This window comes from Notolepis coatsorum (assembly GCF_963971535.1).
Source record: "Notolepis coatsorum genome assembly, contig: SUPER_7_unloc_3, whole genome shotgun sequence".
NCBI classification, from domain to species: Eukaryota; Metazoa; Chordata; class Actinopteri; order Aulopiformes; family Paralepididae; genus Notolepis; species Notolepis coatsorum.
In genome coordinates this window covers 934,582-1,006,670 of record NW_028174878.1, presented here as the reverse complement: position 1 = coordinate 1,006,670, position 72,089 = coordinate 934,582, and the positions used below count along the sequence as shown (strand labels likewise).

Sequence of the window (72,089 nt, the reverse complement as noted above, 5' to 3'; positions counted from 1 at the left end):
CCGGATACCAAGCAACAACGTGACCCCTATCCTGTCGAGCCGTCCTGCCAGGGAACAACAGATGCAAGTCTTCCCGCCGGCTACCAGGGTAACAAGGCACCAAGATGGCAGAGGGGGTGTGGAGAGTCACAGCCACGTGACCCCACAATCGCCATCTCGTTCCCCAGTACAGACGCTATTAAGACAATGGAAAATGACCGACCAGGATGACAGAGGGGGTGTAAAGTGTCACAGCCAACTAAGTGACACTGGGTATGACATCCTGATCTTATATATGATTATGGGGAATGTCTGTAGATTCTTCCTGGACAATGGAATAGAAACACGTTATGTGTAAACACATTTTAAGTGCCACAAGTCGACGAGTGACACTTTGTATAAAATTCATATGTTTATTATATATGATTGAAGCTATGTATATGACCTGTATACTCTTTATACACTTATAAAACTATGTTACAGTTAATGTGCAGTCGGAGTGAAGAGCAGGCCTGAGCTGAGAGCAAGTCGGCACAGTTTAACCCTGTCCTGTCTGCATAAAATAAAACCAGTATGTGCATATATATGTATACACTGTATACTATATATATATGTGCTGTATTATACATGTATGTGTATACACATACATGTACCATGTACATGTACTATCCACTATGTACTGTGTACTATGTACTCATGCTGGAGAGTCTCCCTCCCTCCTCTCCGGCGTCTCCATAGAAGGGGCCGGTGTCTGTGAAAGGGGAGTTAACCTGAGGAATGTGGCCCTGAGGAGGAGAGAAAGCTGTAATGTTAACCCTTTCAGACGGGAAGGGTTGCTGGTTGAATCCTAGGGATGGCTTCGTGCCCGGTACCATGTCACGTGATCCCCACAGACAAAGCAGTTGTCTGTTCTGAAGGAATAAGGGACTTTCTGTTACTTAAAAACCACTAGGTAACGAGAAGTAACGTTAGTACCAAGAAGGAGGAGCTCATACGAATTACGTATTGTACTCTGGTTTGCTAAACAAAAGTGAAAGCCTGTGACTTCACTGGGTTTAGACCAATCGGAAATATTGTAAGATGGATATAAAAGGGACGGTTGCCCTTTCAAGAGCCAGACTTTTTTGAGAGATGAGAAGAATGCTGCCAGACACGGGGCACAAGCCGTGCAGAGATGAGATGTTTTGTTCTGTGCATATTTTAACTGAAATGGACACTTTTCCACTTCAGTCTCTTCTTGTAACTAGCTTTTTCTAATTAAAATTACCTCTTTATAAATATCCTTTGTATCTTTTCTTCACTCTCAGACGGCCGGGTAAGCATTGAAATGTGTTCTGCATTTGTAACTTCACCCCATGCATTTTTGATTAATGATGTAAAACAATAGAATAAGTGGCTTTATCCCTGCATTAAGGACTAAAGGTGGATTCTGTATAATGGGATTATCAAGTAAAGCCATATAGTGATAATATGTGTACTTAGGAGACATATGATTATGTATTAATGCAAAATAGAATAAGTGGCTTTATCCCTGCATTAAGGACTAAAGGTGGATTCTGTATAATGGGATTATCAAGTAAAGCCATACAGTGATAATACGGGAATAACGGATAAGGAAAATGGACCTCATCTAATTAAAGAGAGTCCGTCCCAGTGCAAATAAAATAAAAGATTCCGCAACTTCAATCACTCGACCTAAGGTCGATGACTGACGGGGGTCGGAACGGTGCATTCGCTGTCTCTTGTCGGTCAGTGGTAACAACAACATTTTGTAGACTCGGTTGGTTCTGCGTGTCAACCACTTCACAGGACGCTGTTTGAGGTGTGGATAGGCAGACCAATGAGTTATGAAGTTATCGATCTGAACTAAGAGCGAGCGTGGGCATTCAACAGGGGGTGAGAAGTTTTTTCCCTCCTCAGGGCTCCCCTCTCCGCAGAGGGACTTTGGTCTTTCCGCAGGAGCGCAGGCGGTATTTGACCTAGGCCCCACACCGCCTCACACCGCGCAGCCAGAGGTGAGAGCACGGCCTTGCCAGCGGCTGTGGCGAGGCCCTCAACCAGCGGCCATGTTTCCCCTGCCTGAGGTACCCTGGGCACAACGTCAACAGGTGACCGCAAGGCAGACAGCCTTGGCGGCCGAGGGATCGGCTACATTAGATGAGCACGCCCTAAAAAACCGTCGCCGTCTAGCTGTGTGCAGCTCGCTCTCCGGTCACTCCCCCCCCCAACACCAGCGGGATAAGGGCTCTGATTTGTTTCCTTTGGTTGCGGGTTGCGTATCTTCAATGAAGTGCAAGCGGACCCACATTTCGCTTCTCATGGGGACAGGGGCTGACACCCATTTGATGGCTGAAACTGGGTCTGTCCGTGAGAATGTTGTGCTGTCAAGCGGCTCACACGCCACACGTTCTGTGTCTGTGTTTGGTTGAGCCTGGTGTTACGTCTGTCAACTACAAAGGTTGTCAGCAGGGGGGCTCGAGACCTCTTGAGGCAAACAGTGCGGGTTCCCCCGACCTCGCCTTCGCCAGGCCGGGTATCACGTTAGTGCCTCCCACTCCCGGAAGACCGGCAGTGGTCTGGCAGGCGCATGTGATTTGGGTGGTAGTAATATCACTGCAGGGCTACGGTGTGTAGGAACCCACCCTATCGGGCAGTATGGGGGCCTCACTCCTTGCATGTCCAGCTGTAGAACAATTCCTCAGCAGTCCATGCTGGAGGGGTGTTCAGTGGGGGAGCTTTTGTCACCTAGTATGATGTCAGCTTCTCCCGTATCAAACCGGCCCTTTCTGTCGGGGTCCCCCCTTGGGTGCGATTGCCTCGTGGGTAGTGTCAGGGTCTGATGTCCCGACTCCACGGAACGCTCTGCTCGCGCGGTTAGCGGGTCCAGGGTTGGCTACACACAGCGGGCGGGACAATGTTCCACAGTGGGGAGCATGCGACCAGGTTGATGGTCGTGTTCGACAGGGGCCGGCCCGTTATCGCTGTTGTGGTAGTGGCCCTGACAATTAATGGGTCACAAGATTTTTTTGTTTACTGGTTTGATGTGTAGTGGTTGCCTCCTGGGCAACCATTTTGGTGGGGGAGATGTTATGTACCATGAGCTTGATCACTCCTGTGTCACTGTGCATGCATGTGAGGGCTGCTAATGCAGGTTAAAGCCACTTCCTCAATGCACACATGCAGGCTGACTGTTGCTAGAAGAGTTTGTGGAAACAGAGTCTTTTCACGTTCCACCATTCTTTGATCGTTAGTTTGTGCTATTATTCATAGTTAGAGTATTCTTTTGGTTTAAACACAGGCATTGGTGTCTGTTTGCACTTATGTTGCGTCCCTTTGAGCCAGGGTCATAACAACCCAGGTGTAATGATAGTTTGTTATCAGCGAGCCAGGTGCAGATTCTGCCGAGTTCTGAGCTGAGGGTTTTTTCAACCTGTAACTTGTTCTTGTCAGAGACCAGCAGGGCTGAGTGATGTCCGCGAACAAGAACAAGTTGCAGTCACAAGCTGATGACATGTCATTTGCGTGAATTGTCCAGGTGGGGGCAGAATGATTGTAGATTTCATCGTTAGAATGTGATTCGGGGTCAAAGGGTCAGGTCCGGATGGGTCATTCAGAAACTCAGCGGAGAGCGGCCTGCTATTGATTATGGACATGACCTCGTACAGGTACGTCCGGAGAGAGGTGCTGTCAAGCCTTTGTGAGGACTGGTCCAGTATGGTACTCAATATGCTTCTTATCATTCTTATTTGCCTCTCCCATACACCGCCCATGTGGCTTGCCGCTGGAGGATTCATGAGAAACTCACATCCCAGAGCCTTCAGTCTTTCTTCACTCATTCCCTTCATGAGTTCTGTAAATTCTCTTCTTGCGCCAACAAAATTGGTTCCTTGATCGCATCTGAGTTGGCGAACGTTTCCTCTGATCGCAATGAATCATCTGAGTGCATTGATGAATGAATCTGTAGTCATATCGTCAATCACTTCTATGTGAACGGATCTTGAGCATAGACAGGTGAGTATAAGTCCATATCTTTTTAGATCTTTTCTTCCTTCTTTTACGCAGATTGGGCCGAAGCAATCTATCCCGGTGTAGGTGAAAGGTGGAGTTACTTCCATCCGATCTTGAGGTAGGTCGCCCATTCTCTGTTCTTCGTGGGGTCGTCTATACATTCGGCACTTGACACATCTGTAGAGGTGTGACGAGACAGCGCTGCTGCATCCCATAATCCACCATCCATTAGCTCTGAGTGCGTTTGTGGTCATTCCACGCCCTTGGTGTTGGATCTTTTCGTGGTAGTGTTTGATGAGTAGGGATGCGATGTGGCTTTTCTGTGGAAGTATCGCCGGATGTTTTATGTGTGGGTGTAGCTCCGCTTGGCCTAAACGCCCTCCCACCCTGAGGATCCCGTTGTCGTCCAGGAAGGGGCTTAGCCTGTGTAGCTTACTTCCCTTTGTCTTGACAAGTTCCTGCTTTTGCTTGAGTCCTTTTATCTCAGCCAGGAAGACCTCTTATTGAGCAAGCTTAATGATGGCAAGCTCAGCTTCTTTTCTTTCTTCGATACTTGTATTTTCGTTGGTGCGTTCTTTCAGACCTTTATGTTCTTTGGCCATTCGTTTTAACCTTGCCACTGCCTTTACAGCTCTTGTCCAGTCAGAGAACTTCTTCAGGTTGTTTGGTAAAGATCTCTCTTCTTTTGTCTCAGTGTTACACACGAAAGCCTTGCGAAGTTCCGGGTCATCTTCGTTGACCTCTCCCTTCTTGCATTCTCTGAGGAGTGGACCCTTTTTCCAAAGAAACTTTGGTCCGGTGAACCAGTTTGAGGACTTAAGTTGATCTGCAGTCAAACCTCGAGAAGCGTGATCCGCGGGGTTGTCCTCAGAAGCAACATAGAACCACTGTTCAGGTTTTGTACTTAATTCTTTCGATGCGGTTGGCTACGAAGGTTTGAAATCTTCTAGCATCGTTGTTTATGTAGCCAAGAACAACTTGGGAATCCGTCCAGAAGGACTCTTGTAGATCTTGGATTTCGAGCTCATTCCGGAGCATGTCGCTGGTTCGAACGGCAACAACTGCTGCAGCGAGTTCGAGTCTTGGTATTGTTGTAACTTTCGTTGGAGTAACTCTTGCCTTTCCCATTACTAGACAGCAATGGACTTCATCAGACTCATTGATTGTTCGAAGGTAGGAACATCCGCCGTACCCTGTGACGCTTGCATCTGCAAAGTGGTGAAGTTCGTAGCCTTTGACATCCCCGAAATCTGGAGGTACGTAGCATCTTTGTACGTGTGTCTCGGACAAGTTGGGGAGGTCTCTGAGCCATGACTCCCACTGAGGTCTTAGGGCTTCTGGTAGTTCATCGTCCCAGTCGACTTTGTCTCTGCACATCTGCTGGAGAACTTGCTTCCCGAGGAGGACGAAGGGTGCCACGAACCCCAGGGGGTCATATATGGAGGCTACGGTAGATAGCACGCCTCGTCTTGTCAGTGGATGGGGCTTTACTTGGACTCTGAACTGGAAGGTGTCGGATGTAACACACCACTCTACTCCAAGAGCTCTTTCCACATGTAGTTATCCTAAGTCCATGTCTTGTTCCTTAACTACAGCACATTCTTCTTCTGGGATGCTTGCCATGACGTGTTTGCTGTTAGAGACAAACTTGTGCAGTCTCAACCTCCCAGTGCTGCAGAGTTCTCTTGACTCTTGGACAAGTCTTATAGCCTTGTCTTCACGTTCCACGCTTGCCAGACCATCGTCCACGTAGAAATCCCTTTGGATGAAGCGTCTGGTTTCCTTGTTGAACTGGCCTTTTCCATGCGCTGCCAGATGTTTTAGGCCGAAGTTGGCCCCAAACAGGTGGACCTTCATTCTGTAGACTGATGGTGCTGTATCCATTTTGCCATTCTCCCACCATAAGAAGCGTAGATAATCTTGATCCTCTTTTCTTACTTGAAACTGGTGGAATATTTTCTCGATGTTGCACATGACTGCGACAGAGCCCTTTCGGAAGCGGCACAGGACACCAACCAGTGCATTTGTTAGGTCAGGACCAGTGAGCAGATGGTCGTTGAGGGAAGTCTCTCGGAAGCGGGCAGAACAGTCAAATACGACGCGTATTTTTCCTGGTTTCTGCGGATGATACACCCCGTGATGAGGTATGTACCAGGCCGGGCTGTTGTCTATCTCTTCCTCAGGGACTCTTTCTGCGTCACCACGGGAGATGATATTCTCCATAAAGGTACATGTAACGCGACTATTTTAATGTGACAAGTAAACAGCCGCTGAGAGGGCTTGGGCAGGGAGATCTGACCGACACGCGAGTCCAATGAATGAGCATGAGTCCATAGCTGCAGTGCAAGGTTTTTTATTTTCTACCTTTGGTTACATGCTCTTGCAGATGATATATTGAGTAACGTAGTGCGGTCAACAGAAATATAGGCACCCTGCCTCACCCTCTCTCTGTAACAAACAACACTGAGTGGTTCCCAGGCACAGGTGATATTAATTACCCTTCTTCCCACACCTCTAGACAGACACACCCACCACCACCATTGACAAAATGACCTACACCTCCCTGCTCCCACAGTACAGTAGTCTTTGTAATAATTTCCATCTTTGTTCAGTCTTCTTTCGAGACCTTTCAGGCGGTGAAACGCGCTGATTTTGTTGTTAGGTAACTCCGTTTTCCTTCTGTGTGATGTTTTCTTTCAGCTTTGATAAGAACTTCAGGTCATCTTGTGAGATGGGATTATCTTCTTTGAACCTTTCTGAGAAGTCGGACTCTAGGGCCTTTAGTATTTCTGTAGGGGTCACTTCTTTCACTTTGAGCCGATTTACATAGTGTACTTCTGTTTGAAGGTTGATTGAAGACTCAACATCCGGTGTCACTTGTTTTACTTCTATATGATGACTCGTTCCGATGGCATCTCCGAAATCAACACAGGGACTTCCACATGCCACGATGCTCCATCCTAGGTCTGTCCGTTGTACGAAGGGCTGGTTCGATTTGCCGGATACAACTTCCCTTGGTAGAAGCGCTTGGGAGCAGTTGTACCCGATGAGCAGGCCTACTTCGCAGTCCAACAGAGGTGCTATGTCTTTCTGAAGGTGCTCCAGGTGGGACCAGGACATTGCTTTTTCTCTCATTGGAATGTGAGCTCTGTTGACTGGGATGAACTCTCTTGTATAGGCTGGTGGCAGGGATAACGTCTTGCCTGTATTGTAGCCACGGACTTGTAGATTACTCACTTTTAGAGAGTTTACTGTAGAGGTTGCAGTCATCGTGGTGAGTCGTAGCTTGATCTGGTCTTTGTTGGCTTTCAACGTGTCGGCAACTTCCCTTAGAATGAAGGTCGAGTCGCTCTGGGAGTCCAGCATCGCGTACACAAGGACTTCTTCTGCTGGGCAGGTTGTTGACGAGAGCCAGACTGGGATGATTGCAGAGGTGATCGCGCCAACATTACCAACGATAGCTCTGTGAGTCGTAGCCGCTGTAGTGGGTATTTCAGGAGGTGTCGATTTAGTTTCCTCTTTATCTTGGTACTCCCTTTCTCTGACGTGTGTAGGTTTCCTGTATTCCTTGGCTCTATCCGAGTGCAGTGATGTAGGGTGCCACTTGTGGCACACGTCGCATTCACTCTTTTTGCTACAATTCTTTGAGAGATGGCCAGGCTTAAGGCAACCGAAACACAGCCTGTTCTCTTTAACGAAGGAGGTTTTTTCTTGTTCTCCTTCTTTCATGAACCTTCTGCATTTGAGCAAGGTGTGTCCATCCCTCTTGCAGAAGACACATGTCATGACCGTCTTCTCGTTGGAGCTTGTAGCCAGTACCTTTGCTCCGACAGTCCTATTTCTTCTGTCCTTTGGGTGCTCTGCTTCGCCTTGTTTGATTGAATGCATGGAGGTAATTGGGTGACAGGCGATCCTTACTTCGTAATTCAGGAACGCGATGAACTGGCTGAAAGTTGGGAAATGGCCATTCCGATCTTCCATTTCAACAGACTTTCTACTCCACATGGCCATCAACCAGTCTGGAAGCTTGGAGATAATCTTCCTATTCTCATTACAGTCGTTCAGGATTTCCAGGGCTTTTATGTGAATCATAGCCGCCTCACAACTGCGGAGAAAATCAACGAAACTTCTGAGCTCGAGGCTGTCTTTGTGTCCGATCTTGGGCCACTCGTTGAGCTTCTCTCTATAGGACTGTGCGATAGTGAATGGGTTTCCATATCTCTTGTTCAAAAGCTTCCACGCTGCAACATAAGCGTTCTCTGTGTCGAGTAGGAAATAGCCATTGATCGCCTTTCTTGCATCTCCATCTACATATTGCGGAGATAGTTTCAAGTTCAAGTTTCTTTAATAGTTGTCATACAGAAGTACAGAATACTTTTATACAAAATGCTTCTTACTGTTACGCTCCAGAGACTGTGCTAGACAAGATAAGTATGAAATAACATAGTATAGCATGTAAATTAGAAGTAAAAAATGAGGTCACAGTGTTCAGTATAGACATATGTACAATGTTTGATGCAGAATAGACGTAACTGAGTTACCATATAATATACAATATACTATGCAGTGTACTAATATACAATACTATATAGTGCAAAGCAGAAATGGGATGAGGTACAATTTAGGTACAATTTACAGTAAGGTGTACGAGTTGTAGTGCAAATCCTTTATCAATAAATATAAAGTGTGTTTAGGTGATCTAAAGTGTGGAGAGTGGGTGCTGCAGTGTGTTGTTTGTTTAAAGTGAGTGTGTGCGTGTGGATGTGTGTGCTGTGTGCATTTGATGGTTGTTGTATAGTGTTTATTGTTCGTTGAGCAGCCTGATGGCCTGGGGATAGAAGCTTCTTCTGAGTCTTTCTGTGCTCGCCTTGAGACTCCGGTATCGCTTGCCTGACCGCAGCAGTTCAAAGAGGCAGTTGTTCGGGTGGCTGGAGTCCTTGATGATTCTCTTAGCCTTACCCCTGCACCGCTTGTTGTAAATGTTCTGGAGGGTGGGGAGCCCCCCTCCAGTTGTGCGTTCGGTTGAACGTGTCACTCTTTGTAGTCTGCTTCGGTCTTGTGCAGTGCTATTCCCAAACCAGGAGGTGATGTTGCCAGTCAGGATGCTCTCTATTGTACATGAGTATAAGTTCTTAAGGATCTTCTGACTGACTTGGAACTTCCTTAGGCGCTTAGGAAGTAGAGGCGTTGTCGTGCCTTCTTCACAACACTGTCAATGTGTGTGGTCCATGTCAAGTCCTCGGATATGTGGGCGCCGAGGTACTTAAAGCTGTTCACTCTCTCAACCGGTGCCCCGTCGATGCTGAGGGGGCTGTAGTCCTTGACCCCCGACCTCCTGAAGTCCACAATCATCTCCTTTGTTTTGCTGACGTTCAGGGAGAGGCTGTTCTCCTGGCACCATCCCGCCAGGACCTTGACCTCTTCCAGGTAGGCCCTCTCGTCGTTTGCAGAGATCAGGCCCACCACTACTGTGTCGTCAGCAAATTTGATGATTGTGTTGTTACTCCACTGAGCCACACAGTCGTGTGTGTACAGGGAGTAGAGGAGGGGATTCAGAACACAGCCCTGGGGGGCCCCTATGTTGAGGGTGATGGATGAGGTGGTGCAGTTGCCTGCTCTCACCACCTGGGGTCTACCCGTCAGGAAGTCCAAGACCCACTGGCAGAGGTCATAGTTCAAGCCCAGGTCCCTGAGCTTGGCTATGAGTTTGGAGGGGACTATGGTATTGAATGCCGAGCTGTAGTCGATGAATAGCATTCTCACATAGTTCCCCTTCCTCTTGTCCAGGTGTGATGCTGCTGTGTGCAGCACATGGGCTATGGCGTCCTCCGTGGACCTGTTGGGGCGGTATGCAAATTGCAGGGGGTCCAGGTTGATGGGGAGGGAGGAGCAGATGTAGCCCTTTACTAGCTTCTCAAAGCACTTCATGGCTATGGAGGTGAGAGCTACAGGGCGGTAGTCGTTGAGGCAAGCAGGCTTGGATTTTTTAGGTACAGGGATGATAGTGGACTTCTTCTAAGGACAGGTTAAATATGTCAGTGAATACCGGGGCCAGTTGGTCAGCACAGACTTTTAGGACGCGGCCGGGGATGCCGTCCGGTCCTGCTGCCTTCCTGATATTCACTTTTTTAAAGGTCCGCCTCACCTCATGCTCTGTTACCCTGAACACTGAGTCTCCATCAGCAGACCCCCCCCCCCCCCCCATTTCCGTGGCTTGTAGGCTGGTGTTGTTATTACCAGCCTCAAACCTCGCATAGAAGGTATTGAGATAATTTGCTAAGGAGATGTCACTGTTCAGTTTGAGGGAGGTGCCTTTGTAGTCTGTCATCGTTTTGAGGCCCTGCCACATAGCTCTGGAGTCAGCCTGTTCAAACTGGAGTTCAATTTTATCCCTGTAGCGCCGTTTTGCCTCTATTACTGTCCTCCTTACGTTGTATCGCGCCACCTTGTGGTCATTCATGTTGCCTGCCACCAGGCCGTCGTTGTATGCTGTGGTGCGCGATAGTAGATATTTTCATTTTCCTTGATATTCTTCTGATCTATCAGAGTTTGAAACAGTGGAGGTTTCTCTATGACAACACGTGAAACACAAATTCACTCATAATTCATAATTATTATTAATTTACATATACCTATATATAAAAAAAAAAAAAAAAAAAAAAACTATATATATATATATTTTTTTTTAATTATTATTTTTTTTTATTATAAATGTTTTCCTCTGTAAAAAAATGCCAGTGAATTTTTTTTTCTTCAAAAATGGCCAAAATTGACAGCTCTGAGCAGGCCTGCACTGCAGTATTGCCTGCAGTAATTATTCGTGAAGAAAACTTCACAGGTGTGACCCATTGTTAAATAAATAATAAATAACAGCGAATCAAAATAGGCTATTAACTTCATCTAAGAACGGTCTGTGCAGTTAAACTCTTGCCATTGAATGGAGGCTTGATTGATTGACAGCCCTTGACATCCAATACACGGAGGTTGAATATGATTGGCAGCCTTGCAAATCCAATCAGAGATTTCTGCATTGCAAAGTCAAAATGGGTCCAGTTGCATGTGAGGAGGATAGGTTTAGCTCGGGCCAATCTCAAGTTTCTCAAGTTTCTTTATTAGTTGTCATACAGAAGTACAGAATACTTTTATACAAAATGTAACATAAAGAAGCATTTTGTATAAAAGTATTCTATACTTCTGTATGACAACTAATAAATAAACTTGAGAAACTTGAGATTGGCCCGAGCTAAACCTATCCTCCTCACATGCAGCTGGACCCATTTTGACTATGTGAAAGTTGAGACTATGAGAAAGTTGTTGTTTAGTAGTTAGTAAGCTGTACAGCTATAACAAGTCAGGCTAAATTAAACTTTGCGCCAACATTAGGACCGAAGTATAAACCAGCAACTGAGCAACATGAAGAAGTGGATTTATGCATCTGGATCAGAAAAAACGTTGTGGATGAAAAAGTAAGTAGGCTACAGTGCTTGTATGCTAACAGTAGCTAGGCAGCTTAGCCTACATCACAATGATAATCACCAAGCTAACTTACTGTACACACTGTAGGGCTGGGCAATTAATCGAAACAGAATCGCGATATCGATTCATAGACCTATGCAATCTAATTTCTAAGTTATGACTATTTTCTTTTATTAAAAAAAAACGTTTTTTTTTTTTTTTTTTTTTTTTATTATTTTATCTGGGTTGAACATGATTTGTGGAACTCCCTCTGGTGTTGTGGTCGTGGTATTCACTGACCTTTGGGAAGTATTTCGACATGCACATGGGTATCTTAGTGGTGTAGTGTATCTTGTAGACCAGGCCCATTGCAAGTTGCTGTACTCTGTCGTCTACTCTAAGCCATCCTAGGTTGTCAAAGTGGACAGGGGTGAGGTGGGTTTTAGGAGTAAGGTCAAGCAGTAGTCTGACCAGTTTGTTTTGTGATGTTTGTAATCTTGTTTTTAGTGCCTTTGAGGTGCTTTGGTACCATGAGGTGCAAGCATAGTCGTAGTACCCTTGAATGAGTGCTCCTGTTAGAGTCTTCAAGGTATTCTTGTTTACCAGAGAGGAGATCCGGTACAGGAATCTAGTTCGTTGGTTGACTTAGTTTTATTACATTGGATCCCATTTTGTCACAGGAAAGATTTGCCTCTATAGGATGGAACCCAGGTAGGTAATTTCATCTTTCCTTTTAAGATAAGATAAGATATTCCTTTATTGATCCCCTTGGGGAAATTCAGGCATCATAGCAGCATGGGTGAAGGGGGGGGTACAGCAGTGTAAAACAACACAAGCAGTGTAAACAAATAGGTCAATATAATTTACTATCTAACTAACTGAAATATACATTATTCATTATTCACAGTATCACAGTATCCACATAAGGTGCAGTATGCATAAGGTAGTGTTATTGTCCTACTTGGGTTCCTATTAGTTCTAGGTCGATGTCTGGCAGCAGTCCCTGCCCACTGTTGTGGAGCCTGATGGCCACTGGTATGAAGGACTGTCCGAGGCGGTTAGTTGAGTGTCGGGGGGGTATGAGTCTGTGGCTTCCTTGTCACCTTCACCTAATATGTTTTGATCTGGTCAGGTGCGCTGTCACCTAAAATGTTTTGATCTGATCAGGTGCGCTGTCACCTAATATGATTTCATCTGGTCAGGTGCGCTGTCACCTAATATGTTTTCATCTGGTCAGGTCCGCTGTCACCTAATGTTAATATGTTTTCATCTGTGTCCACTGACCACTGACACACAGTGGGGGATGTTTTAAAAATATTATTTAATATATAATATAATATAATAATTTGTGCTTCACCTAAAAATTTGGTCAGCAGCCTCCACTGATGTACTACGGTCTGTGGGAGCTCCCCTGAAATTTCGTTGTATACTGTGCAATGACAATTAAAAGTCTATTCTATTCTAATAGCCTATATTCACCAGCAGGTGGCAGTACTACCAGAGCTCTATAATAACGTAATCTTCAGAAGAAGAATAAATCCAGGAAATGACGCATTCACAAAACCAAAACAGTTAATGTTGACAGTTCGGCAGCACACCCTCTCAACTTATTTACAAACGGCCAAGAGAACGCTATAGAAATGCAACAACAAATGGCAGAAATAATCGCTACCATTTAGTCCATATATTTTGGAATGCCCGTGCAGTGGACCAATGATGATTGCTGATCAGAGATAAGCGGTTTATTTGACCAGCATAGCTAGCTGCAGTCTTTTTAGCATAACTTAGCCAAACTTCATCATCCAGATCTATGGGCTGAACATCACCATATATAGGTGCCTTTGGAGATGCAGAGTGCAGACCTGAGACCTCCTTCTCTGGTGAAATGTAACGATGTATTACTCCCTCAGTGCCTTAGCTAGCTAACTCAGCATGATGTTGTAAGAGGGTAGGCAATAAGTTACAAAAATCTAGCTGTGCAACATCAAGTCATCAAGCCGAAACCACTAGCCAGGTAAATATGTCATCTGACCAAATGATTGCAATCGTCATGGATGACAAAACCTATGAGGTAAACAAAAGGAAGCTCATTGAAAAAAGTGATTACTTTAGTGCATTGTATAGTTCTGGCATGCGAGAGTCCACAGGGGACTCTGTGCAGCTGCAAGCCGGGCTCAGTGTCCCGGGGCTGGAGCTGGTGCTGGAGTTCATCAACACGTCCAAAGTGCAGGTCGTCAACGAGACACTCGAAGACCTGATCGAGGCGGCCTCTTTCCTGCAAGTCACGTCCATCCTCAAGCTCCTCTCCTCGGAGATCAGGCTGGAGAACTGCGTGGAGCTCTACGGTCTCTCCGGAGTCTACGGGACCCATGACCTGCGGAAAGCCTGCCTGAGGTACATGGCCTGCCACTACCACGCGATGCTGAGGCGGCCGGAGTTCAACAGTTTGCCCTCTGCCCTGCGAGACCAGGTCCGGGAGATGCGCATGAAAGGCACGGCCACACTGGTGGCCATCGGAGACTTCGCCTGTCTGGCGCTGGACGTCCCCGAGCAGGAGGAGCCCTGGTCCATGCTGAGGTACGGGGACTTGGAGCAGCGTTGGAAGCCCCTGGCGAACAACCTCCCCCCGGACATGATCAACGTCAGAGGCTATGGCTCTGCGGTCCTAGACAACTATCTGTTTGTGGTCGGTGGATACAGGATGACGGGCCAGGAGATCTCTGTGGCACACTGCTACAACCCCTGTACAAACCAATGGAACCACATCGCTCCTTTGAACCAGAAGAGGTAGGCCTAGATCGACCTTTGACCCGAACACCAGGGATGCACCGATATATATACAGTATATCAGGCCGACGCCAGGCTAAAAGCAGGGTATATCTGGAGAAGTTCCCATCTATACTAAAACCAGACAGAGCTATGTGTGCACCGCGTTGGAAATCAACAATGCGTATTAACAATGCTCTCTTGTGCCAGAAACACAGAATGTCAAGTCACTTACTACTACTAAGTATTTCTGGCACACGGAAGCATTGTTAGATCTCTTAAATAATGGAGACGGTGTTCTTGTTAATTTTTGTGCTGTGAATCCAAGCTTATTGTACTTCTTCAGTAGAATTAATGGATTGTATCCGTAGCCGATACTTAAAATTAAGGACTCCGAATGAGTATATTGACAGTGGAAAAAGTGGTATCTGATTGTGTTGGTGCATCATCCGTACTGTACACATGATCCAGTGCACCCAAATATGTTAAATGTTAAAGGGACACAATAACATGATGGGAAATGCGCTTACCGTCTTCTCCAGAGTCTGACAAGAAGATAGATAGAGATACCAATTTTCACTCTGCATTCAGTAGAAAGTCATCCAGCTGCAAGGATATGGACCAGCTAGCTCCCGGAGTTTCAAGCCAGGCTATCTGGTCTGTAACCGCTTTCATTCATTTGTGCTAAGCTAGCCTAGCTTTCTACTGAACGCACAGAGGGAGAGGGAATTGGTATATATCTTCTCGTCTGACTCTCTGGAGAAGATGATAATGTTGGCGTGTTCCTTTTTAACACTTTGACTGCCTAAAAACGCTTTACAGCGTCATTGCTGGCCATGCTAAAGTTGCCGGGGGACGCTGTACAGCGTCCTTATATCAATATTTCAAAAATCTGGAATCGGATTCATATTCCCCCTCCGCTGGCCTGAGATCCATCAGCAGGACCCACTGAGCTCTCTGGCGGTTCAGGAGCGCCATCTGGTGGCCGATCGGCGCAACCGCTTAACAGGAAGCGCAGTAGAGGTTTTGCTGGTCGGCCCTATTGCTTCCGGCCACTCGGGATAGGTTCCGGCACTCTAGCTCGTCACACTAGATAGCGATCGATTGCCAATAACTCGATAAACAACATGATTTGGACGTATATACCATTATACAAGCTGGAGATGGACCGGGTAATAATATATCCCATAATGATAAAATTTCTACTCGACGATGATCGCCCAACGGCGCGCGGAGACTGGGGTGAGTTTCAGCGTGTAACGTTACCATCTTCGATACTAACTGCTTTTATCAACATTTGACCCACATTAGATGATTGGTATAACGCTGCCCACGGAATTATAAACGCCCCCTCGCCCATCCGGTCAACATCAGATGACGTGTAGTAACTTCTAGAAGTACGTCTAGTTGGAATTTTTTATATCGCGCTGATTGCCATCAAACTGTATTTCATCATCAATATAATGCATTTGGGGCTATATATCACGTTCTGGAGAAAGCTGCAGAAAGAGATGAAAACATACTTATACATTAGACCATACTTTACTATGAATATGTGAATGAAAAAGTTTAACGTTGCTACACAATGAACAATACATATAGGACTTTGAATGGGCCCTAATAATGGCAATGTAGCAATAGAATTTAAAAAGTTATAGCCCTGCAAAGAAGGGGACTTTCTCCATAGACAAATAGCGCTGGCAATCTATGGTATATCATTAATTTAACCCAAGGCAACCAAAGTGTTAAGTACTTTTTCAGTTACTTAAAATAACTGTATCTGCAGCAGCTGATACTTAAAAATTAAGGACTCAGAATTTGTATATTGACAGTGGAACAAAAGTGGAATCTGATCGTGTTGTTGGTGCATCCATACTGTACACATATCCTTCTACAGTCCAATGCACCCGAATCTGTAAAAAATTCAGAGCCGACTGTGAGTTGACATCATCATCTGCTCGCAGGTCCAACTTCAAACTGCTGGCGGTGCGAGGGAAGCTTTACGCCGTGGGAGGCCACTCAGGCCACCAGTGTCTGGGGACGGTGGAGTGCTACAGCCCGGAGCAGGACTGGTGGACCCCTGTGTCCTCCATGCCAGACCCCCTGGCCGAGTTCTCCGCCTGCGAGTGCCGGGGCCTGATCTACGTCATGGGAGGTTACACCTCTAGAGGTTGGTATGATCTACGTCATGGGAGGTTACACCTCTAGAGGTTGGTATGATCTACGTCATGGGAGGTTACACCTCTAGAGGTTGGTATGGTCGACACTGAAGGTCGACATTATTTTCCAGCCGGGTAGAATGTGAACAAATACATTATTATATTTCGATTAATTCGAATGAATGATTTAGGACGATTTTGAAAAATTTTAATCGATTTTCAAAATCTTTATATTTTTTTTCTTTTTCTTTTTTAATAGTCACCTTTTATTTGACAAAAAGTGATGTTTGGTGAAAGTTAGATTTGCACTTTATTAATCCCAATAGAGAAATTCATTCTTGTTTGATGATCAAGAGGCACCTTTTATTTGTTTTAAGTGAAGTTTGGTAAAAAAGCAAGGTATTGCACTATTAATCCCAATAGGGACATTCATCTTTGTTTGATCAAGAGTAACCTTTTATATATATATATATATATAAACTAAAAGGAGAAAACCTTCAAAGGAAAGAAGGGACCGCACACTCCACAGGACTCGTTTTTGCTTATTTATTGTTTGCACAACGCGTTTCGCTGTCGCTTCCTCAGGTGCATGCAAACCATTCTTTGTACTGAGGAAACGTGTGCCGTTTCATGTTTTACGTTTATGTCGTCTGTCACTCGCTTGTTCTGACACATGCCATGGAAAGTTATTGAGTCGCGACAATAAAGAAAAGATTCAGGGACGTGCTGTTGCCATTCATTCTTCTAACTGGAAAAATAGATAACCGATAAGAAAATATATACATATTATAAATAGTTTGATTAGATCTCTGCTTGGAGAATGGGGTTGTGATCCTTAAAGGGGCACTTCACCAAAAAACTGCAGATTTATTTTGCACATAATCTCGCACACAAAATGTCCACAGCAGCTAAACATTGATTAAAAGAACACGCCAACATTCAGCTATCTGGCTGCATGTTAGCCTAGCTTAGCACAATGAATGGAAGCGGACATGTACGGGTAGCCTTCAGGAGAGGTGTTAGTTGGACAAATGCGTAGGCTACCCGTACATGTCCGCTTCCATTCATTGTGCTAAGCTAGGCTAACATGCAGCCAGATAGCTTTCTACTGAACGCACAGAGAGGAAACAAACTGGTATCTATCTTCTTGTCTCTCTCTGGAGAAGACGGTAAGCTAATTTCCCAAAATGTTGGCATGTTCCTTCAAGTTAGATGAAGTATGCTTCGCCTACACAGTCATTTCTGTCTGCCTGTCTGCCGCTCCTTACATCCTGGTACTTGGCCTCTCTCCCTTCCTTGTAATCCCTGAGGTCCATTCTCGTGGAGTCTTCACGCAACGTGAGAGGACGAGTTGTTCACAACCCATGTCACTGTGACGTTACATCCTCCGACTATATCTGTTTCATCTCCCCGCGTGACCCGAGACACGGCTCTAGAATACGCATTGGTCCCTGTGGGTCACCGTGCTCCATTCTTTCCCCCAAAAAAGGTACGATCCATCGGAGACCAACCAGTCTGAAACAGTGCTCTCCACTCCTGGGAGCTGGGAACCAGGATATAGGTGGAGAGTTGCCTCCCCCGGCCCAAGGAAGTTCATATTTTCATTTCAAAACTTTATTTCAACTCGTAAGACACTGGAAGATTAATTAAAACTGTTTTCCTCATATTGAAAAAAGTTATACAAATGTCATGTAAAAGGCGAAAGTGCAGCAACTACAATTTTAATGACTTTTTTTAATACGAGGTAAACGGTTTTGATTAATCTTCCATTTGTATTTAATTGTTTTATTTATAGATGTCTTATGTTATATTATAATATATTAGATAAATATAATAATAATTAAAAAAATATTTGCATTATAAGATTTAGAGAAGATAGATAGATAGAAAGAAGGTCACCTGCCATAACAGACTGAGAAACCCATGTGTGAGTGTGCTTGAATAATTGGTTTGTTTGTGGTATTATATACAGTAGGTACCATGTCTGAAAGCAAACACGCACACACACACATTTGAATGATTTATTTATATCCACATAAATACAAGTATATCAAGGACATAAACACTAATAATGCTGATATTGAGATATTGAGAATGATCAGATATTGAGAGACGGTTACAAAAGTGCCTGATTGGCCACATTGTTGCACACAAACAGGATAATAACACTTACAGTAGCAGGTGAAAAGTAACAGACAAAAAAGCAGCGTCTCCTCCATACTGAGCAACACCTTGCTAACTGAGCAGCTACCAATAACAGCAGATACTGGACAACACACACACACACACACTCTCTCCTAAAACTCAGAGGACCTGACATGGACAACACACATAGACTCAGTCGTAAAAAAGGCGAAGCAGCGCCTCTACCACCTGAGACAGTTTAGGAAGTTCAGAGTATCTGGGAAGATACTCCAGTCCTTCTACTCCGGAGCTGTAGAGAGCATCTTGACTGGAAACATCACTGCCTGGTATGGAAACAGCACGGCACAGGACCAGAAGGCCCTACAGGCAACACTGGGTAACCATATTAGAGTATTTAAAGGGACGATTCTGTATTTTTCTTAGTTCTAAGCCTATATCCTATTAACTAAGTCCCTTCCTGAGACATTCAAACGGTTTTGACACATTAGATTAGAGCTTTCACCTCTGAGAAATGGACAAATCTGCATTTATTAGCAGTGCTAGTGTAGGGGGTAAACAAAATGTTTTAAAAAACTAAAGAAAAACCTATCCTCTCTTTCACATGATTATCAAAGAAGATCTTGTGGGATAAGTACAAGTAGCCTACAGTATATAAGTACAGTACAAGTAGCCTACAGTATATAAGTACAGTACAAGTAGCCTACAGTATATAAGTACAGTACAAGTAGCCTACAGTATATAAGTACAGTACAAGTAGCCTACAGTATATAAGTACAGTACAAGTAGCCTACAGTATAAGTACAGTATAATTAGCCTACAGTATATAAGTACAGTACAAGTAGCCTACAGTATATAAGTACAGTATAAGTAGCCTACAGTATATAAGTACAGTATAATTAGCCTACAGTATATAAGTACAGTGGAATTAGGAATTGAACTGGAAACGCAGTCTCTACTGTGGAGAAATAAATCACCAGAAGGGGGCAGTATACTCTAGTGTATTCTCTAGTATAGAGTACATTTTCCCACTTCACCTTGACAAGTGCTCCCTCCTTTAAACTGCACATTTTGAGAAGAAACAGAAATGTTTAACATGCCTCTGTCCGTCTCCGTCTATATGACAGCCTACGAGGTTCCACTTCAAAGACCCAAAACACCCATTCTTGTCAACAAGCGTTGCAGGGCCAAGGCTAAGAGAATAATCAAAGACTCTAGTCACCCAAACAACTGCCTCTTTGAACTGCTGCGGTCAGACAAGCGCTACTGGAGTTTCATGGCCGGTACAGAGAGACTCAGAAGGAGCTTCTATCCCCAGGCCATCAGGATGCTCAATGACATTAGGCTTGTTCGAGATGGATTTCGGTTTGCCTCGAAAGTAGACGAGAGTAGCCGAGTGAAGCCGGGGGAGGAGTTAAAAAGGCGGACACTTCCGATTTCACGAGAGCCTCTCGCCTAGTCTCGCAAGGCAGATACGCTTTCACATCACCACACACACATTACACACCTGTCCATCTCATTATAATGCAAAATTAGATCAGATTCAAATGTACAGCACACCATATACTGCTATAGTGGAATATACTATTCATATACCATAATGTATACCATCTTGTTGCACGTTCCTGGCCGCACGCACACACAACACACTGCTGAATAATTCTGTTTTGCATCAATATATATATATGTATACTGTGTATATTGAGGCAAAACAGAATTATATATACAGTATTGAGGCAAAACAGACGACGCATGTGTGTGTGTGTGTCTGACAGCTTGAAGTTTATCATGATGATATGATGATAACGCATAACATAATAAAGTTATCAATCAATCAAACGTCTCATAACTCCCTGGCTGTCACGTGGCTGGTGACTGACAACTTTTCTGAGCCAATAGGCGCTTTGCGCGACCGTAGCAAGTCGCTTCCCAGCCGGGAGCAGCCGGCTGAGAGGTACTGTGGCGCCTCGCTCTGAAGGCTGTGCGTGGCTCGCTCCCGCGAGAGTTCATAGTGAGGGGCTTGAGTGGGGCCACTCGCCTTCGCCATGACCAAGGCAACATGAAGCTTGTTGTCATCACTCTTCTGTAGCAGATAGCTGTAGTTGAGAGCTCGCTGTTCAGCTACTCTTCTGCTGTTCGGCATCTTGAAGACTGCGTTCCTCACTGGTAGGCCGCTGCTGTAGTGTCCCTCTGTAAGTTTCACGGACTGCGAGACCAGTTCCAGAAACTGGATGTCGTCCCTCCACTTCTCAAACCGGTCGTCTTGACACTCTGGAAAGTCGTTCTTGAACTGTTGACTCCAAAGTTCATCTAGCGTGGCCACGGATGTGCGGTTGTACGTGGCTTGTATGAGTCCACTGGTAGCTTCATGGCCATCTTCTCCTCTGAGGGGGCCATTGACGAACCAGCCCAATCGCGTTTTCACCGCGTACAGCCCTTCTTCCACGCTGGGTACCACCTGCCATCGTTCCATTGCCTTGGGTACGTCAGTCCCGATGAGAAGGCCTATCTTCGGTATTTGCACTTCACTGAGATGTGGCCACTTATCGACTTCCTCTTGCAGTGGGATGGTCTGTTTACGAGCAGGTATTGACTTCTGAGAGAAGGTGTTGGGTAGCTCTAGGAAGTTGTCACTATCCAAGCTATAGACTTCTAACCCAGACACCCTCTGGCCGCTCATGACCTGCTCGCCTCCCATGGTCCTTAGCAGGATACTTGTCTTCCTGCCGGTGACGTTAAGCGCTGCCATTAACCTCTCTGTGCAGAAAGTGACGTTGCTGCCTGGGCCGAGAAACGCGTAGGCCGCCACCATCTTGTTGCCTTTCTTGGCTTTGATGTGGACCGGAACGATAGCCTAGATGCTTTCGATGTTGCCGGCTCCAGTAGCTCTGCAGGTCCTCGTTTCTGCATTGATGCATCCACTGACCATAGAACTGGCTTCGCCCTCTTCTTCCCCGCCCCTGTGCTTGTACAGAAGCTTGGCTGTGATGGCACGCATATTTGATATGCTGTCAAGCTCCTGCATGTACTCCACGTCAGCCATAGTGTTGAGGCATCCAGTGAGATAGAGGCCAAAGGAGTGGAGCGCCCCTCCGTCATCGAACTTGATAGTAGGCCAGTTCAGTGCCCTGTCTATATACGCCATTGAGCTCTTGTATCCATTTCCAAAATGCTTTTTCCAAGAGCCTTCTTGCCTCGTGATAGCCTCGCTCTGGTTCCATGTGAAGACAACTTCTTATCAGCTCTCTTGGCTGTCCATCCGTGTACTGCTCCATGAAGTACAGCCGGTCTCTGTTACTATCTGTCTTGTCCTCCACTCCGTGTTCAAAGGCCCTGATGAATAGCCTGTACTCCATAGGGTCTCCCTTGAATATAGGAATCTGTTGAGGGGGCAGAGTAGCATGGTTTTGTTGCTTCACTAGGAAATCCACCATGGCTCGTTTGGACTCTTGTTACTGAGACTCTTGTTCTTTCGGTGTAGCACCGCCAGGTACTCTGGAGCTGCTACTGTAAGCAGGTTCTCCTTTTATCGCTACGGCCTGGGGAGTAGGCGTAGCCTGCTCGTGAGCTTGTGATACGAAGGAACTCTTTTTCTCTATGTAAGAGTTCATTCCATCCCTACGGGACACTCTGGATGAGGCCCGCTGGCTCTTGTACTCTGCCAGTACTTTGCACTTAGCCTCCAAGGCAGCTAAAGCAGCCTGGACCTGCAACTCCTCTATCTCTGCTCTTAGGTTAGCCTCCTGTTCTTCCCTCTCTGCTCTTAGCTTAGCTGAGGTAGCTAAGAGCCGAGCCTCCTGTTCCTCCCTCTCTGCTCTTAGCAGAGCCTCCTGTTCCTCGAGTTGTCGTTTTTGTTTTAGAGCGTGTTCCTCGAGTTGTCATTTTTGTTTTAGAGTGGAAGCCTGGGTTAGCAACTCGGCCCTAAGTCAGCCTTCAGACGCTGGCTTGCAGATGATGTTCTGGAAATTGTAGTGGATGGTGCTCTAGACCCTTTCCCTTTTACAACGCCGGATGCATCATCACAAATGCTCTAGCTGCTTGACCATGTTTCAATGACTTTACCTAAATCCAATCAATATTAAACATTCATATAATACAATAACCTAAATATATAGCTTTGGCTCCTACATACACTTTTAAAAACATGGCTCCTGACGCACTTAATTTAGCCGACTATACTGATGAGCCTGTCCTGCCCACTAGTGTTGTGTAAATGTAACGGAGGTACCGCAGTATATCCACAGTCACGATGGTACAAATAGTTCAGTGGCTGTGGATGGTAAGCGGTACTGCAAGTAAACTCACTCCCCAGAGGCATCCACACCCGGAAGCAAGAAGTGAATTCACCTCTTGGTATAGTGGTCTGTGATGCCACCCGTGACGCAGGAGACCGGGGTTCAACTCCCACTCAGGGCGATCCCTTAACAGGGGTCGAATCGAAAAACACAATGCAGAGTAAGATCACACCGGCTACACGTGGTGCCGCTAGACCCGGATGCCCTGGGTGGAGTGAGTTTAGGGGGGTGAGTGTAACGGAGGTACCGCAGTATATCCAGTCACGATGGTACAAGTAGTTCAGTGGCTGTGGATGGTAAGCGGTACTGCAAGTAAACTCACTCCCCAGAGGCATCCACACCCGGAAGCAAGAAGTGAATTCACCTCTTGGTATAGTGGTCTGTGATGCCGCCCGCGACGCGGGAGATCGGGGTTCAACTCCCACTCAGGGCGATCCCTTAACAGGGGTCGAATCGAAAAACACAATGCAGAGTAAGATCACACCGGCTACACGTGGTGCCGCTAGACCCGGATGCCCTGGGTGGAGTGAGTTTAGGGGGGTGAGTGTAACGGAGGTACCGCAGTATATCCAGTCACAATGGTACAAGTAGTTCAGTGGCTGTGGATGGTAAGCGGTACTGCAAGTAAACTCACTCCCCAGAGGCATCCAGACCCGGAAGCAAGAAGTGAATTCACCTCTTGGTATAGTGGTCTGTGATGCCGCCCGCGACGCGGGAGATCGGGGTTCAACTCCCACTCAGGGCGATCCCTTAACAGGGGTCGAATCGACAAACACAACGCAGTTAAGATCACACCGGCTACATAAACACCCGCACAGCGTCTTCTGTGAGAAAACCTCAGCAGTCTTGCAGACAAAGCTTAACCTGAGGCACTAGCAGAATGTAAGTATGTAAAATGACATAGGCTATGTTGTGGAGGATTACTTGGAAGTCACTTTCTCGTTTTGAGTGGTTATAATTCACTTCTAGGTCTGTCCTGGGAACACCTTTCACGGGAATCAGGTGAGTAGTGCGGTGGCTTAGCACCAGATTTGAGAAGGATGTGGACACGCCGGACAAAAGCACCAAATTTTCCCCACGTGTTCCTCATCATCATAGCTTTCATTTTGGGGTAGGGGCCACGTCATCATGATGGATTTCAAGATGGCCGCCATGTAAAATCAAGGTTCTGCCCATTAATAAATATCTTGGTCCATATAGCGTGCTCAATATTTGAGCGAACACAAAGGTATTGGTATCCCTGTAAACTAGAGAAGCTAAGCTTTCCATTGGTATCATTTTCATTAAGCCCAACGGTTGGGAAGGGGGTTTTAATAGGCAATGATTCAAAATTATGTTACATTTTCGCCCAGAAATAACTGCCATGCTCATCTTCCAAAAGGTCCCTTGGCTGTTCACATGAATATATCAGAGTGCACATTGGTTTTATAGGTACCCACACGCCTCTTCTTTCCAGACATACCCACTTTGTCCAACTTGCATGCAATTTGGGGCAATAATCAAGCAGGTTTGTGCATGTGGTACAAATGTGTCGAACATTCTAACAACTGCCAAAAATTTGAATGTTGGGTTAGGGTTTGTTGTTAGAATGTTGAACATACAAGATCAATTTGGGTGTCAAACTATACATTTTCTGGGTCAATAAATGTGTTAATGCTATGAAGAATGTCACCAGATGAATATTTGTACCATTCTAACAACATATTTACATCATTTTTTACTTGTTTAACAGTCAGACATGCATGAATCGAATAGACATTTTATTAGGATCACTCGTTACATGTATTATTATTATTATCATAACTCTTTAGCCCGTATAGGCGTATTTAACTGTTAGGAGATATTTTCGCGGGTCTTGTGCAGTGGTCTCGTGCCCGCGAAAATATCAGAATGTTTCATAAAAAGTCCTGCGGTATACTGGCCAGCTCTCAGTGCGCGTCTCGTGACAGCTGTCGTGGCTTAAGCGCAGCCAGAGGACAGCGTGATAAGGGACATGTTTAAAAAGGCAAAACATAATATAACAGGTAAGTCAAGTGTCATTACTTTAGTTATCAATGGTGGAATCTCTGGACATAAGCAATAGGGATGGGTACCGTTCACATTTGAACCGATACGGTACTGGTACCTGTGAATCTATACCGGTACACTTTTTCGGTACTTTAGTCTCTAAAATTTTTATCTACCTACCTCAGTCGTAAAAAAAAATCCAAACTTCAAATAACTACACTTTCGACCGTTTTCGGCTTGCCATTGCCCCGACTGCTTTGTTGTTGAATCAAGTCAAATCCTAGGTAAGTGTATTGTAGAGGAGCCAAAGCTATATATTTAGGTTATTGTATTATATGAATGTTTATTTTTATAACCTTTACATTGAAACGGCATTAGGAATATTGATTGGATTTAGATTGAACTGTATTATTTGTCATAATAGAACCTTCTAGAAAATTCGTGTCACAGTATGATGTCATAGTCAAACATTCTAGAGCATTCGTGATGTCACAGTATGATGTCATAATCAAACATTCTAGTACATTTGTGTATCTATATATATTCAACAATTCCCTCTGAAGAGCTCATTGTTGAACAGATAGACTAAACAACATAGATTGAAGCCTGCATCTCTCAACCAAGGTGCCTTGCTGACCGTTTCGCTGTGGAAAGAGCCGGCAAGTTGATTTACGGCTTTCAGGTGAGGAGGAATTTTCATGTGTCGAGTCGGCTGTGATTTTGGAGACTGGGAAAATACAGTTTTCTTACCTTGTAGTGACGTGAATATTTAGGAAAATAGCTTTAGGATCACTTCTGTAAAGAAAGACTTCGCTGTGGAAGAGAAATAAACCATTTGGATAGCTTTATTTTTCTTTATCAATGAACATACTACTCACGAGTAAGCAACTTTAACCAGTGGAGTGGAACGTCGGCCCTGATACGTATATTGTGCATGTGAACTCGACATGAAAAGAAAAAAGGTTAAAAAAAAGTGCAAACTATTTCTTTTTTCTTTCTTTTACGTGAATCGATACTCGGTAGTACTGATGTGTTTCAGTAAGTACCTTTAAAAGTACCGAATTCGGTACCCATCCCTAACTGTGACATCACAAATTTTCTAGAAGGTTCTATTATGACAAATAATACAGTTCAATGACTATCTAAATCCAATCAATATTCCTAATGCCGTTTCAATGTAAGGTTATAAAAATAAACATATAAACATTCATATAATACAATAACCTAAATATATAGCTTTGGCTCCTCTACAATACACTTACCTAGGTCCTAGGATTTGACTTGATTCAACAACAAAGCAGTCGGGGCAATGGCAAGCCGAAAACGGTCGAAAGTGTAGTTATTTGAAGTTTGGATTTTTTTTTTTACGACTGAGGTAGGTAGATTAAATTTTAAGGGTACCGGTATAGATTCACAGGTACCAGTACCGTATCGGTTCAAATGTGAACGGTACCCATCCCTAGTCACAGTTCATAGTCAAACATTCTAGAGCATTCGTGATGTCACAGTATGATGTCATAATCAAACATTCTAGAACATTTGTGTATCGTCCCCTCCCTACTCTGTCAGGATCTAGGATATTTGAATACCGTTTATGTCACAAATGTATGAGTACTAAATACCTATATGTCCCTATGCCATGATGTCATGTATGTTGTCTATGTCATAAATGTCTATATGAATTGAAAATGGGGGACCCTGATGGAAAAAGACAAACGTCTTTCTCAGGTCTGCATCCCCTTAACAATTGTGTGTATTGAGCCGCCGTACTGTATTGTACCCATTCTGCAATCTGTTAAATAAAGTTTTCATTCATTCATTCATTCAGATCTGGAGATAAGCCCGGAGAGAGGAGCGGCAAGCGGAGCAGTCCAAACCCCGAGGTGCGGACAGAGCTGTGGACATCATGGAGGCCCGCAGGACCACGGGGCTCATCTCTCTGCTGGTCCTGCTCCAGGTAAACCTGTTTGACATCTCGCAGACCCGCATTAGCAATGCTTGTGAATTATTAGAGAAATGGGTAAAACACCAAGTTTACAAGTGTAATATCAATACAGCTAATAAATGATCCTTTGGATGAAAAAAAGTGACAGTCGGCATGTATTCATGAATCACACATAGTGTAAACCGCAATTATTTTCTGGCAAATAAGAAAGATAATGATTATCTTTCAGTCTGCATAATGTGTATATTTTGTATTATGTGTATGGGGCTCCAGGGGTTGCGATGCCCGAGTCAGAATAACAGTAATATGGGCCTCTATTTATTCACCTGTTGCCTCACTAAAGATCTTCGTACCGTGGGGTTGTGTCTGTATGAGGCTGTGGGCTGAGGACAGTGGGAGCACCGGTCCGCCCACTTGTAGCCTTTTCTTTTTTAAATTTGTTTTATCTACTTTTTCTCCCAATTTTTTCTATTTTTCTCCCGTCCCCAATTTCGTATCGTCCAATTCTCCCCTCCCCTGTCTCGAACGCTGTTAGGCCATGCCTCCCACAAGCCGGCTGCAATGTGGACGAAGCCTTGCATCACGTGTCCCCTCCGGCACTCGAGGAGGCAGCCGTCGCATCTTTTCACCTGCACAGCGCGGCCTCTCAGCGGCGAGGAGTAACGCGTGGGAGGGACACGCTGCCCTCGTCGCTTCCTGATTCTACTGCGCAGGCGCACCAACCGACCTGTAGGAGTCGCTGTCCACAACGTCCGATCCCCACCCACTAGCTTCCCACCCCCTAATACTGCCAATTGTATTAGTAGGAACGACCAGCCAAGCTGGTAGCAACGCAGAGAGCTGGGCTCGAACCCAGCATCTCCTGCGTTGGTGGCGAGCGCCTTGCCCACTGCGCCACCTAGCCGCCCCGACTTGTAGCTTTTTTCTAATCCCATGTGAGATGGGCCTCTTAATGCAGCACATTTATTCATGGTTACAGCCTTACTTTAGCTTTTGTTAAGTTTTCACTCATAGAACAGACCCTTTAATATTCGTGGCAAAGTAATGTAGTGAGTTCTACATATTATGATTACGACTTTTGTATCCTATAGTGTTGTTGGGCTGCTTTGGCTGAAGCAGAGCGCCTCATCAGCTATCAAGTCCCAAAAACTAAAAATGATATCCAATTACAGGTAACACATTGTCTTTACACTTATTTCATGTGTGTGTTTGAGCTTGCCTTACTTAAATGTGTTTTTCATTCAGAGCCACGCCCCTTTAACCATATTAGGGATAGCGTGCCAATAAGGAAGTCAATGGGAGGACGGGGAAATTTGCGAACTGTTAAACTATATCTTAAATTATGGCTATGGGTCTAAAACACCCCTCGCTTATCAATGACTTGCTTTCCGCGATAATCGGCCTTTACTGGAATACACAAAACACGTAATTTTTCGGCTGATTTATGAATAGTTTTAAAATAAACGCTAGATTATCGATAGTATATGTGTACTTATGCACGCTAGAGAAGCGGGCTGAAAAATCGATTATCCATGCCGTGGATACGGCTAACGTTACGCACACACACACACACACGCTGCGATGGCGGAGAAAAAAACATCTGATTAACCCAAGACTGGTAAAATAGAGTCCTTACTTCACATCAGATGTTCTGCAAAAAGATTAATACAATTCCTGATCGCCATTCCAAATATTGATCGCGTTTATTGATCCAACGTTATAGTGGGGGGACTCAATGCAATAGTATCCAGCTGCATGCCCGAGAAGTAAAACCTGGACCGGACTTATTTTTTTGATGCACAGTCCCACCCAATGATGTGCAATACCATCCGGGAGACGATAGGTGGCGGTATTTGCCCTTTTCGAGCTCAGTCCCATTCCCAATGATAACGTCAGGCTGGATGGATGAAAAATTTATGGATATTGCTAATAAAATAAATAACAATTACCACTTTGAGTGCCAGCCACGAGAAATCTCGTTAGTTCATGCCATGCGTTGAGTGCCAAGAACGAGAAATCTCGTTATTTAATCGTTAATTTTTTTTATTATCGATTTCCATTCATTTTTCATCAATCTAGCCTCACGTTACCATTGGGGATCTATCTGAGCTCGAACAGGGAAAGTACCGCCCCCTATCGTCTCTCCGGATGGTATGCACCCATTGGATTGGACCGAATGAAATGGATGGGAAAAAAAGAGTCCGGAATCCACATTTTACTTGTCAGGCATGTAACCGGAGACGATTCCATTCATTGCCGAGCCGCAGAACAGCGTGGAATATGTGTTTCCAGTACCCAGCGTTGGATCAATAAACGCGATCGATATTTGGAATGGCGATCAGGAATTGGAATAATCTTTTTGGAGAACATCTGATCTGAGGTAAGGAATCTATTTTACCAGTCTTGGGGATAATCTGTTAAATAGGCTCAGAGATTGGGTGGGTGTCACAGGGAGTGCACATGAGTGGTTTGAGTCCTATCTCTCAGGTAGATGTTTTTCAGTCGGAGTAGGCCCCCATGTGTCTGAGTCTGTTACCCTTTCCTGTGGGGTCCCCCAGGGCTCGGTACTTGGTCCGATTTTATTTTCACTATATTTGCTCCCATTAGGACACATTATTAACACTTTTAAAGGCATCTCCTACCACCTTTATGCGGATGATATCCAGCTGTATTGCTCTTTTAACCCTGATTGCCCTGATGATTTTAATTCTAATTTTATTGTTTTAAATGAATGTCTGTCGGCCATTAAGGCCTGGTTAGCTAGCAACTTCCTCCAGCTAAATGAGGCCAAAACCGAGGTGCTCATCGTGGCCTCTGATGGCGTTGCATCTAGGGTGGCTGGTTGCCTTGGGCCCCTAGAAACTAATGTGAGCCCCAACCTCCGGAACCTTGGGGTAAACTTTGATCATACTATGCACCTCGACACCCATATCAAGTCGGTGACCCGCACCTGTTTTTTCCATCTCAGGAATATTGCTAAACTCAGGTCGATGGTTTCCCACTCTGACCTAGAGTTGATCATCCATGCCTTTGTTTCTTCTCGTCTAGACTACTGCAATTCGGTTCTCACCTGCCTCAATAAATCATCCATAGACCGCCTCCAGTTCATACAAAATACTGCTGCAAGACTGCTGACCAGATCAAGCAGAAGGTGTCACATTACTCCAGTTCTGGCCTCCTTGCACTGGCTTCCTATACATCTTAGAATTAATTTCAAAGTCCTGGTGCTCACTTTCAGAGCTCTGCACGGCCAGGCACCAGAATATTTAACTGACCTGCTGGAACCATATGTGCCCAGCAGGACCCTGAGGACAGCTGACCAGGACCTGTTGGTCATTCCGCGCACCAGGCTGATCACCAAAGGTGACAGAGCCTTTCAGTCTGTAGCGCCTAGACTCTGGAATGCCCTTCCTCGTGGCCTAAGAGCTGTATCGTCTGTTGACATTTTTAAAAATCAGCTAAAAACATTACTGTTTAAACAGGCCTTTGGGTAATGTTTGAGCTTCTCCTTCAGGTATAGAATATGTCTTTTGTTTTGTTTTGTTTATCTGTGATGCATTGTATTTTGTTCTATCTTATCTCTTGAATGGTTTCTTGCTTTTTATTTTAATTAAATTTTATTTCTGCTGTATGTAAAGCACTTTGTGAGCTGTCTCTGTGAAAAGTGCTATATAAATAAACTTTACTTACTTACTTACTTACAGAGTGTCCCATATGTGTGTATGTGTGTGTGTGTGCTGATCAGGAAATAAGATAATAGATTTTTCAGCCCGCTTCTCTAGCGTGCATAAGTACACATATACTATCGATAATCTAGTGTTTATTCGAAAACTATTCATAAATAGGCCGAAAAATGACAACGTGTTTTGTGTATTCCACTAAAGCGTGATTCCTGCAAAATCGCCTTTTTTTCTGGAAGTTTAAAAAAACGAGCGTTTTTCAAAATGGTATAAAATGGAAATGTACCGATTAAAAAAACAATCCGTTTTGACAATGTTGACTGCAAACAAGTCATTTATAAGCGACGGGCGTATTAGACACAGCCATAATTTAAGATATAGTTTATGCGTTCGCAAATGTGCTCGCCCTCCCATTGACTACAGCGCCGGCACTCAAGCGCTAAATCGTGCGCCCCCTGCTGGCACTCAAAGTGGTAAAACCCGAGTTTTCTCGGGTCTTGGCACTCAACGCATGGCGAGTTTACCCAAATAATCTCGTGGTTGGCACTGAATGGGTTAGAGAGCAGGACAGCACTCCCAATTTGACCTTGCATTGTCATAAGGACGTTTCAGGCAAGACACTTCTTCAGCGTGTATCTGGCAAACATTCTAATCTATAGTTTAGAATTATATTCATTGCACACACATCCACATGTACACACTCACTTTAAACATTGACATTTAACATTCACTTTAGACACTTTGAACACTTTTTAACACTACACCATGTTTTATATATGTATTACTAAAGGATTTGCTATATACACTACATCTCTACCTCATTTTTGCATTTTGGTTGCATGTTGTACTTTAGTTTGTATATTGTATATTAAAATGTACAAACTAATTTACAAAAATGTATACAACATTTTTTGTCTTTATTATTTTTACTTGTTACTGTATGAAGCACAACTTCAGGCGCCTCATACAGAACCAAGCATTTAACTGTAATGTACCTTATATGTGACAAATAAAACAAAACTTGAAAATAGTCACAGTCGACCCCAGCCATCCCTCCTGGTGGGATGTACTGTACCTGTCTGGATGGCTGGGGCCGCCTATAATTAACCCCACCCGTGACTATAGAATGTTCGTCAGATACACGCGGAATAAGGGCAATAAAACCTCACCTCGGAGTGTCGTCCTGATCTTGACATACACTGACCATTCAGCACCCAGTCTTTAGTAATCCAATTGTGAGTAGTTTTCTCGGGTTATATTTTTCTATTTTTATTTGAAACAATGTTTTTATACAGTGTATAATATAGGAGGGCATTATGCCACATAATACCACATAATATCACCAAGATTATTGGTGGGAATGATTAATTATTATTTCAAGAAACCCTGGCAAGACTGTACAATAGACAATGTTGAATGTAAGAATCAAATTCAGTGACACAAAGTAGTATAATTATGCTTATGGTATGTAATTACTCAAACAGAACAGTTCCAAACTGGGCACCCATCAACTTCTAGTCCTGGAATTTCCACATGTTTTCAACGGTGGTTTGAATCGGAGGAAGAGGGCTTGGGTTCTTCCAGATATAAACCTCCCAGAAAACGACAACGGCCCGTATCCAAAAGTCATGGCGCAGGTAACTACTATTCACAATGAAATCTATGACCTTTGCAATAGTAAAACATATATTTTTGAATCAATACTTAAATTGTTTGTAGCACATGACTAAAACATTTTTTGAATAAACTTTCGGACTTTCTTGTCGTTCTTATTTTCTAATTTAGATCAGGTCAAACTTGGACAGACAGTTTGCTATCAACTACAAGATCTCTGGGCCAGGGGCTGACGAACCTCCGGAGGGCCTGTTCACCATCAACCAGGGATCTGGATGGATGTACGTGACCGAGCGACTGGACAGAGAGAAGAAGGCTGAATACAGGGTGAGTTGAGGCAAAATTCAGAGAACCGCGTAATAACAACACACAGTATAATTATTTTATATTGTTCATCCATCACCAATCCATTACTTAAAGTAATACGGCAACATTATGGGAAATGTGATTACCGTCTTTTCCAGAGTCCGACAAGAAGATGGACACCAATTTCCTGCAAGCTAGTTTACTGTAGCTTAGCACAAATGAATGGAAGCGGATACGGACCACTAGCCTAGCTTAAAACTCTGGGAGAGGTGCTTTTGGCCAACAGCTGGGCTAGCTGGTCCGTATCCGCTCATTTGTGCTAATCTAGGCTAGTTTGCAGCCAGATAGCTTGCTTCCTGAACGCACACAGAGAGGAAATCTTCTTGTCTGACTCTGGAGAAGACGCTAAGCACATATCCCATAATGTTGGCGTGTTCCTTTAATGTAGCATGTTTGTTTGTGCTCTGTGGTGTTTCCTAGTTGTTGGCCCATGCCCTGGTCCAGGGAGCACAGGTTGAAGAACCCATGGATGTCATTATCAAAGTCATTGACCAGAACGACAATAGACCTGTATTCAGCCAAGACCCCTCCCACGGCAACGTCAGCGAGGGCACAGCCATCGGTGAGATCGTTATTTAACCCTTTCACTACCACACTACAAAGGGTTAACCCTTTCACTACCACACTACAGATGGTTAACCCTTTCACTACCACACTACAGATGGTTAACCCTTTCACTACCGCACTACAAAGGGTTAACCCTTTCACTACCACACTACAGATGGTTAACCCTTTCACTACCACACTACAGATGGTTAACCCTTTCACTACCGCACTACAGATGGTTAACCCTTTCACTACCACACTACAGATGTTTAACCCTTTCACTATCACACTACAGATGGTTAACCCTTTCACTACCACACTACAGCTGGTTAACCCTTTCACTACCACACTACAAAGGGTTAACCCTTTCACTACCACACTACAGAAGGTTAACCTTTCACTACCACACTACAGATGGTTAACCCTTTCACTACCACACTACAGATGGTTAACGTTAGGTTATGACTATAACCAAGTTCTGTTAGTTAGGGGCGATGCTTGGCATCGCTACTGCACTATCTCGCGTACGTGCACGCGTACTGAATAAACCACAAATGTACCTCTAATACCAGTATTAGTCTGACCACACCCCTCATCAGCTTACCTTCATAAGCAGGTGTGTGGTCACCTGCTCTCCTCCTTCCCAAGCTTTCACCACAAGGTGAGGACAAGGGCTGCAGCGGCCGTCCGATGCCAAGCATCGCCCCTAACTAACAGAACTTGGTTATAGTCATAACCTAACGTTCTGTATCGTTAGTGGCTTAGCTTGGCATCGCTACTGCACAAGGGAGGCCAAGCGGAGCCACTTGGCTGACAAATACACCCCGCTGACAGCCCCCCAAAACCATCAGAACAGGGAGGGCCGAGCCCCCCCGACCCCCCCTAATGGAGGGTAGCCCCCCTATTAGGGACGTCACAGGAGGGCGACGGACCCGACCGTGCGAAGAGGCACTCAAGCAACTCAACGCACAGGGTGAGCAGACCGTGGCTTGACCCCACGACTACACACACGCACAACCCGCATGCCACCCGGGAACGAACAGAGGAACAACCTCGTTACCGCCCCCAGAATCACGGGGTCAAGGGCAAACCCAACCCCGTGGCAAGGCCGTAGCAGCGGAGCACGAAGGAAGACCCAGACCCACCAAAAGGACTGGACTCCCTAGAATGGGGGCCCGGAGAAGTCCATGATGCCAGCATCAAGACCCCACCAGGTGGGCACGTAGTGCCCCGCCCCCCACATCGCCAGCGTATTCGGACAAAGGCCCCTCAGTTACTGCACCTGGTATTCCCAGGCGGAACCAACCAGGCCAGAACCTGCCCAGCTTCCGAGATCGGACGAGATCGGGCGTGTTCAGGTCGGTATGGCCGTAAGCCGAGCGGGCCCCGTCCCCCCAATAGTACACCGCCTGGCACACTGACCCTACAGAATAGGCAGTCAGCATGGCCGTAAGCACACAAAAAAGGTTAACCAACGGAAGCAGGCAGCGCACCGGGGAAAAACCAGGCAACAGGCTGTTAACCCTAGCCTGGAGACTGCGGACGAGACAGGCGCCAGAGGGGACAGCTGAACACAGCCGCCCCGGCGGAAGGAGCGTAAGCTGGCGGTGTTGCATGACCAAGCCTCCATTTAACAACCCCCACCCAGAGGGGTCGAGGCAGAGAAGGCTGACACGATTGGCAGACGTCATGAACGTGCAGGGGCACCCTCAAACGGTGAACCCGGGAGTTGACACTGCTCCAACACACCAGGGAATCAACCACCTCGGTGTTACCCAATGCGGTGGTTGTTCCTATAACCCCTCAAGAAAAAACTCCAAAACACACCTGCGGGTATACACCGGCTATACCGGAGTACAAGTGTTTCAGTTCCCAAAAAGGGTTAACCCAGGCCTACGGGTCGCAAACATCACTTCGGACCGGGCCTGGCGGTACGGGAAGCACAGGGTCACCAGAGGAGGTCAAAAAACCACCCCCACAGGCCCCTCTTCGCCATGCGTGAGAGAGGAGCGAAAAATAATGGAGAACCAGCCCCTAAGCACACCGTACCTGGTATCCCCCGGCGGTCTCCCAACCAAGTACTAACCAGGACCAACCTGTGTAGCGGCCGAGATCCGACGAGATCGAGCGCGTACAGAATGGCATGGCTGTAAGCCATGACGACAGTGCTGAGTAAAAACATACCCAACCAGGGTCTCCATAGCGCTTAACCCTGTGACACCCAGACCGACCTGGCATTTTTCCCCCTGAAAAAAGCCCAAGTCCCTCAGGGTACCAGAACAGCAGATCTGCATCCCCGGCGGACAACGGGTTCAACTGATCTGGACCAGCGTGACCAGAACCAGTCCCGTGCCCTAACCACGCCGACATGCCTACTCCAGGAGAAGGGCAGATATGCGTGTTGATCTTAACATGAAAAGAAGGCGCCACCCAGACGTTCGGACGAACCGCGCCTGGTGGCCCACCCCAAGGGCGTGAGACCCCACTACATATGTTCAGATCCATCCCGTCATCATCCCCCAGACATGAACGAGAATCCGTCGACAACCCACCCAGGTCATGGGATGTGGTCGCCGGAAGAGGAAAAACCCCCATCTCAGTTGCTTTATAAAAAACGCTGTTTCAACCACAAGCAACCAAGGCGTGCCAGTCAATCGCCTGTTTACAGCGAGCTAGCACTATACGTGCGTCGGGACACACCCCCATCAATGAACAGGCTATTTAGACCTGTCATTGAATCCCCAAGGCGCCCAGGGGAACGACAAGAGGGGTGTGACACTCCCTAACTCCAACACTTCTGGAATAGAAAGAAGGAAGCATCAACAGTATGTATCCCAGTCTACACAGCCGGGGTAAAAAATGTTCACATTTTTACATCCCACCACCCTCCCATAGGAAAGAGACGGGGATCCCCAGAGAGACTTCCCACGCGAGCTGTACAGATTGAAAAGAATATATTGCACCTTGAGCCATGTAAAAAACTGGTTTTAGGGCCTCCGGGGAAGAGGCACCGAACCCATACACACTCAATAAACTAATTGAATCGAATATACATACAATAGAAAAGGACCCTTCTAGAGGGTCCACTCACTTTGACAATCTGAGGAGGAAGGCTCTGTACTCTGATGGAGGCTTCCTCACATGGAAGAAGGAGTCCGAACTCACAGAAGGCCTGAGTAGGCGCTTGGTGAGGAGGAGCCCTGACCACCCCCCCTGAAAACAGATCCATCACATGGACCTGAACAGCACACGGAAGTCCTACCAACAGAGACGCGCACGGTGACGTACTCTATGGCGGGGGAATTCCTGCGGTGCACAAGCCCAATATACCAGGCCGTGGGACCAGGAACTCCCTCCCCCCCCCCCCCCCCCCCCCGTAACGTGCCGAACCGCCACGTGACGGGAACCTTGAAGGACAGGGGGTGTACCCCTGACCGACAGAACAATGGGGAGAGGAAAGGTTACCAGTTCACCCCTTTACGACCCCACACCCATGATACGACGTAACGACAAAAGAGAATATGACACAGTCATAGTCAGCTCTATGAAGCGTTTCACAGCTCCACACAGCGCATGAGCTAACCTGCTATCTGATTTTTACTAAGGAAAAACACAGAATAGAGAAGGCTCTAAGAACCCCGGTCCAACATACACATGTGCTTCTGTGGCCAGTACAACCCAGTTGTAGGTCACATGACACACACAACCCATCATCACCTACAAAAAATGGCAAAAACACTCAACAGAGGGACGCCGTTTTTTTCACAATGAGAGAATACATCATTCTTGATTAGTATCGACCACAGGCCTTGCTAAGCACACATGACAGCAACCAAACCAATTTCCCTTTAGGAAATAAGTTTCTCCAGCAGATTTAGCACAACCTCAGCAATCAAGCTAAGAGTTACATCGTATCCCTACCACACAAAAGACACAATTAATGCACAACATGTCTGATAGGAGGTGATAAAGTCCCCAGGGAACCGGGGGGGAAAAACACAATCCTCCTATTTTACCCTCAATACGGCCAGTTAAAACAGGAAAACCTGTTAATGTGTGAACTCACTGTTCATTGTCATCACAGTCTGAGAAAGAACATTCTTTTACTCACTTGTCACCAAGCATAGCTTCATAGGTTAGTTGCCTTAGTAGTGAGTACACGGTACACATAAACACCATGATGTTTCTCACACAACAACCAGATCAATACATCACGATCTGCACGGAGAAGCTAACTGCCAGTGACAAAAACAGCTCACACACAACCCGCAACGTATCCCAAATGCATTGCAACAACACACGTTTTGGGAAAAAACACCGTTATTCACAATACATTTAGCAAAGTAAAACCAGAAGACGTGTTATGAGGTCTGGCCAACCCCGTACCTACCCGGAACGCAGATCAGCGAAGTGCAGTCACAAGACACCGTAGAACACAGCCGTCCTGTGTTGTTCGACCCGGGCAGCGTCGCCGCTCCACCAGTCGCTACAGTCCTCTTTGTTGACGCAATCCCCGTCTAGGCTCAGGCAGGGTCGACGAACATCCCCTGTCAAGGATGACGTCGTGGTCAAGATTGTAAAACATGTTAAAATCAAAGCACGTTCAACAGAATAGCATCAAGCTAACGGCTGCTCCAACCGTTCGGGTGCCATCGCTTCCGCTCGCGAGACGCCGATCTAACGACGCACGCGATCAGAAGCGAGCTCCCGGCGGCGCGCGAGAAGCTAAGCTACCCCGCGCCAGGCCACTGACCGGCTAACCGTAAGCTATGAACATGTAAACAATGACATAACACTCACCCAGACAGGCCGCCGTTCTGAACCCTCCTCACTTTTTAAGAGAAAAGAGAAAACAAGACGTCAACACCGCTTCACAACGGTGACATTACCACGTCCGGCGGAATCAGCACAGTACCAACTGGCCTGTATAGCTGACTTTGAACATGAATCTGCCGCTATCGCACATTACATGCACATATCCCCTCGTGAAGGAATACTCTCATTTGGATATGAAAGATGGGGTCTTAACACGGTGACAGAGAGAATCCACTCGTCCAGAACACACAGGGATCACCAGTGTCAATGGTCGCGGCCCACTAGTTAAAACTATAATGGTCGCCAGACCAAGGCCTTCTGTCGCCTAGGCGGCTAAACAAAGGACCCTAGCCTGGGGCCGGTTTCCATAAACTTCGTCAAGTAGCCCCCATAGCACTAACAGACAAGTGGAGCCCGCCAGCAAACACTACTCACCCAACCTGGAACGCACCGCTCCTCACAACAGCGGCATGTCCGACAGTTCAGCTGTGGCCTGACAGGTTTCACCCCAACAAACACAGCAAGGAACTGCAGTTGAGAAGCATGCAGCGGCGTGCTCCCAATACGAAAACCGGTGGAGGGTTTTTAGAATGATCATCATCTTCTAGACACTCCAGTACGAAGACAATATCGCCGTATTTTCTCGAAAATAGTGAGAGAGAAAATAAAGATATGATGTCAACGTATCCTTGTTTCCCAAGCTGTTCCTAATCCAATTTCTTCCATCATGGTGTCAAGTGTGGGGATCTACCGAGGCACTTCTTCCTTGTGGTGAAAGCGAGAAGGAGGAGAGCAGGTGACCACACACCTGCTTATGAAGGTAAGCTGATGAGGGGTGTGGTCAGACTAATACTGGTATTAGAGGTACATTTGTGGTTTATTCAGTACGCGTGCACGTACGCGAGATAGTGCAGTAGCGATGCCAAGCTAAGCCACTAACGATACAGAACCCCTTCACTACACCACCACTATCGCACTACAAATGAAACCATTTCACTACCACACTACAAAGGGTTAACCCCTTCACTACCACACTACAGTTGGTTAACCCTTTCACTACCACACTACATATGGTTAATCCCTTCACTACCATACTACAAATGGTTAACCCTTTCACTACCACACTACCGAAGGCGGAAACCCCATGACAACATACCAGGGATGGTCCTAAACAAATTCTCAGTCCACCAATAGTTATAGGATTTGTCAACTAATTGATACATTTATTTCATCAACACATCTGTCAAATTTCTATTTCCCTGCGTCATACAGAAGGACCTGTTTAAATCTAGTGCTTACCAGAGATGTGCTTATCATTTATCAGGAAATAACTTGTTCAGCTTGAAAAGAAAAGCATAAAAATCAACTAATCGGCTAGCAACATCTTGACTGAGACCAAACCTAGCGATTACCTATGAGGGAGACAGCCTTAAGTTACACCATACATCATTTCAATATGTAATACACAACACATCCATATTACAAAAAGTGCTACAGATTTGAGACTTGAGTAACAGATGGTTATTGGATATTGTTAGATCCTGATCAAACTGGCCAGTATCACGTCTTCATCTGTTTTGGCTCTCCATCCAATTCCTCTGCGTTGTGTCATTTTAATGGTCCTGACGTCTCTCCGACACTGGCTGATAAGATCCTTATCTCCCCTGTTAGTGCAATCCATAAACCATACTAATTCTCCACCTCCGTAAGAATTCGACACTTCGACAACGTGAAATACCTTACAAGGAAAAGCGTGGTTTTATTTGATAAACAGAAACCTCAGCTCAGATGTTAACAGATTGTATTGTCCTTGAAGAGTCTATTCTAATGATCTTTCGGTGTGTTCAGATTATTGTCCTTTTGCTGTTATGTCCAATAGTGGTCAGGCCTGGTCGTTAGCCTGAACCCTCCTCGTGTTAGCCGAAGCTAATGATGATGTGGCATTCTTCCCCCCCCCCCCCCCTCTCTGTGATGGGAGGAGAGAGCGTCTTCTGTGTGATCTCAGTCCTACTCGCTCTTGGTCAGATTCTAGTCTGCCCTACACCCGGAAACACCGTTCGACTTATAGATCTTCGCCGTAGCAACGACGGCCCGCCTTCTGGTTGTCATGCGACGTGTTGTCATGACAACTGCGTTAATAACCTTTACACACATTTCACGTTTCATTAAGATGAACCTCTCTCCCTCCTGCTCTGGGAGACACTCGCTCTTATCTCAGATGTTCTTACAAGGAATGTCAACAAACATTCGGCTGGCTGCTAAACATTCTGCTGGCTACTGCCTCTGAAACGCTTCTTCTATCACCGTCTTCCATGCACATTTCGATCTCACCGTTTTAGCTGTGATCATCTCCCCCCAATCTATACATCACATACATTGAAAAAGCACCCCAAATCCTTCAATATGGTCCGATTTTGGATACCTAGCCTTATTACCCACTCATTGGTGATATTGCTGAATGGTAGGCTCCTCTCTCGGCACGATCCATGCTGTGATATTGTTGAATGGCACTTAACATGTTTACACATTTAAACATACTCAAAAGGTGCGCTTGCTTATTTCAGGGGTTGTACAGACTGAAGTGTGGCCCCATTACTTTATATTGGTTTTGTGGCTAACTAGCTGAAGTGTGGCCCCATTACTTTATATTGGTTTTGTGGCTAACTAGCTGAAGTGTGGCCCCATTACTTTATATTGGTTTTGTGGCTAACTAGCTGAAGTGTGGCCCCATTACTTTATATTGGTTTTGTGGCTAACTAGCTGAAGTGTGGCCCCATTACTTTATATTGGTTTTGTGGCTAACTAGCTGAAGTGTGGCCCCATTACTTTATATTGGTTTTGTGGCTAACTAGCTGAAGTGTGGCCCCATTACTTTATATTGGTTTTGTGGCTAACTAGCTGAAGTGTGGCCCCATTACTTTATATTGGTTTTGTGGCTAACTAGCTGAAGTGTGGCCCCATTACTTTATATTGGTTTTGTGGCGAACCAGCCAGAGCTGCAGGTATCCAGTGGGAAGAACAGCATGGACTGTGCTGAGGAAGGACTGTGTGTGTGTGTGTGTGTGTGTGTGTGTGTGTGTGTGTGTGTGTGTGTGTGTGTGTGTGTGTGTGTGTGTGTGTGTGTGTGTGTGTGTGTGTGTGTGTGTGTGTGTGTGTGTGTGTGTGTGTGTGTGTGTGTGTGTGTGTGTGTGTGTGTGTGTGTGTGTGTGTGTGTGTGAAAGCACTTGAGACCTACACACGTCCTGAAAAGGCCACAAGAGACGACATAAAACGTACGTGTACATGCCATCATATGTCCTTCATTCATTGGGGGGGAACTATACATGACCCACTATCATGAGGACATAATGTGCTCCAATGATTCCTCATTAGTTCCTCCTGCTTGATCGCTATTATTGTGCCTCTTGACGTGTTTCTGATAAAGGTTTAAACTTGAGTCCTCCCAACTTGATTTCATTTCAAATATAATTTGCCAGTTCAAAATAATCTATTCCCTTTGCTTCAAACCACCCAGATCATCCCTTCATGAGGGTAACGGCTGTGGATCTAGACGACCCAGAGACGTATAACGGCATCGTTAGCTATCGGATACTGACTCAGGTGCCGGCGCTCCCCCGGCCAGCGATGTTTGATATAAACCCAGTGAGCGGAGTGATCAGTGTGGCAGCATCCGGACTGGACAGAGAGGTAAAGTAGTTCCTACAGCAATGTCCTCTTCCACGCCTCTATTGTTCACTTTGTCATCCATCCATACTAGGGGCGGGACAAAAGGTCCATACTGCCATATATCGCCATACATCCTCCACATGTTATCGATACTTTTCTCTCTATATGTTTTTTTTTTTAAAGAAGATGTTTTCTTTTTCTTTTTTCGTGACAATCCTATTTTACTGCAACAAAAATGATTGGAATGAGGTGAACAGACTGAAAACGTTATCTTATTTGATGAAACAGATGATGTATATATATTTTGTTTTTATTGCAGATGGTAACAAAGTTCTCCGTTGGGCACATAATTCATAATTAATAATCAAGTTGCGGTCAGTGTGTATTAAAGAGCCACTATGCAATTTGTTGTACATTGTTTAAATTGGGTAGTTTGTGATGCACACTAAATAATCTGATACGCTTTCATGTCAATTCTGTGAAAAATACATAATTCCTGCTTTGTGCCTTTTCATGGGTATCTTTTCTTCTTCAGTTACATATATTGTGTATATTAGGATTACATTTCTTGCAATATATTGATTATCGCAGATATTGTGTATCTGAGTGATATTATCATTATGGAGGGCTAGATATCAGTATCGTATTGTGAGTTACTCTTATCATCCCATCCCTAATCCATACTGTACATAGATCTGCTCTTCATTCTAACCCCCCCCCCCCTTCTTACATTTACATTTAGACTCATCCAAAGTACACGCTGGTCATCGATGCTGCTGATGTGGAAGGGAGAGGGTTAACAACCTCCTGCACCGCTATCATCACCATCACAGACAGCAACGATCACGCCCCGCAGTTCACCGTGACTGATGTGAGTAGCAGGGGCGGAGCTAGGGGGTGGCTACTGGGGCTCAAGCCCCGAATGTTTTCTGAAAAGCCCCGAATCTATTTAAAAAAAATAAAAAATAAAATAAAGAAAAATAATTTTTTTTTTTTTTTTTTTTTTTTTTTAATAATTCATCATTGTTACATGAAAATATGTTTGCACCAGATTTAGCAGAAGCTAATTTCCATCTGTGGTCTATCCAGCTGCTAACTGTATTTGAGTGAGTTAAGTCTTGGTGTCATGGTAGACTCAGACCTAAGCTTTAAATCACAATCAACAAGTTGACAAAAACTTAATTCTTCCACCTTAGAAACATAGCTAAAGTACGGCCATTTATAAATCAAAAGGACGCTGAAAACCAGATCCATGCCTTTATCTCAAGCCAACTCGACTACTGTAATGCACTCCTTACCGGCCTCCCGAAAAAATACGATGATAACTATTTTATTGCAATGCACTATTGCATTATTTTATTCTATTTTACTAACTATTTTATTGCACTGCACTATTTTACTTTGTATCAGTGAATCATAGACGTCTGGCCATAAGAGCATTCGGAGCATCTCTGCTCTCCCACTATTGAAGTTGGGGGAGCAAAGGTATGCTCTTGTCCACCACTTTTTGATCATATGAAAAATATGATATATCCCCTCCCAATATATAAATCTAACCATAACTACGTTATGGTTAACAGAGTTTTATAGTGAAAAGAGCAGCTTTATTGGTCAAGATTGAAGGCTCTATATTGCAGGAAATTGCACGTACAGGTTAATTAAATTTTAAAAAAATCTGCCGTGGACCCCCTCCAAACCACCCCTTGCCTGCAAAAAATAAATAAATAAAAAAAATTTTAAAAAAATGGAAAAAAAATGAAAAAAAAAAAAGGGGGGGGGGCACCTATCTGGGCTAAGCCCCGCATCTCCTATAATCCTAAATCCGCCCCTGGTGAGTAGATGAGTGTAGAGCGTCTACACACACAGTAGAGATGGGGCTCCAGGTCACCGTGACTGATGTGAGTAGATGAGTGTAGAGCGTCTACACACAGTAGAGATGGGGCTCCAGGTCACCGTGACTGATGTGAGTAGATGAGTGTAGAGCGTCTACACACACAGTAGAGATGGGTCTCCAGGTCACCGTGACTGATGTGAGAACATGAGTGTAGAGCGTCTACACACACAGTAGAGATGGGGCTCCAGTTCACCGTGACTGATGTGAGAACATGAGTGTAGAGCGTCTACACACACAGTAGAGATGGGTCTCCAGGTCACCGTGACTGATGTGAGAACATGAGTGTAGAGCGTCTACACACACAGTAGAGATGGGGCTCCAGGTCACCGTGACTGATGTGAGAACATGAGTGTAGAGCGTCTACACACACAGTAGAGATGGGGCTCCAGGTCACCGTGACTGATGTGAGTACATGAGTGTAGAGCGTCTACACACACAGTAGAGCTGGAGCTCCAGGTCACCGTGACTGATGTGAGTACATGAGTGTAGAGCGTCTACACACACAGTAGAGATGGGGCTCCAGTTCACCGTGACTGATGTATACAGTATATAACTTATATGATGGTATACAGTAGATAACTTATAAAATGAAAACGAACGAAAAAAAAGAACACAAAAAAAGAACGAACTAAAACAAAAATGCAAAAAAACGAACAAACTAAAACGAAAACGCAAAAAAAGAACGAACTAAAACGAAAACGCAAAAAAACGAACGCAAAAAAAAGAACGAACTAAAACGAAAACGCAAAAAACGAACAAACTAAAACGAAAACGCAAAAAAAAACGCAAAAAAAAGAACGAACTAAAACGAAAATGCAAAAAAACGAACGCAAAAAAAAGAACTAACTAAAACGAAAACGAAAAAGAACAAAAAAAAAAAAGTATGCAAAAAAATTAACGAACTAAAATGAACGCAAAAAAGGAACGCAAAAAATAACACAAAAACGAACGGAAAAAAAAGTACGCAAAAAAATTTACTAACTAAAACAAAAACGAACGCAAAAAAAATAACACAAAAAAACGAACGAAAAAGAAGTACGCAAAAAAACGAACGAACTAAAACAAAAATGCAAAAAAACGAACGAACTAAAACAAATACAGTAGAGATGGGGCTCCAGGTCACCGTGACTGATGTGAGTACATGAGTGTAGAGCGTCTACACACAGTAGAGATGGGGCTCCAGGTCACCGTGACTGATGTGAGTACATGAGTGTAGAGCGTCTACACACACAGTAGAGATGGGGCTCCAGGTCACCGTGACTGATGTGAGCACATGAGTGTAGAGCGTCTACACACACAGTAGAGATGGGGCTCCAGGTCACCGTGACTGATGTATACAGTATATAACTTATATGATGGTATACAGTAGATAACTTATAAAATGAAAACGAACGAAAAAAAAGAACACAAAAAAAAGAACGAACTAAAACAAAAATGCAAAAAAACTAACGAACTAAAACGAAAACGCAAAAAAAAATGCAAATAAAATGAACGAACTAAAACAAAAACGCAAAAAAACAAACGCAAAAAAAAGAACGAACTAAAACGAAAACGCAAAAAAACGAACAAACGAAAACACACAAAAAAACGCAAAAAAAAGAACGAACTAAAACGAAAAAGAACAAAAAATAAGTATGCAAAAAGATTAACGAACTAACGAAAACAAACGAAAACAAACGCAAAAAAGAACACAAAAAAACGAACGGAAAAAAGTATGCAAAAAAATTTACGAACTAAAACGAAAACGAACGCAAAAAAAAGAACACAAAAAAACGAATGAAAAAAAAGTATGCAAAAAAACGAACGAACTAAAACAAAAATGCAAAAAAACGAACGAACTAAAACGAATACAGTAGAGATGGGGCTCCAGGTCACCGTGACTGATGTGAGTACATGAGTGTAGAGCGTCTACACACAGTAGAGATGGGTCTCCAGGTCACCGTGACTGACGTGAGTAGATGAGTGTAGAGCGTCTACACACACAGTAGAGATGGGGCTCCAGTTCACCGTGACTGATGTGAGTACATGAGTGTAGAGCGTCTACACACACAGTAGAGATGGGGCTCCTCGAGTGAAGTGATCATTAGCCGAAACAAAAAGGGGCATTTCACCATTTTCTTCCATCCATGTTTCACACAGTCACACAACGTCTGTCCTCATGGGCCTAAACAACTCCCTCCATCTCCTCCACCTCTCATCAAACCTTGCCTTCCGTTGTCTCAGTGCGTACCTCAACCTTTCCATCACATAGATCTCATGAATCACTTCCATCCATTCTCCCTCCGTCGGCACCACCTGACTCCTCCACTTCCTTGTGAGCCTGTTTGGTTGCCACCCTTAATAAGTAAAAAAAAATGTACTCCTCATCATTGTCCCTTATGTTGAAATCTATTTTCCCTAAATAAATCACTTTTTTAATGGTATTTCGACTTCAAATTATTTTCATAGAGGGAGAATGGAGGAGCAATCCCAGATGATATGATGGTGGTCGGCGTCTTTATTCCAGTATTCCCTCCGACAGCTCCTTCTTTGAGAGGGTGTGATCAAGAATCTGACGGTGTTTTTCATCTCAAATTCTCTCCAAGTGTTTCCACTGTTGTTTACATATTTCCCCCCATTCATCTATCATTATAGTAAAATGCACTCCCTGTTCCCAGTTCTCCTTGATACATGTTGTGTTTATCAATTTCAGGTTCTGTAGTCCATTTCATACTTTCGCTATGATCCTTCTACACGGCTCCGAATTGTATGCTGCTATGAATACCTTCAATACGCCTTCTTCTATGATTCTTCTATGATCTTTTGTAATGGTTTGATTTAAATAGTGACATGCCTTGGAGATATCTACAGAAGCCATGGTTTCCAAATCCATGTCTCAGTTCCAGCTCCTCAAAACATTCTATTACCCCCTTGGTGGACAGCGAGACCTTCCTGCTTCCATCTCTCAAACCCCCCCCATCTGTTTGGGATGAACGTATCCTGTGTATTCAGGGTAAATGACTGTGATAACAGACACAGAGGGATGTGTTTCTGTCCTGCTCTTCTCCTCAGATGTCTGCGTCAGTGCCTGAGAACGGGGAGCCAGGCGTGGAGGTGGCCAGGCTGAAAGTGACCGACCAGGACGAGCTCGGCTCCCCTAACGCCAACACCAAGTACTCCATCATCAGAGGCAACAAGGGAGGACACTTCGCCATCAGCACAGGCCCCGGCAACATGGAGGGGATCCTGACTACGGCCAAGGTGGGGGTGGGGGGAATGTCAGACTCTCTTATCTGTTCTCGGTATTAACTGTTCAGCTGATCTTCCTGCCGGATGTCTGCTGGGAAGTGAAAGAACTCCATCACAAAAGAGCATTTTTTTTACGGGCTATAACGTACTGTATATTATGCCAGTTAGGGTACAGCCCCTCACCTGCACCTTGTGTCTACTGTTTACTCTTACTCATAGTATATATTCAGATTAAAATGTATTGCCATTATCATGTCATTATTATTATTTTTGTATCTATTGTCAATAATTATTTTATTGTAACACATATTATAACCTTTGTTTACACTGTTTATTTCTCTCACAATTTTATACTCAGATATTGCATTGCCTATATTTATGTCTTTCTTACCCTGCCCATACCCCTCCCCCATGCTGCTGTGATGCCCACATTTCCCCAATGGGATCAATAAAGGAACATGTCTTCCTTGTAGAAGCCACATGGCTTTGGGAAGAGAGGGTGACCTGAATCTGAATGATCGCACTGTAAAACTCCTAAAGGGAATGGACTCTCAACCCCCCTCAAAATACTGACCGCTATGAAAGCCAGAGACAAAAAATGCTCTGAGTTTCGTAAAAGTCAGTCAAAGCTTACCAAAAGCACGAGCAGTGAACTCCAAGACCACGTGACTGAACTCAAACTAGAAAGAAACAGACTAAGAAATGACGTAAACTCCATGATCAAAACGGCAAAAAAAAAATGTCATCAATGACAAAACTGAGGAAAACAAAAATAAACCATGTGAACTTTGGAAATTACTCAACAATCAACTAGGATGCAGTAAAAAACTTAAAACCAGGTTCTCAAACATAAACATAAAGACGGACAACACGCTCATCACAGACAAACTGGATGTAGCCAATTACTTAAACACTTTCTTCACAAACAGCCACAACACTGGTAAACAAACTACCCTCCCACTCAGAGCAGTATGGGGTAGAACACATAGTAGCATACTACAAGAACCTAGGCGTCCACAAAGACGATTTCAAACTGGAAATGGTAACTACAATAAACTGAGCGCCCTCCAACCGAACAAGGCCACTGGCCATGACAACATCCCCTCCAAATTCCTCAGAGACTCAGCAGCCGCCATCACCCCAGTCATCACACACATAATAAACCTCTCCATAAAATAGGGACACGTCCCCAAGGACTTCAAAATAGCGAGAGTAACACCCCTGCACAAAAAGGGCAGCAAATTAGACCCAGGCAACTACCGCCCTGTTTCTATCCTTACATCCATCTCGAAAGTCATGGAAAAAATAGTATACGAACAGGTCGAAAAGTACCTAGCGGAAAAAAATCGAATCTACGAATTCCAATCTGGCTTCAGAACATCCCACTCCACTGACACATGCCTTCTCTATTTGAACGACCACATCAAGCAAGAGGTGGACGCGGGCAAATACTGCGGCATGGTCATGCTAGACCTACAAAAGGCCTTCGACACTGTCAATCACACCATTCTGATTGACAAGCTAAAAGCAATTGGTTTTGATAGTTTATCAGTGAGCTGGATGCAATCCTACCTGGAGGGGAGAGAACAGATGATGGAGGTAAACGGTACCCTATCCCCCCTCCTCACAGTGAACTGTGGTGTTCCACAAGGAAGCATACTAGGACCACTACTGTTCCTAATTCATGCAAATGACATGTCGTCAGCTTGTGACTGCAACTTGTTCCTGTTTGCGGACGACTCAGCCCTGCTGGTCTCTGACAAGAACAAGTTACAGGTTGAAAAAGCCCTCAGCTCAGAATTAGGCAAAATCTGCATATGGCTCGCCGACAACAAACTATCATTACACATGGGCAAAACAGAGTCCATTCTCTTCGGTTCAAATAACAAACTCAGCAAGACCGACGGCTTCTCAGTTACAGTGGGTGACAATATTGTCACAAGGAAAGATGAAATTACCTACCTGGGTTCCATCCTAGAGGCTAATCTTTCCTGTGACAAAATGGCATCCAATGTAATAAAAAAAGTCAACCAACGAACTCGATTCTTGTACCGGATCTCCTCTCTGGTAAACAAGTATACCCTGAAGACTCTGGCAGGAGCACTCATTCAAGGGTACTATGACTATGCTTGCACCTCATGGTACCAAAGCACCTCAAAGGCACTAAAAACCAAATTACAAACATCTCAAAACAAACTAGTCAGACTACTGCTTGACCTGACTCCTAGAACCCACCTCACCCCTGCACACTTTGCCAACCTAGGATGGCTTAGAGTAGACGACAGAGTACAGCAACTTGCAATGGGCCTGGTCTACAAGATACACTACATGACCAAGGTACCCATGTACATGTCAAAATACTTCCCAAAGGTCAGTGATCACAACACCAGAGGGAGCTCCACAAATCATGTAAAACCCAGATTCGGCTCAAACAAGGGACTAAACACGTTTCGCAATTATGCCACATCAATGTGGAACGCCCTACCCAAAGCTGTAAAGGAATGTGAATCACTACCCACCTTCAAAAACACTCTCAAAGAACACCTACGGGAGACTGCAATTCGAAACTGGCCCCTACAAATGTCCTAACCCAGTTGTACAATAAAGACCAAGCATGGCTTTGTCAGTATTCCAATGTACAGTGCCCCCCCCCCCTACCCAACCCCCCCCCCCACCTCCAATGTACAGCCCCACCCAACCCCACCCCACCTACCCAACCTCCGCCAATGTACAGTTTCTATGTCAAATGTATGTCAGTATTCCAATGTACAGTGTCGTCGTCCCCCCTACCCAACCCCCCCCCCCCCCCCACCTTCAATGTACAGCCCCACCCCACCTACCCAACCTCCTCCAATGCACAGTTTCTATGTCAAATGTATATACACTCTTTTTCTGGATTTTTTAGTATCACAAACAGTACTGTATTTGCAAATCTGGTATGTCAAATGTATAGATGTAGCAGTACTGTCTATCTGTATGTCGTGTGTGTCATATGATGAATTGAAAATGGGGGACCCTGATGTAAACAAGACGAAAGTCTTTCTCAGGTCTGCATCCTCTTAACAATTGTATGTATTGAGCTGTACTGTACTGTACCCTTTCTGCAATCTGTTAATAAACTTTTCAATCAATCAATCCCTCCCACCCTCTTTTCTCTCCGCCCCTCTGAAGGAGCTGGACTTTGAGAGCATCCCCGTCTTCACTCTGCTGGTGGTGGTGGAGAACGAGGTGGGGTTCTCCAGGCCTGTGACCACCTCCACGGCCACGGTCACAGTGAGGGTGGAGGACAAGAACGAGCCTCCGGTTTTCAGCCCCGCGGAGCTCCATGTGAGCAGGTCAGAGGATCTGACTGTAGGGGGCACTGTGGCCCAGTGCAAAGCCCAGGACCCAGACACGGCCAGGAGACAGGCGGTTAGGTAAAAGGATCATCATCATCATGACCTTTATTTTATACTCTGAAATACAATCGAGAGACGAGCCCCCATTTTCAATGCAGCCGAGATTACAAAAAACAATAAGAAGTCATACATTATATAATCCAACACCACAAAAACCCACAATTAGATAATAATAATCACATCACAATAAAACATCACAATAATCACAATAAAATAATAAGGCACAATAAAACAAGACAAAGTAGACAAATAAAGAGTTCAATTAAATGTAAATCAATTAAAAGAGTTACAATCAGAAACAGGAATGTTCAGAATATGTGATCTGAACTGCCCATACTATAAAGTACACACACACACACACACACACACACACACACACACACACACACACACACACACACACACACACACACACACACACACACACACACACACCTCTTGCAATTGAATACAATACTATCCTGTTAAGTAACGGTCTCTCTCTCTCCCTCTCTCTCAGATTTGAACTGAGTAATGACACTGCACACTGGCTGAACATCAATATTGATACTGGACTGATCAAAGTCAAAAGCCGGATGGATCGAGAGTCAACTGTTGTCAAAGATGGCAAATACACTGTCCTAATTTTGGCTTATGATAATGGTAAATATTGTATTGGATTCTTGTAATAAGATGGTTATTATCCAACTAGAATGACTGTAGTAAGCTGCACATGTTTAGCAAGCCTTCTCCCCACACACCTCAAATCAAATCAATCAGTCCCCATGGGCCGGACACGTCTTCTTTAAACAAGTCAAGAAGAAACATCACAATGAATCAAGAACAAAACAAAAACACCATGAAATCCAAAATAAAATGTAAAATTAATTAATTAATGCAACACTCCCAGACATACCCCACGCGAAGGTAAGGAAAAACTCACTAAAAACCTAGCAATAGGAAAAAACCACCACAGGCAATGTGGAGGGGAGAAACCTTAGAAGGGCTGTTCAAGGGGGGATCTCCCTTCTTAGATGTCGGTGATAGTAGTGTTGCTATAAAACAGGCGAAACAGTTGGTAAGCATGTATGTGTAATGAAACACAAATAAGTACATGCAATAGCAACTGGGGTACATAAGCACATTTTGAAAGATTGAAAATAGAGCTGATGATGACGGATCCATATGGGGGCGGCGTAGAGAGGATCGCATCCTCCCGGCCATCACCACGGGACGTCCACCACTCCGGTCATCACCACGAGACATCCACTCACAGGGAGACGGGACAGGCGTTAAGACAGTTTGCGTGTTAGTGATGGGCGGACATAGCACTAGAAAAACAACACCTCTCCCCTCTGTCCAGACCCAGTCCCAGCCACGAGCACAGGGACCCTGCTGCTCAACCTGCTGGACGTCAACGACAACGCTCCTCTGATCAGGCAGAGACACGTCGTGCTTTGCAACGAGGACTCGCCTCCCGCTCTGTTGGACATCGTGGACCCAGACGGGCCTGGGTACGCCGGGCCGTTCACTGTGGAGCTTCAGGCGGAGCATCGGACCAACTGGACCATCAGCACCGACTCCGCAAGTAAGAACCCCTACTGGACAACACCACCGAACACCAGCTAGTTGACGTGTGATGAGCGACACTATAATTGACCGTTAACAAGGAACTACTGTATACAAGCAATGATAATATTACAAGGACACAAAGGACATGGATTAAGCCTAGTCCTAGACTAAACTTTCGCTATCAATTGAGAATCATTAGTCCTTAGTCCTTACTCACTGTCTGTGAAACTGGCCCAACTTGTCATGAATGCAAAGTGCATGGATTGAACTGGTCTTGTTAAAGTCCCATGTATGTCAGCCACCACTAGAGACAGAGTGGCTAATTGTGAGTGAGTGAGTGAATTAATGAGTGAGTTAGTTAGTGACATTACCGGAGGTGCTTAGAATCGAATAAACACATCAACAGATAACCTTGACACGTGGCGAAAATGCTCAGTTCTCTACCAGTTACTTCATACATGACATCATGCATGATGAACAAGACCATACAAAAATCATCCTGTATGCTGACGTGAAGCTGACGTGAAAGGGTTCTTTTAATTGCATCATGGAGTGAATAACACAGGAGGTCGAGAGGCAGACTAGTGACCTCGGTACCAACAGGATGGTGGCAGGACGGCCTAGAGGTCCAGAGGCAGACTAGTGACCTCAGTACCAACAGGAGGGTGGCAGGACGGCCTAGAGGTCCAGAGGCAGACTAGTGACCTCAGTACCAACAGGAGGGTGGCAGGACGGCCTAGAGGTCCAGAGGCAGACTAGTGACCTCAGTACCAACAGGATGGTGGCAGGACGGCCTAGAGGTCCAGAGGCAGACTAGTGACCTCAGTACCAACAGGATGGTGGGGTTGGTCTTACATCTTCAGTGCCCGTCAGCAAGGGGCTCCAGGGGCGCTGCACCCCACAATTGCCTTGTGTAAACTGACAATGAAGTCAATCTTACCCCTCTTAACCCTCTCTACCGTGTCTGCAGGTGACGTGGCAGCCTTGGTGCCGAAGAGGCCGCTGTCCCCAGGCGACTACTCCGTGCTGATGCGTGTCTACGACGCCGGGATGCTCCACCAGGACAGCACGCTGGACGTGGAGGTGCGCCAGTGCCGCGGTGTCGTCCCGCTCCGGGCGGCCTCGCCGGCACGCGCCTCCTTCCTCGCACTTGGAGCTCTGGGAGTCATCTTTGGATCGCTGTGTATGTGGCGGCGCGTCCCCCTCTCTATTTGCTTTAACACTGGCTTGCTTTTGACTCTTGCTGTTTTCAAACACCCAGTTTCTCTTTTGATCATAAGTGCTGCTGCTGCTGCTCTTCATCCTGGGGAGGGGGAGGAGGAGGAGGGGGAGGAGGAGGAGCCCCGTGGAGAAGGAGCTCCCTCTGCTGGAGGAGGAGGGCAGAGACAACCTGGTCCACTACAACGAGGAAGGAGGAGGAGAGGAGGACCAGGTGAGAGAGAGAGTGCGCACAGGAGAGGAGGAGGAGGAGGGGGAGGAGGAGGAGGAGGAGGAGGAGGAGGAGAGGAGGAGGAGGAGGAGGACCAGGTGAGAGAAAGAGTGCGCACAGGAGAGGAGGAGGAAGGGGAGGAGGAGGAGGAGGAGGAGGAGGAGGAGGAGAGGAGGAGGAGGAGGAGGACCAGGTGAGAGAAAGAGTGAGCACAGGAGATGGAGGAGGAGGAGGAGGAGGAGGAGGAGGAGGAGGAGGAGGAGGAGAGGAGGACGTGGTGAGAGAACAAGTGAGCACAGGAGAGGAAGAGGAGGAGGAGGAGAGGACGCGGTGAGAGAAAGAGTGGGCACAGGAGAGGAGGAGGAGGAAAGAGAGGAGCAGGTAAAAGAAGGAGTGGGTGCATGGGAAGAGGAGAAGGGCTGACGTACTGGGGAGAGAGACCTGGTGGTTCCACAGTGTAGGAGAACAGTGAAGGGGGAAGATGACCTGAGCTTGTTACCCGAGTGTCTTTTACACACTTTACGCACTTCTGCACACTCACTTTCACTTAATTGTTGTTTTTGGATTGGCTTTAATGGTGGTACTTTTACCTTTTGTTTTATTTATACTGACTTATTTAATTTCCTGTTTTCCTTTCTTCACCATTCTACTTGTTGGTATTTTGTGAAGCACTTTGTACTGTGTTTTGAAAAGTATTCTATAAAGGTTGTTATTATTATTATTGTTGATATTATTACTACTATTACTATTGTTATTATTATTATTATTATTATTATTATTATTATTATTATTATTATTATTATTATTATTATTATTATTATTATTATTATTATTATTATTATTATTATTATTATTATTATTATTATTATTATTATTATTATTATTATTATTAATATTACAAATGATTATGATCTACTCAGAGATGTTGGACTAGTGAGCAGGTGTTTTGAATGTTCCCCTCTGTTGTAGAACTATGACCTCAGCCAGCTCTCCTTCCCCGTCTACCGCTCACCACCACGGGAGTCTGAGGAGATTGGCAACCGTATTGAAGATGTGAGTGTTCCTGTATTGTTCTATAGTATGCATGTAGTATGAAGTATACAATTGTAGTATCAGTGGTGGAAGAAGTACACAGTTCCTTTACTTAAGTAAAAGTAAAAATACCCAGATAAACGAGTACTCTGGTAAAAGTCCTCCATTCAATGTCTACTTAAGTAAAAGTGGAGTATTTGAATGTACTTAAGTATCTAAAGTAAAAGTATGCATTCTACATGATGTCTGTGTATCCCAGTGCTTGGGCTTGGGAATCCTCAAACCATTGACCTCTAAAGGGGCGACAGAGGCCCCCGCTCCTCGCTCCCCGCTCGCTCCTCGCATGGTCGCCTCTGCCATCGGTGTGTGAGTGAATGGGTGAATGTGAGGAACAAAAATTGTAAAGCGCTTTGGATAAAAGCGCTATGTAAATGCACCATTTACCATTTAAAGGTGATGTTGAAGTGGTATGTGGTCCAGTTATGCTGCTCTGATTATGTCCTCTTGAAGTTGAAAGGTTTCTTCAAAGTAACTAGTAACTGATGGGTTCAGATAAATGTGGTGGAATAAAAAGTACAATATTTCCTTTGAAATGTAGTATACATTTCAGTTTATAAAATGAAAATACGCAAAGTACAAGTAGCTCAAAATTGTACTTAAGTACAGTACTTGTGTAAAAATACTTAGTTACTTTCCACCACTGTGTAGTATACAATTTCATTCCAAAACGAGATTTCCAGCATTTGGACATTTTGACACATGGATTTTGTGACTCCTCATGGGACACTGTAGTGAAGCTCTTGGTGGTTAGGAAATGTAGTCAACAACACGGGGTGTCTAGTCAGGACACGGGAGGCAGGAACGTTCTTTGATGAGTTTTATTATCAATGGTCAGACAGATGCACAGGCAATTTCTACTTCTATTTCCCATTAACACGGTGGGAGTATGTGAGAGTGTGTGTGTGGTTCTAAATGGGGAGGAAACAAAGACATCAGCGTTACTAATACTTATTAATCAGTCTGTTATATACTATACAATATACTGTTGCTACAAGTAACATAAACCTCACGAGTGGAACTACCAATGGGGATAAGCAGTGCTTTACCTGTACTAGTTACAGGGATAAACTGTGCTAAACAGATACTAAATACTATAATCAACAACATAGATTATACCCAATAGGCTAGATTATCACTATAAACATACTGGTAAATTGCTTCCTAAACAGCTGGTAGAATTATAACATTAGTATAAGCCTTAACCATATAAATCACCAACAATAACTAAGCGTCCTCATTATGCACATATTTAACACTTACTTGTGATCAGGGACCACACATGAACTGAAGGAATCACTAAAGCCCACTAGTATATATAGATGCTGGCTATCGACAGACATGTCTAGACATGTCTGAGAGGCATCCAGCTGCAGAACAGCAGAGCAGCCCCCCACAGCCTTTATGTCTGAGAGGCGTCCAGCTGCAGAACAGCAGAACAGCAGAACAGCGCCCCACAGTTCTTATGTCTGCCCAGTCCTTGGGCCTTTTGTACAGACACTATTGAAGTTATTATTGGCTATTGAAATCTACCAACACACTTTCTCTCTCTCTATCTTTCTATCCCACACACATGCACACAAATGCATACACATAACCTTCAACTTGTACACACACATGCACACACATAGCCTTCTCATAGTCTGCATATCAAATCTATAACTCATAGTCTGCATATCATATCTATAACTCATAGTCTGTACGTCATGGTGCCACTTTGTTTGGCCTACTTTCCTGTATAAATCCATAGCTTGCCATCTTTAGAGATCTAGGCTGTAGGACCATTGCTGTAACCTTTAGGTCTGTCGTGTCAATCTGTCAGTAGACTCTATCCTTAATCAAAGACTGCTGTCCGCCTCCACAAATAATCTGGTCAAATGATTCCACATCAGTTATCAAATTATGAAAATAAGGTAGCAGTTTTCTTTAAAAACAGAGCCAAAAGACGGCTGCTGGGAAACAAGATGGCTGCCTGAACTAAGAGCTCTACACTGTCTCAGTGATTAAATTTGCAATTCTTACCTCCACTCAAGGACAATTTCAATAATTTTGTTTCAACTTAAATTAAGTAAAGGCTTTTGATAAAACGTGGTGATTTGCAAGATGTCAACAACAAGGAAAGGCCAGCGAAACAAACCAGGTGTCGACGACCAAACAATTGAAACAGACAATGACCCCACTCTGGTCGAAATTATGTCAGAGTTAAAATCTCAACGCATTGCAATATTGGGCCAATTAGACGGTATCGATACTCATCTGGAAAAGGTGACAAACCAAGTATCGGCGATTAAAGAAGGACTGACTAAAACAAACAAAGCAGTCGACAAACACAAGCAGCGCCTGGATGAGGCGGAAGAGAGGATTTCTGCACTAGAGGACAACGCCTGCAAACAACCCAGCGAGAGTTACACAGAGCCGAAAAGACATTGAGAACAATGGAGATGAAAACGGATGAGTTGGAAAACAGAGGGAGGAGGAAAAATCTGGTTTTGCTGGGGCTTCCAGAGAAATCGGAGGGTGACCAAACTCTACCTGAGTACATTCAGCACAAACTACCCAACTGGCTCAAGCTTTCATTGGAAAAAACACTCGACCTGGAACAAGTGTTTCGCCCAGCGCGACCACAATCACAACCACACGCTGGGAAATATCCCAGACCAGTCCTAATCCGCTTTTTACGAATCGGGGACAAAGAGCTGATCCTACAAGCAGCAAAGAAATCTACAATCACAGAGGGGGAAGCCAAACTCACCATTCGCCAGGACCTGCCCACAGAGGTACGTCGAAGACGCAGAGAATTCGACCGGATGACCAAGATATTCATCGAAAAGGGCATGTTTCGAGGATTTGCATACCCTCACCGGCTTCGAATCCTCCATAAAAACAAAATTGTCCTGTTTGACGATCCAAAAGAGGCAGAATCATTCGCCGACGAGCTGGACTGAGGTTTGCCTCGTAAACCGTTACCCATGGTGGAGGTAAGAAGATGACATTTACGTTTTTTTTTGTTTGTTTGCACCCCCTCATTATGACTGTTATAATACGGACAAATCACTTGACTTTGAAACCCCAGAGGAAGGGGTATTGATTTGCCAATACAGTCGCGATCGGCTGTTCTTTCTTTTCTCCTCAACGTGTATTTACTGTCTGGTAGCGGTACTTCCTGCAACAACGTGTGACGTCATACGGACGATACCATGACTAAAGGAAGGGAGGGGGGTACAAGGAATGGCACGAATTTAACATGCATCTGTTTTGCACTGATATTTTTCTCTCAAACATTAGAAGGTCACAATGACTGAATGGTAAAAAGTATGTGGAGAGGAGAACTCTCGGCAGTATAGTAAAAAAAAAAAAAAAAAAAAAAAAAAAAGGTCTGCCTAATAAGAAACACCCCTCACCATTCAGTAATAGCAGGTGACCAACTCATATTTAACAACATGGGGGGAAGTGAAGAGGGGAGGGGGTGTAAAGAGAAATACAAATAAATAAAAGGAAGTTATTACACTGAAGACAAGAGCTCCAGGGGCCAATATAAGAAAGATTTCATTCTTTTTCAGTTATTTTGTTTTTTCCATTATTGTTTCTCTATGGCCTACTAGGAGTAAGGGGGTAAATGTCGTGGTTCAGAAAACCATGGCTGGGGTGGGTTGATGTATTTCATGTATGTTTTTTATTCTATGTATGTTTTGTGTTCTATGTTTTTGTTTTTTGGTCATGTTTATTAATAAAAGCAATGGCAATATTTTCGAGGCAAATGTATACAGTCATAGATACTCCTCAAAGATTGCACCAACTACCATGTCAGATATAATTATAAATTCGTGGAACATTAAAGGCTTGGGAAATCCTATTAAAAGGAAAAAAATGTTATCCCTTCTAAAAGAAAACAAAGTAGATGTGGCTTTTTTACAAGAAACATATTTGTCAGACACTGAACACGCAAAGTTAAAAAGAGAATGGGTAGGTCAGGTCTATTTCTCATCATATAAAAGTCATAGCAGGGGAACGGCTATTTTGATTAACAAAACAATACCATTTACAGTAGAAAAAACAATTACAGACCCAAACGGACGGTTTGTCTTGGTGTCAAGCTGCATTTGGGGAACATCCATTACTTTTTTGAACATTTATGCCCCCAATGCCGATGAACCCACATTTATGTCTGACATGGTGTTGCTGTTCAATGAAAACTGTAAAGGTTTTGGAGTGATGGCGGGAGATTTTAATCTGACAATGACAGCATTGGATAAGTCTAGTCAAACTAACCATAGCTCCAAATCCTCAAAAGTTCTTCAAGGGTTATGTGCAGAAAGTGGCCTAATTGATGTCTGGCGTGAATTACATCCAGGCATTAAAGACTACAGCTTCTTCTCAAATGTACATAACTCATATAGTAGAATAGACTATGCCTTTATTTACTCAAAATATATATACATGATAAAGGAATGTGAAATTAGCCCAATCATTTTATCAGATCATGCCAGAATATGCATGACTATTCAGTTTAATAGGAACAACTCGTTCACCAAACAATGGAAATTTGATAATTCATTACTCCAAGATGAAGAATTTAAAGTAAAAACGCGAACATGGATTACAAACTACATAAAGGAAAATAATGACCCCCTCATTGACCCTAACATTATCTGGGAGGCTGCAAAAGCCACTTTAAGAGGACTAATAATTTCATATGGTTCATTTAAAAAGCGAGTAAAAAGAGCACAAGCACAAGAACTTGAGAGAGAAGTAATAAGATGTGAAGCACTTCATAAGACAGCGTCTACAGAGGACAATTGGAGACAACTAATTGTGGCCAGGGCCAAACTAAACCTTAATATTTCAAACGAAATTACAACAAAAATGAATTACGTTAGACAAAAGCATTACGAATTTGGCAATAAACCAAGTAAATTACTGGCCCATCAATTAACCCTTAGAAGTCTAACCTAAATAGCTCCTCCTCCTGAGAATTTCCCCCTTTTTTTTTGTTACATAATATAAAATTACAGATTCATACCTTCAAAATAAGCCATCAATTGTCAAATTTGAGACGATAGTTTTCAATCAATGTCCTATCAAACATTCTGGTAAAATCCTAACACCTTTTCAGTATAGGACTTTGAACTAGATCCAAGTTCATTCAACTATCTGATGAGAGAACTACACTCCCAGAATTCAATGTGATCATTGTCACTAGAACCATTTCACACCTGGAGCAAAGGCCCAGTCATTCCTTTGTTATTCCAGTGAATGGACCCAGCAGGAGGCCTAGCCTAGCGACAAGCGGCCACTACATAGTTGGGTATTGAAAAAATGCTCATATCCAAAAGTAGTAGATAGATATAGGTCATACATGTAGGTATGCACTTGTCCTAATATACTAACCTACACTGTAGCACTCAACACTTTGATGAACATTGTTACTCAGCTGATAGAGGTGTGCCCTTCCTCAATAAAGCCAGAGAGAGAGAGAGAGAGATAGAGAGAGAGATGGTATTTACAGTACTGTACCATATCACATACCATATCACCTTTTGCAGCATACCATGATTACTTATATTGAGATGTTTCAGTACAGTGGATGGTACAGTATATACAGTAAAGTACAGTATATATAGTACTGTAAGAAAAAGAAGCAAACCAATAACAATTTGTGGTTGTATTTCTCTAGAATGAGAGAGAGAGAGAGAGAGAGAGAGAGAGAGAGAGAGAGAGAGAGAGAGAGAGAGAAAGAAAGAAAGAAAGAAAGAAAGAAAGAAAGAAAGAAAGAAAGAAAGAAAGAAAGAAAGAAAGAAAGAAAGAAAGAAAGAAAGAAAGAAAGAAAGAAAGAAAGAAAGAAAGAAAGAAAGAAAGAAAGAAAGAAAGAAAGAAAGAAAGAAAGAAAGAAAGAAAGAATTATTATTGCAGCGATTTTCACTGTTGACTTTTATTTTACTGGCCATCTTTGAACATGCCATATTTTTCTACTAACTGCCTGCTGGCAAAACTATGCTACTCGCTACAGTACCTGCAGATTAGACTACCTGTATATGCGCTGTCAACTCTCGCTCTGACTCCGACCCGTTGAAAGAGACAACACGCATTTCGTGAAGACCCGCCCTACTCTGCCTCTGATTCGCAGACTGTGGGTGGGGGGGCGGGATTCTGACGGGACTCTGAATATGATTGGACCAAAGCAGTAGACAGACACAGGCAGTTGGAGCAGTGCAGGCGGACAGACAGAGGAGATAGCGGAGAATTTCGAGGATACCTGCTATACGCACTGATGACAGGATATATTTCCTTCCACTTGGTATCACTCTCGAATCACGTTTCAACCATAACGTTGCTGCCATGAGCCTTCGCTATGGTAGCCTACAAGTGATAAAATAAATAAAACGCCCAACTCGCTGTACAAGAAATTCCTTCTGTGTGTGTGTGTTCTACTGGGCGCACCTTTCTACTCTAGAAAACTGCGAGATAACTCATCATAACTCGTACACACAAGCACTCTGTCTCTACTCATACAGTAGTTGATGTTTTAGCGCGACGTGGGTATATACACGGGCGAGGATGAAAAGCATGTTAGACTACTTTTTATTCATAAGTTAACGTTCCGTCGGGTCCGCGTGTATTCTCGAGAATGATAATAATAATAATGCAGGACCTCTTCAGATTATATTATCAACGACAGACAGTGAGAAACACAACCCCCCCCCCCTCTCGCGCTGAAGAATATGCATATTAGATCACTCAGTGATTAACACCTATGCGCTGTGTGTGTGTGCGCGCGTGCATGTACGTGACGCGTTGTAGTTTCGGGGGAATACAGGGATATTTAGAACTATACAATTGAGCAAGAATTAAACATATTTACAAGTCGTATTATGTTTAGCAAGTAAGGATACATATAGATTACACTATTATGCACTCGAAATTGTCTTTGTGCTATTTTTACAGATTTTTGAAAAACGGGACTTCCTGAGCATTTGTGAGAGATTCTAATTCTTTTGTTCTCCGCCCACGGGAGCAATAGGCCCCGTTGACTTCTAAGGGTTAAAGAAAGAACAAACTGAAAGAACTATTAAAGCAATTAATCTCAATGATAATATAACATATCAACCTAAAGAGATTAATCAAGCTTTCTTTGAATTCTACAATACACTTTACAAATCTCAAAGTTCTCATTCACAAGAACAACTGGACCAGTACTTACAAAATAAGAAATTGTCAAAATTGTCTGAATTAGACCAGCAATACCTTAACTCATCATTTACAAAAGAAGAGGTTCTGGCCACAATTAAGTTAATGCCCATAAATAAAAGCCCAGGACCAGATGGTTTTTCTGCTGAATTTTATAAAGAATTTTGGACTGAACTTCATCCCATTTTTATGGCAATGATGTATAATTTCTGTCACAATAGAATACTCCCTCAATCAATGAACTTAGCACATATCACAGTATTGCACAAAAGTGGCAAAGATCCTTTAAATTGTTCATCATATAGACCTATTAGTGTTTTAGATCACGATTACAAGATTATAACCAAATTATTAGCAAAAAGACTAGAAGATATTTTGCCTAAATTGATTAATCCAGACCAATCAGGTTTCATAAAAGGGAGATATTCTGCTGACAATATAAGGAGACTTTTAAATGTAATAAACCATTTGGACACCAGTCGGAGCCCTTCTCTGCTCCTATCACTGGACGCAGAGAAGGCCTTCGATAGGGTTGAATGGAACTTTCTTTTTTCTATACTTGACAAGCTTAATATGGGACCAAACTTTATCGCTTGGATTAAAGCAATCTATAAAAATCCTAAAGCAGCTGTCATTACCAATGGAGCTTCCTCTGATTTTTTTACACTAACGAGAGGGACAAGGCAAGGATGCCCACTGTCGAGTTCACTCTTCGCGATGGTGATTGAATTGCTGGCGTCATGTGTACGAGATAATATTCACATTAAAGGACTGATAATGAATAAGGAGGAACATAAAATATCCTTATACGCAGATGACATTATTTTATACATAAAAGACCCAGAACAGTCCTTATCACACTTATATAACGAAATAGAACAATTTGGAAAATACTCTGGATATAAGTTAAACTTTAATAAATCAAATGCTTGTCTCCTGCATATGACCCCAACTGAAACGATGTATAAAACATATCCTTTTAATTGGTCTCCAGAAGGGTTTAAATATTTGGGAATAAACATTACACCGCAACTAGAGAACTTGTACAGGGAAAACTATTGTCCTCTTATAGAAAAGATAAAAACTGATTTGTGTAAATGGTCCACGCTCCCATTATCTCTGCTGGGAAGAATAAATGTAATAAGAATGAACGTCCTTCCAAGACTAAATTTCCTTTTTCAAATGTTACCATGTTACTTATCTAAATCTATGAATAGACCCATCTCAAAATTTATTTGGTGCAACAAAATGCCTAGGATAAAGTTATTGACACTTATGAAACCAGAATCCATGGGAGGTCTCGGTCTCCCCAACCTCCAACATTATTTTTGGTCAGCCCAATTAAGAAATGTACTGTCATGGTCGTTGGGAAGACGGGACTCACAGTGGTTTCAGTTAGAAGCTAAATTTGTTGACCCGTTACCATTGGACTCTCTCATATTTATAAAACAATTTAAAAAGATAAGAAACATAAGTAATTGCTTCACTGTCTTTAACACACTATGTGCTTGGAAGGACTGCTCAAAAAAACTGGGTATCACCAATTGTACCTCCATATACTCTCCTATCTATCACAATCCTGATCTAGATAAACATCTAAGATCAATTAATATACTTAAATGGGCTCAGTTGGGGATAAGTCAATTCAAAGATCTGTTTCATACAAATATGCAGTTAAAATCATTTATGGATTTAAGAACAGAATATGCCATCCCAAATACTGATTTCTTTAAATATTTACAAATGAGAAACATTATACACATACTGAGAAGAGAAAATAAAATAAGACTAGAATTACATGAAATAGAAGAAATACTAATGTCATCGACCACAATTAAAGGTAAAATTAGTGAATTTTATGACATCTTCTCCAAAGAATGTCACTCATCTTTTTTGCCTTTGTTGAGGATCTGGGAGACAGACCTAACCATGAAATTTGCAGAAAATACATGGCTAAATATTTGTGATAGAATACACTTTCCATTTACAAGTAACAAAATCAAAGAAGCAAATTTAAAATGTATCCATAAATTGTATTTAACTCCAATAAAAATGCATAAAATGTCTAGAGATAATTCAATAAACTGTCCTAGATGTAAAACTAACAAAGGAACATTTCTACACATGTTTTGGCACTGTGATAAACTAAAACGATTCTGGAATTGTATTCATTTATTTACAAAATCTGTATTAGAAACGGAATTTGACTTGTCCCCATGTGCCTATTTACTTAATGAATTACCAGAGATCCAGATGGATCCAAAAAAATATAGACTGCTGATTGTTATAACATACTTTGCCAAGAAATGTATTCTCCTGTTTTGGAAAAATGACTCTTCGCCCACTTTTGAGATGTTTCAAGATCAGATATCCCAGCTTCTTCCATTGGAGAGATTGACCTTGGAAGAGCGCGGCCGGGGGTGGATGTTCCGGGACCTTTGGTCTCCGCTGTTTTCTCGATTGAGCAGAGGGACTGTTGATTGATACGGCTAGTGGCGGTATGTGAATATATCCGCATGCTGTTGCTGGCCGTGTCGATTGGTGGTTTTGCTGTTTGGTTGGGGGAGGGGTGGGGGCCGGGGGTCTTGGGATGTCTATCCCCGGTTGTGTATTTTTTGGAGGTGGGTTTCCCTAGTGGAAGAAGTTGTACAACAGACGCGTAAGAGGCCTGTCTGTTGTATAACAATGATGTTGTTGTTGTCATTGTTGTTATTATTTATTATTGTTTATTTAAAAATACGTATGAGAAAAAATGAACAGTGTAAACAATATCATTAACTCTGAATATAAAAATATGAGAAAAGCAAACAAGACGCGGTCTCGGACTGGTGGGGGCCCCTGATTCGAGGTCTTGGTGAGTCAGAGTGTTAAAGAGGCATGATGCTCTGGCTCGCTGGGGCGCCGGATTTGGGGTCCTCACGGGGTAGGGACCTTGGTTGTCGATACTGGAGATGACGGGTGCTCAAGTAATCTCGCCTTATGGTACATACATGTGGGTATATGCATGTATATATGTATATATATGTGTGTGTGTATGTATATGTATGTATATATATCAGTGGCGAAGCGTACCGGAGTTAACCGGGCCTTCATAATATTATATATTATTAATATTATATTCCAAATAAAATAAGTCCCTCGATACTCCGTGCTGCTGCTGCTGCTGACTTGAAATAAAATAGACGGTTCTGTGGGCAGTCGGCCCGACACTAAACAGCAGTCTGTTATAATCACATTTGTATGAGCTAACGAATTCCGTTATATTGGACATTTGTATTAATTATATCAAGCGAAGAATTGAGAAAGCAGAGAGAGACGGCAACATTATCGTGTGGTTCAACGTTGCGTGATCGCTAAAACCAATGCCGATCTCCGCCTCCCAGCGAGTTGTCATTATTAGACATGCATGGTGACTCAACAACGAAACAAATGTAACTATTTTAATACAATTCAAATTGTGCTTAGAGGGAAGTTACGGTATGCAAAGAAAGATCAAGTCAAGAATTACCAAATGAAACGCACAGCAGCCCAGCCAATATTTCAAGACAGACATATATGTGTGGAAATAAAATGCGCAGCGGCAGATCAATATAATCAATATAAATTAATTTGTTTCACTCACCATTTTGACGTGGTTCACCTGAAGACGAAATCCATCCTCCTGTCCGTTTGGGTGAACTTTTCAATGACCCGGTCATACAGCTGATCAGTCCTTTTCAGATCCAGGAGCATTTCTTTTTCAATTGACATGGAGGATAATGCAGAGAGTCGGGCTTGTCCGGTTGTATTCCTCGCATATGTTTTAATGCGCTTGAGGGCAGAAAATGTCCTTTCCACGGTTGAGGTGGTGACAGGGATAGTTACAACTAAACACGTCAGTTTATATAGCTGCTTCATGCTTTCACTGAGTTTTTTTTGTTGAAGAAATAGAAGAAGGTCAGATGGGTCCTTTCCCTGAAAATCTGCCATGACACCAAGTTCGGTTTTCAGCCGTGGCAAGTCAAAACGCGGCCCGTAGCTGTCAGTCAGGCTTGTGAAAGCAGTTTCAGGGAACGTTTTCTTATAGATGGTGAACTGCGTGGGATCCAGAAGGGAAAGGAATGAAAGCTTTTCGTGATCTTTAAAACGAGTTGTCATTTGATTTAGAATATTGTCAATAATGCCATCATGCACCTTCTTGTAGTATGTACGTGGATCTCCGCACGCTCTGCGCCCAGGTGGCACACCGGTGGTGTTCACTGTCTCGTCATAGAGTTGCTCAAAACGTGGCCTCTGCTCCTCAATGCGAATGCAAAACTCGTCCACCCGAGCCAAACAAAACTGCATGTCAAATGACGTGCTCTGCAAAATGTCAAAAAGAACATCTGCATGGGAAAACATTTCGTAAAATGTTGAAATTAAAAAGCTAAATTCAAAGGTGCTCAAGTATGATATATGAGCATCAGCACCGCCTGTAGCAGTATCGTCAAATTCCTCGTGGTGGTCAACTATGTACTGGAACACGTCCTTAAGAGCATCTTTCTGTTCAAATACAGTGCAAACCAATCTTGATGTGAAATTCCACCTAGTTGGTGCAACTCGTGGCAGTCGCCTTTGACACATCTGGTCAAGCACTTGCGTACGTTTGGGCGATTTAGTAAAGAACGCGGCCATGGAAGACAGGTGTGAGAGGAAGATTTTGCATTCTTGAATTTTTTTTACACCTTGAGATAAAACTAAATTAAGGACATGTGCATAACAGTGTATGAAAAGCGCATCGGGGACCCTTTCCTTCACTTTGGCTTGGACACCGTTTAGTCCCGAGGCCATAACAGGTGCACCATCGTAACACTGCGCTACAAGTTTATCTGTGCATGCATATTCCTCCAAGAAATTAAGAGCCAGGGTTGCAACCTCTTCTGCTGTTTTGCCCCCCGACACATCCACATATTTAATGAACCTCTCTTTTACGCCACCGTCTGTTACATAACGAAGAACAATTGACAGCTGTGCAGCATTGCTCACATCGGACGTTTCATCCAGCATTAGAGCTACACATGACGCGTTCCTTATTTCTTCTTTAATTTCGTCATTCATCACATCAGCAACAGCACTTATCAAATCGTTCTGTATTTGACTTGAGGTTCCAATAAATACCTTGGAAGTGGTCAGATGGTAGTGCAAAGCTGGATCATATTCTGCTAAAAATGACAAAAGCTCCAGGTAATTCCCCCGGTTCAAAGATGTTCCACTCTCATCATGGCCCCTGAAAGCCATCTCCTGTTTCCCTAGGAAAACCACGCAGTGTATGAGCCGTTTTAAAATATCCCGATTTTTTTTGACCTTTTCGTTGTGCATCGTTGTTTCTCTCCGTCTCTGTTCATCCAGCTGTAAATCAACCCTTGCTTCTCCAAATGTTTTCAGACTAATTGTTGCCTTAAGGTGACTTGCCGAGCCTTCATGCTTTTGTGCAGACTTTGTTAAACAGGTAAGGTTATCGAAGCCTCTAAAGTTCCACGCACCCTTGTCGGTCCCAAACAACAAACATTCCCAGCAGAAAAGCTTCTTCCGTGAAACCGAGCCAGTCATCCAGGGGTACCGTTCCCAATTACTAGCCTGGAAATGTCGCTCGTAACCAGCCTTTGATGCCTGGCTGATTTCCAGTCCTTCTGGGGTTGGGCGGCCTTTTTTGATAATGTCCATCTTTTCATTGAATGTTCTTCTTGAAAAGGGAACTGTTAATAAATCCGCAACAACATCGACGGTATCATTTGCTGCTGCCATGTTTCAGTTTGTCTCGTGTTGTCTTGCTTGATAGTTAACTAAGGTAGCAAGTTCCGCGTTTGCCGTTTTGCGCTCTGATTGGCCGACGCAGCCAGACTCTAGAATACTTTGGCATCTAAAAGACTACGCCCATTGACTACAGCTCCAAATGTGATTGGCTGATCAAACTGTCACTCCACACCTGGGCTCCTGTTAAGGTTTATTGGGCAGGTCGAGCTAGAATACCCGATGGAGGAAAGTCTGCCCAGAGACTTGTGAAAAGAAATCTCCGATTGGCTGTTATTTTCTCCTGTACAAAAACGCTCTAATGCGCAGTGAATGGGTCGAAAACAACTATGGCGAGTGAAACAGTGCGGTTTTAACAGATTAGCGACACAAACTATTTTAATACATTTGATTAAAAAAAATAAAAAAATAAAAATAAAAAAAGTAATTTTTAAAATTCATATTTTCTTTCTTCTGAGGCTCACAGGGCCTTCTCTGAATACCTTGAAGGCCCTGAGAATTCGCCACTATTATATATTCTTATTAATTTATATATTTAATTTATACATGACTTTTTTTTTTTTTTTTTTTATTATTCTGATTTAACTGATGGTCTTGTCATTGTCGTTATTATTATTATTATTATTATTATTATTATTATTATTATTATTATTATTATTATTATTATTATTATTATTATTATTATTATTATTATTATTATTATTATTATTATTATTATTATTATTATTATTATTATTATTATTATTATTATTATTATTATTATTATTACTGTTATTGTCCTGTGATGTCTTGTTTATCAGTATTGTTATTGTATTGTATTGTCTTGTTTCATGTTGAAAAGGGAAAATAAAGAAAAACTGTTAAAAAAAAAAAAAAAAAAAACAGGTGTATATCATATTCATATCATATGTGTTAAAAGAAGATATGATGAGATAGATGGAAGTCTAATTCTACCCGGGATGGGGACGTTTCATTGTGTGATGTGATGATTGTGTAGCTAATACGACGCTTCTCTCCCAGAACGACCGTCTCCTGGTGTTTGACTACGAAGGCGAGGGCTCCGACGCCGGCTCCCTCAGCACCATCTGCTCCTCCAGCTCAGAGGAGGAGCCGGATTACGGGCGCCTGAACGGCTGGGGGCCACGCTTCAGCAGGCTGGCCGACCTGTACACCACTCAGGCTGAGGAGGAGGACGATGACGACACAGAAACACTGCCAGGGAAAACAGGACTGGACACACAGTATCGCTATTTAAAGAAAAAGGTTATTATAGTGGCATAGGTTATTAGCTCCGCCAAAGACGTTATTGTTTTCGTCCCCCGTTTGGATGTCTGTGAACAATATATATCTGGAAAAGTAATACTTTCGAATGGAAGACACCTGTTGATTTTGGTGACCCTATGACCTTTTCCTCTAATGACACCATCAGGCCAAACTTTCAGTTTTCAAATTAGCGTATCTTGTTAGTCACACAACTACAAGAATGCACACGGTGCAAACCTCCACCCACTTTGCCATAACTCACATGCAACACTTTACTGGGTAGACGACACAAGAGTTGATGTTGCAACATTTATTTCTGGCTATAGATCATTATGGTGGCGCCAGAGGAAAGGTCACAGGGTCACCCAGATTAACTCTCCCCCTAGGGGTCATGAATATTCCCAGCAAATCAACAGGTCTCTCAACCTAGGGGTCATGAATATTCCCAGCAAATCTTCTGACAGTACAACTAAGCGTGCCGAAGTGTCCTTGAGCAAGACACTTAACCCCTAACTCAGTGGTCACCAACCCGTCGATCTTGATTTTAATGATATCCTTCTCGCCACTGACTCTGGTGACTCCCTTATTCTCGTACTTTTAGATCTCACTGCTGCCTTCGACACAGTGGATCACAATATTCTGCTCTCCCGTTTGGAGCACTGGGTTGGCATTAAAGGCCAAGCCCTGGAGTTTTTTAGATCATATTTGTCTGAGAGACGTTTTTGTGTTAGCCTGGGCGACGCTGTATCCTCCACAGCACCTCTCCCCTGCGGGGTTCCCCAAGGCTCAATTCTCGGGCCAATTTTATTTGTGTTGTACCTGCTCCCCTTAGGGCCTATACTCCGAAATCATGGCATCTCCTTTCACTGCTACGCAGATGACAGCCAGATTTACATGCCATTAAAAAGAAACACTACCAACCCGGTAAAACCACTATTAGCATGCCTTGATGATGTTAAGGCATGGCTGGCATCAAACTGTCTTTGTCTCAATGACAGTAAAACAGAGGTCATGGTGTTTGGTCCCAGCAATGGTCATGTGCCTCCTCCTGGTGATTTGGGCCCTCTTGGGCTTTTTGTGAAGCCAACAGTCACCAACCTAGGGGTGAAATTCGATTGTGACCTAAAGCTGGACAAGCAGATCAATACTGTGGTGGGAAGGAGCTTTTTCCAGCTTAGGCTGTCTAAGGTCAAACCTTTTTTATCCCGTTCTGTTTTTGAAACGGTTATCCATGCTTTTATGACCTCTCGCCTTGATTACTGTAATGCCCTGTACGTGGGCGTCAGTCAGGCCTCCCTCTCTCGTTTGCAGTTGGTGCAAGACGCTGCTGCCCGTCTGCTGACGGGAACGCGAAAGAGGGAGCACATTTCCCCTGTGCTGGCTGCCCTCCACTGGCTTCCTGTGCGTTTTAGGATTGATTTTAAGGTTTTACTGTTTGTTTTTAAATGTTTGAACGGCTTGGCACCGGGTTACCTCTCAGACCTGCTGGAACCCTATGTTCCTCTAAGGTCCCTCAGGTCCTCTGACCAGCTCCTCTTGGCCGTTGCAAACTCCAGGCTGAAGCTTAGGGGGGACCGTGCTTTTGCAGTGGCAGCCCCAAAGCTCTGGAATGAGCTGCCACTGCATGTTAGGCAGGCCCCCACTCTGCAGGTGTTTAAATCACGCCTCAAAACACACTTATTTGCTCTGGCTTTTGTTTTTTAAACCGTTTTCGAGAGGTTGGCCTTTTTATGTGACACATTGTACTGTTTTATTATGTGTTTTTATTAAATTTTTATGTTTTATGTTTTATCCTATGTTTGTGGACTTGTACAGCACTTTGGTCAACTTTGTTGTTTTAAATGTGCTATATAAATAAAGTGGATTGGATTGGATTGGATTGGTTGATCTTTGAGACTTTCCCTGTAGATCTTTCCCTGATTTTTTTTTTTTCTTCAAAAAAATAAATAAAATAAAAAAAATGTATCTTTCCCTGAGAGTCCACATTACAGTTCTACTTTTGTTTTGATGTGAAAAGTGATGCTGCATAAGATGACTGCACTTAGTACTGACTGAGAAAGTACACATTACAGTTCTACTTTATAAAATGCTAATTGTAAATATGTTTGTCAATGTTAATAATATGAGAAAGTCCACATTACAGTTCTACTTTTGTTTTGATGTGAAAAGTGATGTTGCATAAGATGACTGCACTTACCACTGACTGAGAAAGTACATATTACAGTTCTACTTTGACGTTTTAATGTTGGACCAAAGCATTGCATGTAATTTGAATACAGGCAAATAAAAGTCATTTAGTTTAAAGTACAATCTTGGCTGTCTTTTTCTCTCAACGCTTCAATAGGTAGATCTTGCCTTCACCAAAAAAAAAAAAAAAGTGATCTTGGGCTTAAAAAGGTTGGTGACCACTGCCCTAACTGCTCCCAGTGAGCAGGTTGGCACCTTGCATGGTTGCCTCCACCGTCATTGTGTGTGAATGTGTGAGTGAATGGATAAAAGCGCTATATAAATGCACCATTTACCATTTAGCAGGGGTGTAAAGTACTTGAGTAATTGTACTTCGTTACAATACTTAAGTACTTTTTTTGTGGATTTGTACTTTACTCAAGTATTATTAGTAGTGCTGTCAGGCGATTAAAAAAATTAATCTAATTAATTACAGGATTTGTAATTAATTAATCTAATTAATCGCATTTTAATCGCATAACCATTTTATGCCTGATATTCTATATTATATAATCATATTTCAAATTGCATGTGTCCGGATGGCAGAATTCAGTACTGTATCTACAAAACCTTCTGTTTAATCATCTTCCATCTATTAATTTGCTTAGATTTTTCAGGTCTGGTCAATTTGAGCATGGTGTTATTCACAGTCAAAGATACAAAAAAAAGTATTGATATTCTCATTTGGTTCATTACAATTTACTCAAAATAAAATTTTCATTCAATCAATCACAGCGCAGATTGATTGATTGAATGAAAATGTTATTAACAGATTGCAGAATGGGTACAATACAGTACGGCACACAATTGTTAAGGGGATGCAGACCAGGGTGCAACTTGCACCGTGCAATCCATTCTTTGTGGATCTAGCCCACAGTATTTCTGACACTGGGAATACATTCCCTGAGATTCATAGATGTCCCTAGAATCAGATACCAAGAACATGCAAATGGACCATATTAAAAAATAAAAAAGTCTGTAAATGTGTATTCTACATTCTTATGGAATGAATGAGATACAAAAAAAATATTATTAAAAAAAAAAAAAAAAAATGTAATTAATTTTGAGTTAATTTTCATAACGCGATAATTTGCTGTGTAATTAATTAATCTAATTAACGCGATAAACTGACAGCCCTAATTATTAGGTTTGTATACTTGTACTTTTTTACTCAATTACATTTCAGAGAAAAAATACATACTTTTTACTCCTTACATTTAATATGCAGACCTACAAAGTACAAATCTCGCAGGTCCAACCATTTTAATTTGTATATTTGTTTCTCTGGCCGAACTAACGTTAACGTTATTAATCCTGCGGCCGCAATTTATTTAAAAACAGCCAATCAAATCCCCATCAATGGGAAATTAACCCGCCCATACCCATGCTGATTGGTCCTTGTGCGTGACTAGAAAGCGAGGGTCTTTGATTAAACAACTGCTATCAGAAGAATAGATGGTCAGAAAAAAAATGTTTACTTACTTTTTAGTACTTTACTTTTTAGTACCTAAGTACATTTAAAAGTAGAAACATTTAGACTTTTAATCAAGTGTGTTTTTAGCCAGATACTCTTTTACTTGAGTAAGGTTTTGAGACGGTACCCATACTTTAACT

General features: G+C 43.6%; 2 protein-coding genes across 2 annotated transcripts; both read left to right on the top strand.

Moving 5' to 3' along the window:
• Positions 1-13,462: 13,462 nt before the first annotated feature.
• LOC311232747 (kelch-like protein 42) lies at positions 13,463-16,416 on the top strand (the record flags this gene model as incomplete). The annotated part of the gene is made up of 2 exons (XM_084338327.1): positions 13,463-14,229; positions 16,173-16,416. 2 exons carry the CDS (start codon positions 13,463-13,465, stop codon positions 16,414-16,416), a joined length of 1,011 nt encoding a protein of 336 aa, XP_084194453.1.
• Positions 16,417-26,717: 10,301 nt separating this feature from the next.
• LOC311232746 (B-cadherin-like) lies at positions 26,718-68,267 on the top strand (the record flags this gene model as incomplete). Its single annotated transcript, XM_084338326.1, has 12 exons — positions 26,718-26,768; positions 32,222-32,377; positions 32,837-32,978; positions 41,292-41,464; positions 42,186-42,314; positions 46,389-46,577; positions 49,737-49,981; positions 50,463-50,605; positions 51,306-51,530; positions 52,485-52,678; positions 53,913-53,996; positions 68,007-68,267. The coding sequence occupies 12 exons, from the start codon at positions 26,718-26,720 to the stop codon at positions 68,265-68,267; spliced, it is 1,992 nt and encodes a 663-aa protein (XP_084194452.1).
• Between the last annotated feature and the right edge of the window lie 3,822 nt (positions 68,268-72,089).